The 69831-nt window shown below is 52.9% G+C and overlaps 3 protein-coding genes and 1 pseudogene across 3 annotated transcripts; 2 read left to right on the top strand and 2 right to left on the bottom strand.

Moving 5' to 3' along the window:
- Nucleotides 1-1428: 1428 nt before the first annotated feature.
- On the top strand, nt 1429-2331 carry LOC135326153 (olfactory receptor 14J1-like; the record flags this gene model as incomplete). The annotated part of the gene is made up of 1 exon (XM_064504002.1): nt 1429-2331. A coding segment is annotated over exon 1 (903 nt), but the record flags the coding sequence as incomplete, so codon positions are not given.
- A 30602-nt stretch (nt 2332-32933) lies between these two features.
- Nucleotides 32934-33893, top strand: LOC135326166 (olfactory receptor 14C36-like). Its single transcript, XM_064504014.1, has one exon. The coding sequence runs from the start codon at nt 32934-32936 to the stop codon at nt 33891-33893; it is 960 nt and encodes a 319-aa protein (XP_064360084.1).
- Nucleotides 33894-42804: 8911 nt separating this feature from the next.
- Nucleotides 42805-43739, bottom strand: LOC112997128 (olfactory receptor 14C36-like; annotated as a pseudogene).
- Nucleotides 43740-47077: 3338 nt separating this feature from the next.
- Nucleotides 47078-49526, bottom strand: LOC135326165 (olfactory receptor 14A16-like). The gene is made up of 2 exons (XM_064504012.1): nt 49029-49526; nt 47078-47116 (listed from the first exon to the last, which is right to left on the bottom strand). Exons 1-2 carry the CDS (start codon nt 49524-49526, stop codon nt 47078-47080), a joined length of 537 nt encoding a protein of 178 aa, XP_064360082.1.
- Between the last annotated feature and the right edge of the window lie 20305 nt (nt 49527-69831).

Raw genomic sequence — 69831 nt, 5'->3', positions numbered from 1 at the left:
AAGTCATGGTCAGTCCCTCTGATGCAGACTCTTCCTCTGAGCAAGCCCCCCCCACATCTCTGCTCCCACCCAGCAGAGTCTCTGCCCTGACAGCCATGGAGTCCAGACCATGAGCTGCCTCCTCTGCAGCCAGACCTCTGGCAGAGGACAGGGGCATCTCTCCTGCCACAAAAGGAGCGATTGCCCTGCAGTGTCACCATCTGCAAGATGGCATGCCCAGCTGGGGAAGGTAAAGGCTTTTCTGAGCGCCCGTCTGTCTCTCTCTCCTTGCCTCCCTTGGCAGTAGGATCTTGGTGTTGCTCCTTGTTTCTCCTCCTGTCCATGCTGCTCCTGTTTTTCTCTCAAGCTCCCTGGGGTCGGGGTTTTCAGCTGCAGTTCTGACACCAATGCTGCATGTTGTGCAAGAGAGGGGCCTGCATGGGAGTGCTGTTGCCCCAGCCCACTTTTGACCAGTATGGCTCCCAGAAACGCAGCCTATGGGGTTGGGAATTGAGCTGACTCTCCCTTAAGGAGAACCCATCTTCAGTCCTAACAGGCCTTTGACCATTTCTCTGTGCTGTCCAGCCAGGCTGCGAGCTGCCCTCCAGCAAGGCACAGATGTCTCATAGCATCTCTGATATCTGAGAGACCCGTGAAGAAATTGCAGAGATATGAAGAGCATGGAGATGGTGTTGGAAGGCTGTAACTGGGCAGCTGAAAAGAGCCCTGTGTGTCCTTGGCTAGAAGGGGAGTGTGGAGAGCTCCCTCTGGCACCCTGAGAATGAGAGAAATTTGGAGATCTGCACTTTGAAAGTGGACTGCTCTGCTCTCAGCAGGGGCTGGTTTCTTTTTAGGGCAACATATGAGAGTGTTCATCCTCCAGCTCAAAGCGGTGTGAGTACAGGACAGCTGGGAACAAGACTAATAGAGAAAGAAGCTGTCCTCACTCTGTACCAAGTGGCAGTGAATCTTTTCTTTTTTTTTTCCAAGCTCACAGTAGAAATGCTGAGAATTTTTGCCTTTGAGCAACACTCCCCAGGGGTGACAAGGACATCTAAAGGAAAAAAATATATATATTAAAAATTCCCTAAAACTCTGTTCCTCAACTATCATTCTTTAGAGCAGATAGTGAAAACACTGAAAAGCCCTTCCAGGTGAGGAATAGATTTTACCTGACAGAAATTATGAGTGCCAGAGCTGTTTACCTTTGTTCCCATGTTCCCACTACTGTCCAGAAGGACTGATTCCTGTGCAGCCCCCAGGCAGAGGCTTCTGCTTCCCACAGCACACTACAGGTACCTGCCGAATGATCCTCCCCAAAAAAGAGAGAGACAACCTAGTGTTTTCAAAGAGAAATGTTCCTTTTTTTTCCCTTGGAAGGTGTCTCCTGCCTTGTCAATGTCTTTTCACTTTTTTTTTTTCAACTGTTTCTTTCCTTCTTGGGACCAAATGGCCAACAGCAGCTCCCTCACCAAGTTCCTCCTCCTGGCATTTGCAGACACACGGGAGCTGCAGCTCTTGCACTTCTCACTCTTCCTGGGCATCTACCTGGCTGCCCTCCTGGGCAACAGCCTCATCATCACAGCCATAGCCTGTGACCACCGCCTCCACACCCCCATGTACTTCTTCCTCCTCAACCTCTCCCTCCTCGACCTTGGCACCATCTCCACCACTGTCCCCAAATCCATGGCCAATTCCCTGTGGGACACCAGGGCCATTTCCTACTCAGGATGTGTTGCCCAGGTCTTCCTTGTTTTCTTCTTCTTTGGAGGAGAGTATTCTCTCCTCACTGTCATGGCCTATGACCGCTTTGTTGCCATCTGCAGACCCCTGCACTACAGGACCATCATGGGCAGCAGAGCTTGTGTCAGAATGGCAGCAGCTGCCTGGGCCAGTGGTTTTCTCTATGCTCTCCTGCACACTGCTAACACATTTTCAATACCACTCTGCCAGGGGAATGTTGTGGACCAGTTCTTCTGTGAAGTGCCCCAGATCCTGAAGCTCTCCTGCTCAGACGCCTACCTCAGGGAATTTGGATTTTTTGTGGCTACTCTTTCTGTTGTCTTTGTGTGTTTCATTTGCATTGTGCTGTCCTACGTGCAGATCTTCACTGCTGTGCTGAGGATGCCCTCTGAGCAGGGCCGGCATAAAGCCTTTTCCATGTGCCTCCCGCACCTGGCCGTGGTCTCCCTGTTTCTCAGCACTGGCGTGTTTGCCTACCTGAAGCCCCCCTCCCTCTCCTCCCCAGCTGTGGATCTGGTGGTGGCTGTTCTGTACTCGGTGGTGCCTCCAGCAGTGAACCCCCTCATCTACAGCATGAGGAACAAGGAGCTCAAGGAAGCACTGAAAAAACTGATTCAAGTGGTACTAGTTCAGCAGGAATAAGCTGCCCATCCCTCTTCACAGCTGATTTCTAATTTTCTCAGAAAACTTTTGTGCTTTGGGCACCTATGTTTGTTCAGAGGTATTTAAATTCATCCCACTTCTCCAGAGGCACAAATCCTGTCTGTCTGACCCAGAGGCCTTCTGTGAATGTGTCCGTCACTGTGTCAGAGCTGGCCTGTCTCTAATAAAAGGGGATTTCCTCAGTGCTGTGTTTGAAAGTTTGTTTCTTCTTCCAAAAACTGGAGCAAAGAATGCACTCAAGGACTTTCACCATGAAAAGGCCTCTTCCTTTTCAGACTCTCCATGGACTCAAGGTGATGAGCTCATGGGGTGCTGTGTTAGGGAATGAGGGCTGGATTCAGCTCTCACTTGTGGGTGCCCAGTGCTCCTGGAGGTGCTGAGTGGTCAGGCGGTGTCTGCCTGGGACTGTCTGCCCTATGACAGGGCTGGTGACAGATGCCCACAGTGGGGACCCTGCAGGCAGAGGGAAGGGAGCCTGGAGAGTGGTTCATGTCACCTTCAATGGGCTGGATCTCGGGACACACCTCAACACAGGTTCTGAGCCATTTGAAATGTCCTGTGATTGCTCAGAGCATCATCTGCAGCCACAGACCCCCTTGGCAGGGGGTTGTCAGGTGCAATGATGCCCGTCCAGCTGGGTCTGCTTCTCACCCCGACCACCACGGCCAGTGCAGAGTCACCCCATGGCCCTGGGGCACCACAGCCCGCTCGCTCTGCAGAGCAGCAGCAGCAGCTCGGGGCCCTCAGGGAGCATAGGGGAAGGTCGAGGAATGGCTCGGCAGGCCAGCACTGATGCACTCCCTGGGGAAAGGCTCTCTCTGGAGTAGGGACATCCCTAGAGAAGGGGAAAGGAGCAATTGTGTGCTTGCAAGGAGGAATAAGCAAGAAAGAGAAATCTGTTTCTGTGTATGTTGGGGCAGCAGGAGCTGCCTGAGGAGCCCCAGGACAGGGACTCCCATGCTGTCCTGGAGAGAGGGGCTGGCATGGGGGGGGCTGCAGGCAGCTTGGGGGTAGGGAATCTGCTGGACACAGGAAGAAGGGACACAGATGTCACTGTCCTGTCTGCCTGGGCCACTGGGGCCAGTCCCAGCTGGGAGGCTGATGGGGTGGCTGACACACACCCCTGCCCCCAGGAGAGGGCTGTACCCACAGTGGGGCTCGGGCAGTGGTGTGAGTGCCACTGCACTGCACAAGCGCCATCCATGACCCCTTGCTGCAGCCCCCACTGCACCCCACCCCTGCTGATCTGCTGCCACCTCATGCTGCCTCATCTGCTATCCCCTCTCCCCACACCGCAGGGACCAGCAGTGCAGCAGGAGTGGGAACAGCCCCTCAGCCACTGCCTGGCCTCCAGCCCGCCTGCCTCTCCCCATGCCGGGGCTCCAGCCCCATCCAGGCAGCGGGTCCAGCCGCACCCCCCAGCTCCCAGACTGGCAGGGCCATCACTGCCTGCAGCCCGGCCCCCCAGCCTGCTGCTTCTGCACCCACACTCCCCCTCAGGGAGCTGGAACTGCCCCAGGTCAGGGCAGTCAGCCAGTGCCAGGGCTGGGATGGGGCTTGGGGTAACGGGGAGTGGGGGGGGGATAATGGGGCAGGGTGGGCAGCCCCACTTGGGACTCCATGGTTGTGCTGGGAGGGACAAGGCCATCAGACCAGTCAGGCTGCAGGTGCTGTTTTGACATCAGCTCCATGCCGGGAATGTTGGGGTTTCCTCCCTCTGCAGGGGAAGGGCCGGCAGTGGAGACGTCGTGTGGGCCCGGTCCAGACCCAGGCTGTGTCCCACATCACAAGTGGAGGGGGACAAGGGAGTGTGGGGCTGGCAAAGGCCTCACCCCATCATCTGCTGGTGGACAGCCTGCGAGAGAAGCACAGCCTGTCTCTGTGGCTGGGGTCTTTCCATTCATGAAATCACAGAGCAATTCAGGTGGGAAGGGACCTCCAGAGGTCTCTAGTCCAACCTCCCATACAAAGCAGGCCAGGTTAGAGCAGGTCACTCAGGGCTGTGTCCCAGTAAGCTCTGAACATCCGCAGCAGTGAAGATCCCATAGCTGCCCTTGGTGCAGTCTTTGACCACCCTCATGAGGAAACCTCTTTTGCTTGTATCGAGTTTCAATTTCTTAGGTTACTGAGGGAGCTGGTGATCATTGTTAGGCTGCTCACAATCCTCTTCCATAGGTCATGGCAATCAGGGGAAGTTCCTGAGGACTGGAAAACAGGAAAATTTAACATCTGTCTTCAGGAAGGACAGGAAAGAGAATCTGGGGAATGACAGGCTGGTCAGAGTCACCTCAGTCCCTGGGAAGCAGACCTTTCTGTGAGTTCATTCCAGCCACACGAAGGCATTGGGAACAGCCAGCCTGAAGTCATCGAGGGCAAACTGTGCCTGGCCAGTCTGACTGCCTTCTGTGGTGGGATGACTGGCTGTGTGGACAAGGGGAGTGCAGTGCATGCTGTACACCTTGAATTTAGGAAGGTCTTTGACATGGTCTTCCATGACATCTTTGTAGCCAAACTGGGGAGCTGTGGGATGGAGGAGCAAGCAATGGAGGGTGTGGGAAATGAGCTGGAGGCTGCCTGGCTCAACGAGTGGAGTGATACAAAGTCTAGCTGACTAATGGTTACCAGGGATGTTCTTCAGAGGTCAATACTGGAGCCAATGGTGTTTGCCACTATGAATGATTTAGATGGTGGGATGGAGTGCACTCTCAGCCAGTTCATGGATGATGCCAAAGTGCTATGAGTGGTTGACCTGCTGGAGGGCAGGATTGCTAAGCAGAGGGGCAGTGACAGGCTGGTGATATGGGAGTTGAACCAGGTCCTGTCCCTGGGATGAGATAACCCCATGTAGCAGGGCAAGCTGGGGCTGCCTGGCTGGAAAGCAGCTCTGCAGGGAAGGACCTGGAGGTCCTGGTGGACAGCAAGTTGACAGGGAGTCCTCAGGCTGCTCCTGTAGCACAGGCAGCCACCCTCATCCTGCGTTGTATTAGCAAGAGCACAGGCAGCAGGGCGAGTGCAGTGGGACAGATGAAATATCCTGGCAGCCTCGGCCAAAGAGAAGCAGGATAAAGAAAGGGCAGAACTGGCAGACTACTGATCTTTGAGATAACAATATGATCAATGTCCCCGGTACTGGAAATGTTTTAAAACAACTTAAAAAAAAAAAGGTGTGTGTGGGGGGATTTAGACATTTCTGCCAATCGCCAAGTGGCTGGAGCCACATGTGCCCAGACTTGCTTAAGGGAGGCAGCTCCAGGGGGACCCGTTATTTACTCTATCTCTAGATGCATGGACAGGATTATGACTTTTTAGAGACAGAATCCATCTTTGTTGTCTAACCTATCTAGAGATAGACCATCCTGAGGTGCCAAGGATCCCGATCCCTGAGCCATGGATACGGCCTCCTTGGATTGCTCATGACATGGGCATGATGTGCCCAGGACACACCTCACAGTGTCAAATAAATCCATATGGGAGAAGTGGCGGAAGAAAGTGGAGACAAATCAAAAGAGGGGGAATGAAGGCCAGGAGTCCCACCGGCAAACATCTCCAAATACAGGTGGATTTTACCCTTTCTCTGGCAAGGCCATTCCTTCCAGTGGCACCTGGGGGAAGTAGAGTCTTTTCCTGGCCCCCCTTGTGCGATAGAGGGCAGCAGGATTTGAGACACCCCTCCCAACCAAAGGGGAGTTTCCTGGAACTCAAAGATTTCATTCTGGGACCTTAAAGTCCTGGGTGACTGAAGACTATGAGATGCCGCCAATGTGTGGCTCACAAGGGACCTGAGTCACATCATGATCTCCTTTGAAATGCCCTCAGAAGCAGATCCCATAACGTCTGGCCTGAAGGAGACTTGCAGTATGTCTCTGCCTTTCTCCCTGCACCTAAAACTTTCTTTTTAGCCCCTTAGCACTGGGGAGCAGTCTCGGCTCCTGGACCGGGGGAGAAGGCCCCAGTGCCTGCCAGCCCTGCCGCTACACTCAGAATGTCATTCCGTTGAACTAAAGCAAGTCCCCACGTGACCAGCTCTGCAGCGAAAGTGTGTCTCCACTTTTCTCCAGTCCAGGAAAATGGACTGCAGGTGGGAGGCAGCCAGCTCAGAGCAGGTGTAGAAATGCCTCTGCTCACCACTCCCTGCCCTTCGTTGACATACATGGGAATAGATTTCTCTATTTTTCTTCCTTGCAAGCACACAATTGCTCCTTTCCTCTTCTCCAGGGAGGTTCCTGCTCCCCAGAGAGCCTGTCCCCAGGGAGTGCATCAGTGCTGGCCTGCCTGGCCGTTCCTGCACCCTCCCCTGTGCTCCCCACAGAGCCCCGAGCTGGCGGTGCTGCTCTGCAGAGCAAGCGGGTTGTGGTGCCCCAGGGCCACGGGGTGATCCCACACTGGCCGTGGTGGTCGGGGTGAGAAGCAGACCCAGCTGGACGGGCATCATTGCACCTGACAACCCCCTACCAAGGGGTCTGTGGCTGTGGATGATGCTCTGAGCAATCACAGGACATTTCAAATGGCTCAGGCTGTGTTCAGCTGTGTCCCTAGATGCAGCCCAGGGCTTTTCAACAAAGGTGACATGAACCACTCTCAAGGCTCCCTTCCCTCTGCCTGCAGAGGCAGAGGATCCGCTGTGGGTATCTGTCACCAGCCCTGTTACAGGGCAGACAGCCCCATGCAGATACTGTTTGACCATTCAGCACCTCCAGGAGCACTGGGGACCCACAAGTGAGAGCTGAATGCAGCCCTCATTCCCTAACACAGCACCCCATGAGCTCATCACCTTGAGTCCATAAAGAGTCCCGGAAAAACAACAGTCCTTTTCAGGGTGAAAGGCCTTGAGTGAATTATTGGCTCCAGCTCTGGAAGAAGAAAGCAACTTTCAACACTGCACTGAGGAAATCCCCTTTTATTAGAGACAGGCCAGCTCTGACACAGTGATAGACACATTTACAGAAGGCCTCTGGGTCAGACAGGCTGGGTTTGTGCCTCTGGAGAAGTGGGAATTTAAAAAAAATTCTACAAGCCTTATTATCACAGATACAATGCCCAAAGCACAAGAGTTGTCTGAGATAAATTCAAGGCACTTACAAAGAGGGATGGGCAGCTTATAGCTGCTGAAATGGTAGCAGCTGAAACAGTTTCCTCAGTGCCTCCTTGAGCTCCTTGTTCCTCATGCTGTAGATGAGCGGGTTCACTGCTGGAGGCACCACTGAGTACAGAACAGACACCACCAGATCCAGAGCTGGGGAGGAGATGGAGGGGGGCTTCAGGTAGGCAAATGTGCCAGTGCTGACAAACAGGGAGACCACGGCCAGGTGCGGGAGGCATATGGAAAAGGCTTTGTGCCGGCCCTGCTCAGAGGGCATCCTCAGCACGACTGTGAAGATCTGCACGTAGGACACCACAATGAAAATGAAACACCCCAAAGCTAAACAAAGACCAACCACAAGAAGCCCCACTTCCCTGAGGTAGGAGTCTGAGCAGGAGAGCTTGAGGATCTGGGGCACTTCACAGAAGAACTGGTCCATGGTGTTGCCTTGGCAGAGTGGTATTGAAAACGTGTTAGCAGTATGCAGGAGAGCATTGAGAAATCCACTGGCCCAGGCAGCTGCTGCCATTCTGACACAAGCTCTGCTGTCCATGAGCATGCTGTAGTGCAGGGGTCTGCAGATGGCAATAAAGCGGTCATAGGCCATGATGGTAAGAAGGAAATATTCTGCTGAAATTAAGAAGAGAAACAAAAAGACTTGGGCAGCACATCCCAGGTAGGAAATGGCCCTGGTGTCCCACAGAGAATTGGCCATGGATTTGGGGACAGTGGTGGAGATGGAGCCAAGGTCGAGGAGGGAGAGGTTGAGGAGGAAGAAGTGCATGGGGGTGTGGAGGTGGTGGTCGCAGGCTATGGCTGTGATGATGAGGCCATTGCCCAGGAGGGCAGCCAGGTAGATGCCCAGGAAGAGCGAGAAGTGCAAGAGCTGCAGCTCCCGTGTGTCAGAGAACGGCAGGAGGAGGAACTCGTTGAGGGAGCTGCTGTTGGACATTTGCTTCCTCTGGGCTGTGGGAGAATGTCCAGGGAGGAAAAGACATTGACAAGTTAGGAGTGACTTGGAACAAAACCCACAGCATTTCTCACAGCAACTCCCCACATGTCCTTTCTCCTTACCAGGAGGACCTTCCTTCACCTTCTCTACTTCTGCTCTAGTCTGTGCTTTCGGAGACTGCCATGGGGAACAGGGCCCTCTGTCCATGGGCTCCAGAGGAGTCAGCCCTGCTTGTTACACACACACTCAGAATCAAATCTCCAAAACAAGATGGTCAGTCATTGTGCAGTGACAAAGTGTCCTTGCAGGGCTGTCAGCGGGATTAGGTGCGACTCCTGAACCCCTGTTTGGCTCAGTTCTACTCCCGTTGGCTGGGGACCCACGTGACCACCCAGCACATGCATAATTCATTGCTCTTGATACACCTTAAGCTCAGAGTATGTGACAATTACTGCAGGGACACTTTGTATTTGACTCTTTACAAATGTCTTAGCTATGCACAAGCTGATCACTTCTGCAGCAAGGACACTTCGGGACACTCCACCCAAGATGTTTATCAACACATTTCAGCATACAAAATGGACTAGACAGCAGGATTTGCCATGGGGGAATTTCTAGAACCTTCGGAAATTCCCACCTGCAGGGCTGCCATAACTCTTGGTCAAATACTTAATTGCCTAGCTCCAGTCAATCACCTAGTTTCAAGTTGGTCTTTTGCCTCATGACAACCTATTCTCTCATCTGTGCAGATGACTGGCCAGGAAATTCTCGGGCCAGGCAAGGAGCTAATGACGGAAGTGCTCTGGGTGTGCACACAAGTGTAGCCCTGGTACCCAGCCCAACCACAAATATGACTCTAGAACAAAACTGACTTTTCATATTTGAAACTCACCTGTAACTTCAGTTCCTTAGCTCTCACCATGTGCTCTGCCACACTGGGTACATGGAGAGAGCAAGCAGCAACATGTGTTTGGGGGAAGCTGTTTCTGGGGTGGATGCCCTGAGCTGAGTGAGGGGGATTTCATGCAGTCACCCCGTGGGAACACTCTCCAAGTCATGCAGGGAGAGATGACATTAGCATCCAACCCATCAGCCTCTGCAAGACAAGAACCCTGGGAGGAATTCATCTCCTCCTCTTTCACCCTTCTGAACAATTGTCTGTATCCAAATCATTCACCATCAGCTCCCACTCGGTGCAAGGGAGGAAAACAGGCCCATGATGGCAGGGGTTACAGGACCCATTGCAGAGGCCCCCGTTCCACTAAGATAGATCCTATCCTCACATCAGTTTACCACCTGCACCACACCTGAAGCCACAATAGGGGTTGTGGGGCAGGGGGTACAGACAAGCTGTGTGTCCACATCCTCTCTCTGATTAAGCCTACTCATAACTGGGAAGGGGTCTGCAACATCCTCACAACCCATTCTGCAGAAGAAAGGCTGTAGCAGAGGGGCTTACTCACCACACATGGGGCACATCTATTGAAGGGATAGAAATCCTTGGCTTTTTCCATTCCTAGAGAATCCTGAGGGGCAAAAGTGTTAGGGTTAGTGCATTGCCCAAAAGGGGATGTCTCCTTAGGGAGACTTGGCGCATTCCCCAGCCCTACAGACTGCATGGACCAAAGACCCACAGACTAGGAGGGGTCTTGGACCCGTCGCTCCCATGCAAACACCTCCACATGGGCACACAGGAAAGCCCTCATCTTACCCAGCTGTGCACATCCCCCTGCAGAGGAGGTTTTGCTCTCAGTCCCTCTGTCAGGCAGTGGTAAAATGGGCACGTACAGGAGAGATGCACATCTGCTCTCCTGGAGGCTGGACTGCAAAGGAGGTGTCTCCTGCCCTGGATGCTGTGGCCTTGAGGGCAGAGGCTCTGGTAGGCGGCAGAGGAGACACAGGGGCTGGCTCAGGGGAAGGCATCTGCATTGCAGAAGCTGTCAGGGAATTGCCCACATCCACCCTCCCACAGCCTTTCCTGTGAGAAGTTTCCTCTCTTTCATGCATCATCCTGCTGCTGCCTGGCACTGTCCTGGGGCAGATACCTTCAGGTTTGCAGGTGCTAAGGAGCAGCTAAGACCAACCCTGAGGAGGCTAATAAAGATTATGGTGGTGCTGCTCATAGGCAGAGGGGTGGCTGAGGGGATTTGCTGAGGTTCCTTGCAGACCTTTTGATCTCTCCGTGTAACAGGAGAGTTCAGGAGTCACAGTTACTTGTCTGAACTAAACAACTCTGTTTCCATTCCAGCCCTGTCAAAGGATGGGGAGATAAAGCACAGACTGAGGAAGGAAAGCTCTGCCCTTTGCAGGTTTGACCAGCATATACCTTCCTCTGGAAAAGTCCCCTTCAGAAAATGTGCTGGGGGTGATCTGGAGCTGAGATCAGCCCTGAACCATGCAGCACCCTCTCAAGAGGAGAATGAACCTGCCCTGATGGGGGTCACTCCTTCCACCCACAGCTTCTCCCTGCAGCACCACAGGGTGCTGGCACAGGCTGAGTGCTGACCCTCACAGGCAGCAGACTCACTGCCCCAGGCACACAGCACCCTGGGGTGCAGGGACACTGCTCTGAAATGCAGCATTGGGTAGACCTGGGTGCACTCCCTGGCTTCACACCCCTGCACCACCCTCTGAAGAATGTAGCTGTGATGCCCTGTCAATCTGACAGTGTGGCTGGGAATCTCTGCTCTAAAGCACCACCTGCTCCAAACAGGAGAAGCTGGCAGAGCCACCCTGACAGACCCTATCAGCTGTGGAAGGTGCCAGCTGCAGAAGAAACTGCCAGGAACCACAGCAGCGTTGCCCTGCAGCCAGAGACTTACTGTGTCAAGGGCGGTGAAGATTTCTCCTCACAGTGAGCTCTCAGCTGTCCTCCTGTTGCTGACTGTCTTTAACTTCTGAGTCACTCATCTCATCCTGTCTCTGCAGGCAGTGCCCTGAGTCTTGCTGCTCCTTTAAGAGCAGCTGCTCCTGGACAGAGCTGTCTCTCTGCAGCGCCTGCCAGGTTGCCATGGGCTGCTGCAGTCCCAGGAGCCAGGCCCAGCAAAGACATGACTTTCTCTGTGCCCTGTGCACCTTCAAGAAGTTCCTAGGGCTCCAGGGCTGACATCTCCTGAAAGACCGTGTGGTCACCCCTGGAAAATGCCCTTTGAAGTAGACTAACATAATCACCGATGGTCCCTCCCTAAACAGGGGAGAGAGACTGAGTTCAGCATTTCAGTTTGTCTCATCAGAAGATGGTTATCTGGGAGAGGTGGAAATGTCCCACTCTGGAAGGGCCTGCTCCCATCCCATAAGAAGACAGGACACCTAGGCAGGAACAAGAAGGGAGTTCATTTATTCATGTCTTAGCAATTGGTTTCGAGGTGTCAAGCTAGGCATTAAATACTGATTTGGAAGCTCCTGGGATGTAGTAGGATTCAGTTCCCTCTCATGCACTCCACAGACTCACAGGAGGTGGGATTCCCCTTGCCCAAGTTTTGGGGTGCAGAGTGTGACTGTCTGCTTCTTGTCTAAGCTCCCATTGTAATCAGTGGAGATGGAGGGTGGGAGTCAGTTGTTCATATGCAAACAGCTTCTGACATTGGAAGTGTCAGAGGTGGTCCAAGACATGTCTCCTTGCTCTGATGTAACAGCTCTGCAACCCACATCTTTCTGGGGCATCAGCAGCCAGGTGGAGAATCTCCTTCGCCATTTGAAATGACACCAGCTGCCTACTACTGCAAGAGCTCCGCTCACCCTGAAACTGAGACCTGTGCAGATCCTGATGTTGCAAACAGCTGATGTAATTCAGTGCAGACACTTGGTTTAATGCAATGACAATAGGCCTGCAGGGCCATGTCACCTGCACGGGGTGTCCAGCACAACCACCATGTTTCTAGCAGATACAGCTCAGGACCTACAGGAAAATCATGCCACTCTGGAGTGGCAGCTGGACAAACACCCCAGGGCATCTCCAGTCTCCTACCTCTTCCCAAGCAAAGGATTCCCACCGCTGCCTTTAGGCAAAGTCTATCGCATCTACATCCAAGCATGCGGCAAAGATGGAAGGTACGTCGCACCACGGTCTCCACACATACTCCTACACTCTCAAATCCATCTAGTTCTCCTCTCCCTAAAGCTTTTCTCACCCCCCAGTTATGTGAACAGGGACCATACTAATGACGCAGCTACAGCGTGGCTAGATTGCAGGCTGTTCAGGCCCAAGGACCTTCTCAGTGGCACCTTGTCCTTCCTGGACATCCAGTCACCTCCGTCACAGGCCCCAAGGTGCTGCAAAGTCATCTTGGGTACAAAACACTTTTGCTGCCACAGCTGCACAGTCCAGCTCGGTTTCTCCCTGGCCTTGGGTACTGCGGGGTTTGCTCTCTTAGTGGGTGCCTCATATCATCATTGTATCACCATCTCCTATCTACACCAGCAGGTCTCTGCTCTGAAGTGGGGCCATTGCGTACATGGTGTCCTTGGCTCTGGGGAACAGGTGTTACCGTGGCAAGTCTATACTCAGCCCTGGTGCCACAGCTGAGGTCCTGTAGCCCAAATATACACAAATGCCCAAAGCCTGGGCGACAAAACAAGAGGAAGGGGAGATGCACAAGCTGTTGCAGAACTACAAAAGCATCATTAGGCAACCTGAGGAAGTCTGTGGATCACAGACCCAGTTCCTATGGGGAGACTTTAATCTCCCTGGCATTCATTGGGAGGGCAATGCAGCAGGGTGCAAACAGTCCAGGAGGATTCTGGAGGGTGTGGAGGACAACTTCTGAGCGCAGCTAAGCCAGTCAGGTCAACAAGGGTGACACCTTCCTGGACCTGGAACCTGAAAGCAAAGAAGAACTGACCAGGGATGTGATAATCAGCATCAGCCTTGCCTGCAGTGGCCACGAGGTAGTGGAGTGTCTGCTCCTGAGGGGAGTGAGGAAGAAGAGTATCAGAGTCCAGACTTTGGATGTCAGAGGAACAGACTTGGGCCTACTGGGAGAAGGAATGCTGGAGGAATGCCATGGGATGCAGCTCTGAAGGGCAAAGGAGCTCAGGAAAGCTGGCAGGTCTTTAAAGACAGCATGCTCCAAGCTCGAGAATGGCCCATACTGATACCCAGGAGAACAGGTAGACATCTCAGGAGACAGGGTGGCTAAACAGGGAACTCCTCACTGAGCTCCAGTACAAGAAGGCAGCACACAGGAATGGGCAGAAGGAAGAGGCTGCAAAGGGGGAATTCAGAAATATCGTCCAGGGAAGTGCAGAAGTGGTTAGGAAAGCCATAGCTCCTCTAATATTGATGCTTTCAAGGGATGTCAAAGGCACAAAGATGATCTGCTATTCCTTCAGAAACAGTAAAAGCATAAACAAGGAAAATGTGAGCCCATGGCTGAATGGGGCAGGGAATCTGGTATCAGCAGATGCAGATAGGTTTGGGGAACTCAATGCCTTTGCTTCAGTGTCCACCAACAAGGTCTCCCAGGCCACTGTGCTTAGAGTCAGGACTTCCAAGGAGAAAAACAACCAGCAGTGCCTGAGGGTTGAGTCAGGTATTATTTGGAAGAACACAGGTCTACAGGATTGGATGGGCTGCAGCTAAGGGTGCTGAGAGAGCTGGCTGCCGTCTAGTAAGGCCTCTCTATCATCTTGGAAAGCTGTGGGGACTCAGGGAGGTCCCAAAGACCAGGGAAAGGCAAATGTTGCATTCATCTTCAAAAAAGGCTGCAAGGACAAGCTGGGGAACTACAGGCCGTTCAGCCTCACTTTGATCAGGAGAGTGTCATGGACCAAGTCTTCTCTGATCCCCTTTCTAGGTAAACAGAAGAAGGTGACTGGGAGCAGTCAGCATAGATTTGCTGAGGGGAAATGATGTGAGCCTCACCAACCTCATGCCCTTCTGTGCTAAAAGAACTGTATTTGTGGATGAACAGAGAACAGTGAATGTCAGTTAACTCAAGTTTAGGAAGGCTTTTGACACTTTCTCCCACAGTATACTTGCATACCAGTTAGTATGCAAGTTAGTCAGACAGCAGTGTGCCTGGGCAGCAAGGAAGGCCAACTGCCTGAAACAGGCTGAAAGCCTCTGACAGACCTGACGTCTTTGTCCCCTATGGTTGTTGTCTCTGCCACCGAGGCCTATGAGTAGACACCAGGGCCTCACTGTCCCCTTGTTCCCTGGGGAGCCCAGGAGGTCTCATGTCATTGTCTTGCATGAATATTGCACACCCCAACCTGCATGCTGCCCCCAGGAAGAGCCATGGAAAACACGTGGGGGAAAGGATCTCCCTTCCCAGGGTCTCAGTGTCCATGCTTGGACGTTTTGCTTGAAAAACACCTCAAGGGTTAACATGGTATCAGAGCCACCTGCACATTTCCTTTGCCTACCTGTAATCAGTGATTACAATTTTCTGCTCTAATCAGCCTCCAGCGAGTCTTTCTTGCTAGTGGCCCTCAGTGGGATCTATTAACACTCTACAAAAGTTGGGGATTTTCTTCTGACTTTGACTTGAACATTTTGCTCAATCTCCTTGCAATAGCTGAGATTCATGGACTCAGCACCAAATACACCATGGGGCTCATTACAGTGCCAAAAGCCCCAATGAACCACGTCTCTCTCTATAATTTTCTTCAAGTAATGTACGGCTAATTGGTTTCAGCAGTGTAGCTGAAAGACAGTGACTTCAGTTAGAACATAGTGTAAAGGGATTCCTGCTTTTAAAGGTTTTTAGGATTAGTATTCTTATTCAGCTTTCACAATAAGTGACAGCAACATTCTCCAAATGATATAGATCCAGAGTGTCTCCTAAGGAAGTGTGGACATGCAGGAAAAGCAGTGTTCCCCGAGGTCAGACACTGCATGGACACTCTTCCTCCCCATCTCCCCAACCCTGCCATTTCTCTCATCAGCCACCTGGGACTTGCATCACTCCTGTTAAAGTCAAACCTTTCTCCACTGAAGTTTGCAACTGAATGTTACAGCTCATATGCCCCACTTCCCACCTGCTTTCCTTAGAGAACGAGCTGCAAATAGACACAGAAGAATTTTTCTTCATTGCAAGCCAGAAGGGATAAAAAAAAAAAAGGCATGCTATGGTTTCCTAAAATTAATTACACTCCTCAACTGTATGCTAAGTCCAAGCTGCCTCCAATGAGGTCCCCTTTCCACAAGGGATAGCCTGGCTAGAAATGTTTTGGATAGATAGGAAATGCTAGATAGAAACAGAATGAAGGACTTGCCCAGAGGAACAAGTTTTAAACTCCTCACAGTGCAAATCAGCAGCGCAGTATGGGAATGAACAAAGAGTAATGGAAGGAGTTACAGTGTTACAGTGCCCAGATAGCGTGCTGTAAAGGGATGTTAGAAATTGTTAATGTAATCAGGACATGTGGAAACAGAGGAGAGAGCCATACAGCTCCTGGGGGTCCTGCACCATGCTGGGGGCTGTGCTGCTCTTGGGCATCTTGGACCAGGCTGTGTTTCTGTACAAAAGTCTGGCAAACACTCTTTGCAAGCCCCCGGAGAGGAGGGATTTTTCTGGACACTCAGACAACCCAGGCAGGACTCAGGCATGTGAAGGGAAACCCATCCCACCCACACCAAACCCACTGCTCTCAAGCCTGGGACCTTCCTGGCCCCTCAGACCAGGAGCAGGAGGGGGCATGGAAGCATGGCCACGTCCCAGACAAGCCTCTGTCAGGCCTTCAGCTCCACGACATGTCATAGCTTCAAGTGAGCTCTCTCAAGCAACACTTCCCATGGCCCTGGTACACTGGCAAGACTTTGGGTAGACACCCAGGAGACAGGGCAGAGAAAGGGCAGAGACCTCAGGGTGCACAGCGGGGCTCACAGTGTCACGAAGGGCGTGCCACGGGCTGGATAAGCAACTCAAAGAAGTAAACGATTCCTTCCTTTTGCAATGACTTCGAAAGCCCCATCTCTGACAGTATTCAAGGGGGATGGAGTCTCCCTTCTGCAAGAGTCACCCCGGGATTGTGCAAAGACTAGGAAGAGCAGGAAGACTGGTTGTAGGGACGTTCTCAAGCTTCAGCAGCTGCAGAGGTGGGAGCTGGTCACCTCACAAACTTCTGAATGATCCCAAATGCAGTTCCTGTGGCACTGCACCCCCTTACAGGCTCTGCACTGGAGCCTGGACAGCAGCACTGTGGTGTGTGGGCATGTCCTGAGACGCCCAGAGTCAAAACTGTGGGAGATCCAGGGTGCCAGGACTGCACATCCCCCAAGTGAGACAATGTCCTGGAGGGGGTCCAGGGTGCAAGGGAATGTACCCAAGGCAGAAGCACTACCTTGAGGTGACACAGAAAAGCCCATGGACAAACTCACATCAAAGATGAGAAACAGCTTTCCCCAGGCTCAGCCAAAAGGAATGCAGGACAAAATTCATGGGAAATGGAAAACCCCCAGATTTGCTACCTGGGCTGGCCCATGGCTTTGGAGCCTGGCAGGGACCAGGGTCCTGGAGAAAGCCCCATGGATGAGGTGTGTTAAGGGCACATTTACTCCTCTCTGGCATATTCTCTCTGTCTTAAGCACCGCAGATGGAGAAACCTTGCTGAGGACTTTTAAAAACGTTGGTGCCTAAAGGAGGAAGGCCATGTCCTGTCCCATATGGTCCTACATCCTACTTTGACAAAAAGAGCGACCCACAGCAGAAACCACTTTTGATGCTCACCAAAGCATCTCAGCCAATGGCCATGCTTTGTGCTGTTTCATTCCACAAGACTTTGACCCTGGCTTTGAAAAATGCCAAACCTTAAACCAGCCCTGAAGCCCTGGATTCCCACACAGGTCTGCCCAGGGCAGAGACCTGTCAGTGCAGGGTTGTGGAAGTGACTTCTCCATTGCCCCATTTGAGATATTTCACAGCCTTTGACACCATCTGGAGACATTCCTGAAGGATTTCTCAGCAAGTTCTGGAAAATGACTGGGGTGAAAGGAAGTGACTGCTTTCCAGGACATGAGGGGAACTCTCTCTGCTCTCGCCCTGGCTCTGCCATCTCCATGGCAGTGACGTCCTGATCCCCCAGATGACATGAACTGAGGTCATAGTGGGATGTGCCACCTCACACAGAGGTCTCCCTGGTGCCACAGGGGTACCCTCACTTCCCTGCAAGGCCTGGTCACTGCTGGGCACCGCTCATGTGCTGCCTGCCACTGCCCTTTGGAGCCACTCCGGGGCAAGGAGAGGGGATGGGAGCTGCACTGGGGCCCCTCACCAGCAGGCAGAGGAGCAAGGGCACATCAGAGACTTCTGTGTAATGAGACAGGAAGAGTGTCCTTCCTCCTTGTCTGGAAAGGCGAGCCAAGGGCAAGAGGACAACCAAGATGGAGGACTGCTGGACCACTACCATCAGCCCAGACCACAGTTCCTTGTTCCCAGTGCTCCTGAAGCTCTCCACTGAGGGTAAGGGCTTTGGGAGCTCCTTCCTGAGGGGTTGCACAGAGACTGTTAACTGCAAAAAGGACAGTGGATCCTGGGCTGTGGGGGTGGCTGCACACCGCTGCAGGTTGCCACGAGAGCCTTGTTGTAGAGTCCTGACTGTCTGGGGGGACAATGTGGCAGCCAGGACTCCTGGGTGCTGGGGCTCGGCCCTAAGCCCAAAGGATCCTGTGGGGGTGGGGGCAATCCATGGCCAGGTTTCCCTGGGAGTGGGTCCCCGTTTGGGATCTGGCTCTGAGAGGAAAGGGGTGCTGCATCCCAGAGGCTGGGGTGGTCTGCAGTTTCACGGGGCTCCCAAGAGCCTTCTGGAAATGCCCTTTCTGGCAACCCTAAGGTGTCTATTTGTTTGGGAGAACCTCTGTTCCTTCCCCATGGATCCTCTTCTGCCTTCAGCTTGGCGGAGCATGCTTTCAGCTCAGAGATGCCATCTTCAGATGGCCACAGACCCTGTCCTCCTGCAAACTGGGAGTCAGACCTCTGCACCCAAAAGACAGCCTGTTTGCGGGAGCAGCTTGGGAACAGGTGGGGGTGCCATCGCCACCCCACCAGGCCCTGCTGACCCCAAGCCTGTTTCTCTGAGCCGTGGGGGGCAGTGCTGGGGGCAGCCCAGCAGGGCCATCTCCCCCACCCCCTCCCGGCCCCACACCTCCACTGCCCAGCACCGGCAGGCCCAGAGCTGCTCTGGTCCTGGTTGCCCCGGGGCCCTGGGGCTCCTCAGCCCTGCGGAATGACATGCTGGGGCCCAGCCTGGCCCCACAGAGCAGCCCCTGCCTGGCCGTGGCCCAGCCCCGCCGGGTGCAGCTTGAGGGCTGCCAAACCCAGGGCTGCTGCCCACAACATGGTGCCTCATCGCGGGGGGGGGGGGCGGGGGCGGGAAGGGGATGCAGGGGTGGGGCTGCCCACCAGGTCACACAGGGCCTCAGCGTTGCCATGGCATCGCCCCCAGTGCTGCCCTCCAATTGGCCAGCAAGGGGAGGAGGGCGGGCTGGGCTGGACTGATGGCTCCGTCAGCCAATGGGAGTGCAGCAGGCTGCTGGGGGCCTCGCCAGGGCCCTGCCCCAGCCTCGCTTTTGTCCTGAACAGTGTGTTTCCAGGGCTCGCAGAGAGGCTGTCCCCATGGGTCCCGCCAGGCCCCAGCCGCTGCGGCTGCTCCGGGCCTCTTGCTGGGCCGCAGCCCTGCGGCCCTGGCAGCAGCCGGGAGGGTGTTTGCAGAGCAGCTCTGTGCTGGGAGCTGCTGGGCTCCTGCAGGGCCTGGGCAGCTGCTGGGCGGCCAGTGCTGCCCTGGCTGGTGCCATTAGCCCTGCTCCCAGGCCGGGCTGCAGAGCTGCTGAATCCCGGCTCTGCTGGTTTCCCCCGCTGAGATGCCCTGGCCGCAGTCCTTCCCCGTGTCTCAGAGTGTCAGGGCCCCAAGCAGGAGAGTGCTTGTTGGCCTGGGTGTGTGGAGAATTTGCTAGGTGTGTTCAGCACTGGGGCAGGAACCAGACTTGGGAGTTGCAGGAAGGCTTCTCCCTCTGCCTGGGACATGAGGCCCTGCTGTCTCCAGCTCCATGGTCGCTGCTCCCATGCAATCCTGCTGTTAGGAGATGTTGCCCAGAATTACTTGTAGGCCTTTCTGCAATTGCTAAGTTTCACAGGCCAGGTGTAGGTGCTACCTAGGCAGGAGCTGATGTTCTCTTGGGGCAGTAACTGGTGCGTAATGGGTGTTTTGCTGCACTGTGATCGTTGCGAGGCCCCGGGGTGAGTCCAGGCGGCCGCTCAGGAGCTGGCTGAGCCTTGGGGGAGGCAGGGGCAGCTGCAGGTGGCAATAGCCGCGTGGCCGGGCTGTGGGCAGGGAGGTCACGGCTGTCTGCGAGAGCTGGTCCAGGAGATCCCCAGTGTCAAATCAGCTCTTGGTCAGTAGCTGCCAGGCCAGCAGGAGCCACGTGGCTCAGCTGTTGATGATGAGGTCACTTGTGCCTGAGTCCCTGATAGGCCAGCAGCAGGCAGAGGGGTGTGGAAGCAGACTGTGAGGGCTCCTGGGTCAGAGTACCTGGTAGGGCAGCAGCATGTTCATGACAGGGCATGTTATTTCAAGGAAAATTGTGTCTCTGAGGCCCTTAGACCATCAGCAGGCACCTGGTGGGGGTATGGACTTATGAGGTCACTTCTCTCTGAGCAGCTGCTAGGCCAGGAGAAGGCCCATGGCTTGGATGTTGGTGGTGAGGTCACTTCTGGGTTTGGTGAGTGTGCCGGGAGGAGGGATTGACACCTGCAGAGCTCTACAGCAGTATAGAGACGCAACTAGTAAATCAAGCAGAAGCAGATAATATTCCACACCATCTGTCACAAATGTTATCCCACTGCCTCATCATGAATTAGTACTGCTACATTTAAAATGTGGATGATGTTCACTGGTGAATGTAGACGTGGACTTTAACCATGCACTTCTTCCTAAGTACAGGCTTACAGCCTGCTGCCAGTGGGTGAGGGAGTCCAGCTAGAATTTTTACGCTGCTAAATGAGTGAAGTGCTGGTGTGAGCAGTGACATTGGCAATCTCTGATTTTATGTATTGATGTGCTGTGGAATATTCTTCCCCATCAAAATACCAGGGGGCTGCTGAGATTTTTCTCCCAGATCTGAAGGATATCTCTGTCCTTGGATTCCTGGAGGTGGGAAGTGAGCAGGGCAGGGCTGTTCGGGACTGTTCAGAGGAAGTCCCCGTTGGAAGGTCTGGGAGGACTGGAAGGGAATGGAAGGGCTGGAGAGTTGGTCTGTGTGTGTTTAGGGGCCCTGGGGGTGCCCTGGCTGCTGCCACGTGTGGTGCTGTGCCCTGTGTGTCCCTGCTGCAGAGGCACGTGTTGGCTCTGGGAGGCGAGGGGTCGGAGGTTCGGTGTGTCACAGTGGTGGGGTGCCCTGTGCTCGGGATGGGTGGTGGCCCCAGTGTGTTTGTACTTCTTATGAGAGGAAGTGTCTGGAGAGAGCAGTGCTGTGTGTGGGGAGTGCTGCCAGGCTGGGGAGCTGGGGAGCCCTTGGAGGGGAGGAGGTGACTTGGCTCGCAGGGCCCAGGCTGCCCTGGTGGTGACAGCCAGGGATGCTGGCAGCCTGCTGCCTTCTGTGCACTGAGGTTCAGGCCTTGAACTTCCAAAGCTCTTGCCAGGATCTGCAGCCAGATATGCCACACAGACTGTGAAATACATATAAATATGCAGCTTAGAGTATTTGGAGTAGAAGAGGTCATCTTTCAGAAAGGGTTCCTTGTTGGAGATTCTTGAATTTAACACTTCTGGGGTGTGTACAACCACAATTTTTTTTAGGCTAGCGGCATAGCAGTTACCTCTCTCTCCTGTTAGCAGAGACTATGTGGGTGCAGACACTCTTTTCTTCTCATGCAGCAGACCCTAGAAACTCTTTGCTAATAATGCAGTAGTGTCCCTCAATTAACCCTTACTTAACTATCCAATTACTCCCCCTTCAATCCAGTGAATTGTAGTTGGGGGGGAGAGGGTCTTGAGCTCTTCCTGCTGAAGGCCTCACTGCTTTGGGGCTCTCTGGTATGATCTGCGCACTGCCCTGGCCTCTGAAAAAAAACGTCCAGGGTCTGACATCAAGCAGGAGGCCTCAGAGAGCAGTTTAGATCACATGGGACTTAACAAGGAAGAGGTCTTGGCACAGTGCAGCTCTCAGAGGCACCCTTTCAAGCAGTAGTGCCACTCATTAGCTTTTCAAATGGGCAAAATAAGGGAAACTTCCAAAGATAAAGGATTTCCTCAGAAAATAATTGGCTTTAAAAACACTTCTCCCAGGTGGGCATACCAGAGTGAGTAGTGATGCTCAAGCACTTGCCTGCAAGTCAGCAGGAAATACTTCAGGGGTCATAGCTGAGAATCAGCTTGCACAGCTGAAGTTGTTTGATGCAAATAACTTGCAAGCCCCCTCAGAATTATGTTCCTCACCTTTCCACATGCTCCTCAGCTGAGCATGTTCTGCAATGTGCCACTGAGCTGGTTGAGGCCTGCAGTTCCTGAAGCTCTTGCCAGGATCTCCAGCTGGGATGCTGACTAGATCCCAGTGTGTCTCCTTTCTCCTAGAGAGAGAAAAAACAAACCCACATAGCTGGGTCATCATGTCCATCAGGAGGCTGAACGGCCAGCAGCTGGCAGTGAGCTTGGAAGGGGACTGTGAGGTTTTTTGTACCTCATCATCTGCTGGGCCAGTATCTGATGAGTATCTGATTAGAGAGCAGGCCCATCTCCTGCTGACACAGAGCCTGCAGGCACAGAGCCCTTGCCCTGCTGCCAGCACTACCCTAATGCAGCCCAGGAAGTCATGGGCTGCCTTTGCCATGTGGACGTGTTTCTGGCTTATGCTGCTGTGTGCTGCCTCCCAGAGCCCCCAAGTAGGTCCTTCTCTGCTGAGCTGCTTTCCAGCCAGTCAGCACGCGGCGTGTCCTGGTGCAAGACATTGCATTTCCCTTTGTGAAACTTCATGAGGTTTCTCTGTACCCATTTCTCCAGCCTGCTGAGGTCCCTCTGAATGGCAGGACAAACATCTCTTGTATCATGCCTGTACTGCAGGAGAGGATTGTGTCTCAGAAGCTTGTACACTCTTAGGAGACACAGGACCATGCAGGTGACTGTGAGGTCACTTTTGTGTCCGCAGGTGATGGGCCAGGAGCAAGCACATGGGTGGGAAACTGTCTGGGAGGTCACTTCTGCCAGAGTGCCTGATAGGCCAGCAGCAGGCCCATGGCTAGGATGCTGATTTTGAGGTCATTTCTGCCTCAGTACTGGATAAGCCAGGAGCAGGCACATAGCTTAGATGATGTTTATGAAGACACTTCTGCCTGAATACCTGATTGGATGGCAGCAGGCACAGGGCTGGGTCATGTCCACCTGAGAAGCTGACATGTCAGCAGCAGGCACCTGGGCTTGGACGATACAATGAGGGACCTGGTATCTGACAGGCTGATAGGCTCTAAAGTTCAAAGGCCAGTTTGAGGCACATCATTGCCATGCAGGTGAGTGTGAGGTCACTTCTGTGTCTGCAGGTGATGGGGCAGGAGCAAGCACATGGGTGGGAAACTGTCTGTGAGGTCACTTGTGTCTCAGTACCTGATAGGCCAACATCAGGCACATGGCTTGGATGTTGATTGTGAGGTCACTTCTGTCTCAGCATGTGGTAGGGCAGCCCCTGGCTCATCCGCAGAGAAGGTGTTTGTGCAGTCACTTCTGCCTGAGTACCTGATAGGCCACTTGCAGGCACATGGCTTGGGTGTTGTGATGTCACTTCTGCCTGAGTACCTGTTTGGATAGCAGCAGGCATATGGCAAGTCCAGTCCTTCTGAGAAGCTGAAAGGCCTGCTGCAGGCAGGTGGGCTTGGAAGAGGGCTGTGAGGTTACTTCTAAAGGATCAGCTGGTAGGCCGAATGAAGGCTGACTGGTGGGGACACTATGATGAGAGCAGTTATTTCTCAGAAGCACCTCGGATGGTCATGTAGGCACATGACCATAAAGGTGAAAGTGATGTCACTTCTGTCTGTGCAGGTGATGGGCCAGCAGCAGGCACATTGCTGGGAAAGTGGTGGTGAGGTCACTTCTGTCTCAGGCTGTGATAGACCAGCAGCAGACTCATGGCTGGGACATGTGCATGTGAGGCCCCTTCTGCCCAAGCAGCTGGTAGACCAGTAGTAGGCACGTGGATTGGATGCTGATTGTGAGGTGAATTGTTTGTGAATGCCTGATAAGCCAGGAGCTGGCCTCTGGCTTGGTAATGACTTTGCCATGTCCCTTCTTCTTGATGACCTGATTGGATAGCAGCAGCTCATTTGCTTGGATGCTCCTTGTGAGGTCACTGCTGCCGTAGTACCTACTAGGCTACGCACAGGCACAGGGCTAGGATGTTGACTTTGTGGTCTCTCCTGTCCCTGCTGGTGCATGTCTTGGATGGTGATTGTGAGGTCACTTCTGCTGGAGGACCTGATTGGGTAGCAGCAGGCACAGAGCTGAGTCTTCATGTCCATCAGGGAAGCTGAAAGGCCAGCAGCTGGCCCTGGGCTTGGAAGATGATTGTGAGGTTCTTGTATGTGATCAGCTGATGGGCCTCACTGGAGGCAACCTGGACTTGGCATACAGTTGAGAAGTGCATTTTATTTCTTATGACACTGGATTGAGTTTATTTTTGTTTGATTGCAATTGAGACATCTCTTTGCAGCTAGTTCTCTATGGAAAGCAGGTAGGAATTGATGCACATGAGCTGTAACATTTAGCTACAGCCTTGAGTGGAAAAAGGTTAGATTTTTAGCAGGAGTGCTCTAAGTCCCCAGTGGCTAATGAGGGAACTGTCAGGGCTGGGGAGGTGGGGAGGAATCTTTTCCATGCATGTCTAACATCAAGGATGCTGCTTTTCCTCCATGTGCAGACTTCATTAGGAGACACTCTGGATCAGTATCAGTTGGAGAATGTCATATCACTCCAATTTGTAAGATGAAAAATATGGAAAAAGCTTTAAAACCAGAAATTCTTTCTTTTTCAATACACTCCTGAAACCTCTCCGATTAACCACACAAGAATTGAAGTGCTGAAGAAAATCATGGGAAGAGTCATGGCTCTTTGGGGAGCTATGCATTTTAATGACCCCTCGGGTGTATTTGGTGCTGAGTCCATGAACCTCACAGGCTGAGAGGAGACTGAACAAACCTCTCAAGAAGTTGAAGTCAGAAGAAAATCCCAAAGTTTCTTGGAGTGTTAATGGGTCCCACTGAGGGCCATTAGCAAGGAAGACTCCCTGGGGGCTGATTAGAGCAGAAAGTTGGAGGCCCTGATTGCAGGCAGGCAAAGGCAATGTGCAGGTGCCTCTGATGCCAAGTCAACCTGGATGTGTGTTATCAAGCAGAGCAGCCAGGCACTGACACACAGCTCCTGGGTAGGGCGATCCTTTCCCCCATGTGTTGCCCAGGGCTGTTCCTGGGGGCAGTGCACAGGTCGGGGTGTGCAAGGCCAAATGCAGGACAACGATACAGCACACCTTGGGTCCCTGGGGGAAGGCAGGCAAAGAGGCCCTGGTGCCATAAGAAAAAAGTTTCTTCTCATAGGCCTCAATGGCAGAGACACCAGCCATAGCCAAGAAGACAGAGACCTCAGTTCTGTTGAAGGCTTTCAGCCTTGACAGTGTCCTCAGCCATCTCCACCTCAGGCTGTCCTAAGCTGTCCCAAACCTGCACCTGTTTCCCTGCAGGCAGTAGACACCCAGCCTGCTTCCCCACCTTGCTCTCATACTGGGATCTCTCAGTCTTTACTGATGTGTCTCTGTCCTCCTTGGCTGTTCTTTGAAATGCAAAGCCAGGGGCTGATCACAGACTCCCCCTGGGTGACCTGTTGCACCACAGCACTACCCTTCAAGTGACATTTATTCTTCCAGACATCCAGTCTGTACCTTTCATCTGCAGTTTGTGGCTGTTTCCCCCTTTTGTGCTGTTTCCCACTACCAAGAAAAGCTCCATCATCTCTGAAATCACTCTTCAAGAAGTCACAGGCTACCCTACCCCTGTATTCCCCTTATCTCTAACACTTCACCAAGCTAAAGAAGCCCAGGTCCCTCAGCCTCTCCTTACAGGCCATGTGCCTGAGGACAGAAACCCCATCTTGGCAGACCTCCTCCGGACTCTCTCCAGTTGCTCCCCATTCCTCCAGCACTGAGCAGCCCACACTGGGACACACTGTTCCAGATGTGGCCACTCCAGTGCTGAGCTAAGGGGGATAAGAAGTGCCCTTGCCCGGGTGGCTATGCTCTTCCTAATGCAGCTCAGTATGCAGCTGGCCTCATTTGCAGTGAGTGCCTACGCCGGCTCATATGGCATCCCTCGTAACATCCAGGCCCTTCTCCATGGGGTCACTCCTTTGTCCGTTAGGTTCCAGCCTGTCCTGAAGCATGAGTTGTTCTGTCCCCTGACGCAGGACCTGCCACTTCTCCTTGTACAACGTCATGAGGTTTCTGTTGGCCAAATGCCCAAGTTTCTCAAGGCCCCTCTGGACTGAAGCTCCATTGTTTCAGCTGTAAATGTGTGTGCGCAGATGGCTCATCCTGCCTTGCAGTGCCTCTGACAGGATAACAGCAGGAGGAACTGCAGGACGCTACACATAATAAAAGGAGGTATTAGTTTAAAGGAACTGCTGGCAAAGGTAGGAATCACCATGGCAACCATCTCTGGCCCAGCTTCCTTCCCACAGCAAAGTCAGCTATCAGCTGACCTGGTCAGCAGCCAGGTTGCTCAGGGCTTTAGTCATTTAGGACTTGAAAACCTCTGAGGATGGAGATGGCACAGCCTCTCTGAGCAACCTGCTCCAGTGCTTGACTGTCTGGAGGGGTCAAAAGTTTCTCCTTACACCCAGCCTGAACCTCTCTTGTTTCAGCTAATGGCCATTAGGCCTCATCCTCTCGTCATGCACAACGATGAAAAGCCTGGCTCAGTCTTCTTGGTGACATTCTGGCAGGCGTGGGGAGACTGTAATTAGGTCTGCCCAAAGCCTTCTCTTCTCCAGGCTGAATAAACCTAGCTCCCTCAGCCTCCCATAGTGACAAAGTCAACGTTCCCTGTGTGTGCCTGGGATGTTAATGGTTCTTCCACTCCTTCTGTATTTTACTGGATTTGCTGAGGACCTTAGGCACATTAGATGCAATCACCCTCATGCTTTCTGTGTGTGTCACACTTATTTGGTATCTTGTACTAAGGTACAGGTGTCAGTCTCTCCTCACAGGGCAAGTGCTCCAGCACCCAACCACCTTGAGGGCCTGCCACTGAATTCACTCCTTGTAATCAACGGTGTTTTTCTGAAGAGGGCCCCAAATGGATGTAGTATCTAGATGTGCTCTAATGAGTTTTGAGTAGAGGAGGATAGTAACTTCCCTCCATCTCCCGGCTGTGTTCTTATTCAGGCAGCCCAGGATGCTGTGGCCTCCTTTGGTGCCAGGGCATGCTGCTGGCTCACGTTCAGCTCGCTAACCACAAAGAATCCCACATCTTTTTCTGCAGAGTTGCTGCCCTGCTGGGTGCTCCTGAGCCCATATCACTGCAGGTGATGCACCGAAAGGCCCATATCACTACAGGTCTACCCCGGGTGCAGGACCAGGCATTTGTTTTGTTTGTGAATTTCACAAAGTTTCTGGCAGTCCATTCCTCCTGCCTGCTGAGATCTATCTGGATGGCAGCCCTCAACCTTACGACTGTTCTCCTGATTAGGTGCCATCTGCAACTGTGATGAGAGTTGTGTCCTCCAGGTCACTGATGAACCTGTTAGACGGGACAAGTAAGAATATAGACCCCTGCATCCTCCACTTGTCACTGGCTTCCAGGTAAAGCCTGACCCATTCACAAAAACCCTCTGAGCTCGATCATCCAACCAGCTTTTTTCTCATTTGGTTGTCTACCCAGCCTATCATAATGCCTTACTTGTTGTGAGACAGTGTCAAGCACCTTGCTAAAATCATGACATCCACTCCTCTCCTCTCTTCCATAAGTGCTGGTCTTTTATCACAGAAGGCAATCAGGTTGCTCAGGAATGATTTAGCTTCAGAAAATCCATGCTGACTGCTCCCAGTCACCTTCTTCACATGCCCGTAACTGTAATGAGAGAGGCATCATTCCATGAAACATTCTTCATGAAAGCTAGGCTGAATGGCTTGCAGCTCCTTGGGGTGCCCTTGTGGCCTTTTTTGAGGATGGACACAACACATTCCTTTTTCTGCTCATTGGGAATTCCCTTGATCTTCACAGCCTTTCAAAGGTGATAGAGAATGGTCATCTTGTGATAGTGACGAGCCCTCTCAATGTCCTTGGATGCAGCCCATCCAGTCTCATAGACTTGTATGAGTTGAGTTGCCTCACTCAGCTGTCATCCACTGTTGGTCACTCTTCTCTTCTGAAGTCCTGACTCTAGGCACAACAGCCTTGGAGACTTTGCTGGTGAAGACTGAAGCCAAGAAGGACTTGAGCTCATTCCTATCTATATTTGCTACTACTAGATTCCCTGCCCCATTCAGCAGTGAGCCCACATTTTCCTTTTCACCCTTTTCCTGCAACTGAAGCAGCAGCAGCTCTTCCTCATGCCCTTGATGTACCCTGCAAGTGTCTTCACTTGGGGAGCTTTGGCTTCTCTAACACCATGCCTGCTTTGCTGGACAATGTTTCTGAATTTCTCCTTTGCAGCCTCTCCTTCCTCCTGCTTCCGGTATGCTGCCTTATTGCCCTGGAGCTCAGTCTTGAGTTCCCAATGCAGCCAAGCCGATCTCCTGAGATGTCTACTAGTTTTTCTGAGTATTGGGACGGACCGTCCTTGTGTGTGGCAGATGCTGTCCTTAAAGACCTGATGGCTTTCCTGAGCTCCTAGACCCTTCAGAACTGCCTCCCATGGGAACCCCCACCATCCCCTGAACAGGCCCAAGTCTGCTCCTCTGAAGTCCAGGGTCTGTGCTCTGCCACTATCCTTCCTCTCTCTGCTCAGGATATAGAACTCTACTTTTTCATGGTCACTGTAGGCAAGGCTGCCACTGCCTATCCCATCCCTGGTCAGTTCCTCCCTGTTTGAAATTAGTGGATATAAGAAAGTATCATGAGTATTGTCCCATCATACACCTGTGCTAAGAAGTTGTCCCCGATGCCCTCCAGAAACCGCCTGGCCTGCTTGCACTCTGCTGCTTGCCCTTCCAGTTAATATCTGGGACATGAAAATCACCACCATCACCACCACCCTAAGAACCAGGGCCCGTGAGTCACAGATTTGTTCACATTGCTTAAAGGAGACTGCATCCAAGCACTCATGCAAAGCCTTGCTTCTTCCATGGAAGAGCTCCACACATCTGAGCTGCCCCTTCACACCAAGGACATCCCCCCTCCTCATCTTCCTTGACAGTCTCTCTTGAAGAGCTTGTACCCTCCAATAAGAGCGCTCCAGTCATGTGGGTGCTCCCACCACAAATCAGTTCTTCCAATGATGTTGCAGTCCTGTGACAGCTTGTGCTCCTGGCTGTGCCCCAGCCTGCAGGCATTTGCATCTCTTTGGGCTACAGAGCCTCAGCTGTGGCACAGAGAACAGATTGGTCATGGTGAAACCAGTTACCCAAATCCAAGGACACCGTGTGTACGATGGCCCCACTTCAGAGCAGAGACATGCTGGCATAGATAGCAGGTGGCAATGTGATGGTGAAAGGAGGTTCCCACTGAGAGAGCAAACCCTGCAGTGCCCAAGGCCAGGGAGAAACAGAGCTGGGCTGTGCAGGAATGGCAGGAGAGGGGTTTGCTGCCTGAGCCGACTCTGCAGCACCATGGGGCCTGTGACAGAGGTGGACTGATGTCCAAGCAGGACAAGGTGCCACTGAAGAAGTCCCGGGGCCTAGGCAGCCTGTGATCGAGCCACCCTGAGGTCATCATTAGCCCAGTCCCTGGTCATAACATCCAGGGGTGAGAAGAGGTTCAGGGGGGAGGAGAGCAAGAGGGTTTGAGAGTGCAGAGACTAGAGCAGAGACCTTGGTGTGATGTGCCTCCCATTTATGCAGCACACTTGAATGTAGCTGGGATGGACTTGGCCTAATGGCAGCAGTGGGGATCCAGTTGTTTGTGCACAGGTAGGAAACCTGAGGGGCCCTGGGGCACTTGCCCAGCACCACTCCAAAGGGGCATGGTTTTCCTGCAGGTGCCATGCTGTATGTGCTAGAGACATGTGGTTGTGCTGGACACCCCAGGCATCAGATATGATCCCTACCTATGGCCTATCTTATGTCATTAAATCACATGTCTGCACTGAATTCTGTTAGCTTTTGGGACTGCAGAGGTCTGCCTGTGTCTCTGCTTCACAGTGAGTGGAGTTCTAGTAGGAGCAGTAGGCATCTAGTGTCATTACAGAAGGCCAAGGAAACTCCCCACCTGGCCCCCACCTGATGTTCTGGAAGGATGGGGGTCTCATAGTCACTCAGCCAGAGCAAGCAGACACTGGCACATGCCTTTAACCACCTCTGTCTCTTCAACTGTTACCAGGTGTTTGTGTGTGGGCAACTGACTCATTCTCCCTCTCCAGTGATTATAACGGGAGCTTAGACAAGGAGCTCCCATGCAGAGCTCTGTGTGTGCTCACTTCAGTTTTGGCAAGGGCAATCCCACCTCCTCTGTGTTTGTGGAGTTCACAGGAGAGATCTGAATCCCACCCCAACCCAGGGGCTTCTAAACCAGCGTGTGATGTCCAGATTGACTCATCTGAATCAACACGCAAACCATGTGTCAATGACCTCCCTTCTTGTCCCTGTCTAGGTGTCCTGCCTAGTGAAGAGATAGGAATAGGGGCTTCCAGAGTGGGACATTTCCACTGATCATAGATAGACAGCCTCTGATGAAATAAGTTGCAATGTTGGAATCAGTTTCTCTGCACTCTTTAGCAAAGGACAATAGGCGATTATTTTAGTTTACTGCAGTGAACATTTCCGAGGAGGAGGGAGCACAAGGGACAGAGACATTTGTGTCTTCAGCTGGGCCTCTGCTCCTGAGTGGGACCAGGCTCCTGGGATGGAGGGAGCTCCTGACAACCTGGCAGCACTGCCCAGACACAGCTGTGTGCAGGAGCAGCTCCTCTGCAAAGAGCAGCAGGGCTGCGGGCACTGCCTGCTGCTGCTGACATGAGCTGAGAGAAGGCAGAGAGGAGTGCAAGGCAGTGTGGAGTGGGAGGACAGAGGAGAGCTGCTTGTGGGAGAAATCTTCACATCCCTTGACACAGTAAGTCTCTGGCTGTACAGCAATATTATTGAGGTTTCGGGAGGGATCTTCTGAACCCATTCCATCCCATGACTGATAGGCTTTTTAAGAATTGCTCTCCCTGTTCTTCTAGTGCATAAGAGGAGGAGATGCTTTAGAGCAGGGATTCCCTGTCACACCATCTCAGGGACAGGGCATGCTGCTCCCTTCTTCCAGGTTCAGCTGCATGGGGGTGAAGCCTGGATGTGCCCTCAGGTCTGTGCAGGGCTGTAATTCAGACAAGTTCAGAGCAGTGATTCTGCTGCCTGTGAGGGTCAGCACTCAGCCTGCCCAGGGAGCTCCCCATGGCACTGCAGGGAGAAGCTCTGGGTGAGAGGAGCGACCCCCAGCAGGGCAGGTTCATTCTCCCGCTGAGAGGGTGCTGTGTGGATCAGGGCTGCTCACAGCTCTAGCTCATGCACAGGAGATGTCTGAGGAAACTTTCAAGAGAAATATCAAGAGAAGGGCTACCTGAAAGAGAAGGAGCTTTGCTTCTGGTATCTGCACTTTCAATTCCCTCATTTTGTCAGGGAGAAAAAAAGAAAGACTTCTCTGTTTTGTCAAGGAACTGGGACTCCTGAACCTTTATTCTGAGAGATTAATAGGTCTGTGAGAAATCTCATCAAGCTGCTTTAGCCTCACCTTAGTCTACAGACAGCATTAGCATCACCTGTGTGGCCTCATGGGAGTTTATCTCACTTGCTGCTTAGGACCTGCATGCACAGAGATGCCCCTGGCAAGTGCCCTGTCCTGGGGGGCTTCTGTAGGGCAGAACTGAGCACACAGAGGGTGGGAAGGGGTCTGGGAGCACAGACTAGGGAAAAGATGTTGGGACAGAGAAAGAGCTTCCAGCAAGGACAGCTCCAGGCAGCAGAGATGGGCAGGGAATGAGAAGGAACTGCTAACAGAAACATCATGGGAGAATGGATTTAGGCAAGTCATGGTCAGTACTTTTGATGCTGATGTCTTCCTCTGAGCAAGTGCCCTGTGTCTCCTCTCCCACCCAGCAGAGCCTCTGCCCTGAAAGATATGGAGTCTAGGGCATGAGCCATCTTCTCTGCAGCCAGACGTCCTGCAGAGGAGAGGAACCTCTCTCTTTCCACGGACCCGTTTCATGCTGTCTGACAAAGTGGCTGAGGGTGACTGTCCTGTAATGTCACCATCTGCAAGGTGGCATGTCCAGGTGGGTAAGGCTTTCCTGAGTTCCCATCTTTCTCTCTTTTCTCCTTGCCTCCTTCAGCAGTAGGATCACGGGGTTGCTCCTTCTTTCTCCTCCTGTCCATGCTGTTCCTGTTCTTGCTCTCAGGTCTCAGGGGTGGGGTTCAGACATGAGTGCTGCAAGTTGTGCAACAGAGGGATCTGCATGGAAATGAGATTTCCCCAGCCCCCTTCTGACCTGTGGAGCTCTGGGGTTGGGAAATGAGCTGATCCTCCCTTAAGGAGAGACCATCTTCAGTCCTAATGGTCCTTTGACCGTTTCCTTTTTGGGTCCTGCTGGGCTGCGAGCTGCCCTCTAGAAAGGCACAGCTGTCTCATAGCATCTCTGTGATATCTAAGAGAGAAAAGAAGAAGGTGCAGAGATGCTGAGAGTATGGAGATAGTGGTGGGAGGCTGTATATAGGCATCTGAAAAGAGCCCTGTGTGTCCTTGGCTAGAAGGGGAGTGTGCAGACCTCCCTCTGGTCCAAGGCTGGATGTCTGCACTTTGAAACTGGCTCTCAGCAGTGGCTGGTTTCTTTTTAGGGCAGCATATGAGTGTGGCTTATGCTCCAGCTCAAAGACATGCAAGCACAGGACAGCTTGGAACAGGACTAATAGACTAGCTGTCCTCACTCTGCAGCAAGGGACAGTCAATCCATTTTTCTGAGGACTCAGTAGAAATGCTGAGGATTTCCACCTTCAAGGAACAAGTCCCAGCGGTGACATGGACATGCAAAAGAAAATAAATAATATTAAAAAATCACTAATTTTTCTTTTCTCCAACCTCATTCTTTGCAATTCAGAATGAAGACACTAGAAAGCTCTTCTATAGGCAAAGTGAATTTCACCTGACAGAAATAGTCCCCTGTTCCCACTGCCATACAGCAGGACAGACTCCTCTGGAGCCCACGGGCAGAGGCCCCTGCTCCTCACGGCAGCACACTCAGCCAGTGCAAAGTAGATCTCAAGCAAGGGAGCTGCATAGAGATCCTCTCAGTAAAGAGAAAAGCAAAGTGGGGGGTTGTATGAGAACTGCAACAACTGGGGGCTTTTTGCTTGAAAATTCTCTAACTTCTCAATGTCTTTTCTCCTTTGGACAGTCCCCCATGCATGGAGGTAGCAAAATGTCCAACAGCAGCTCCCTCAATGAGTTCCTGCTCCTGGCATTCACAGACACATGGGAGCTGCAGCTCTTGCACTTCTCGCTCTTCCTGGGCATCTACCTGGCTGCCCTCCTGGGCAACGGCCTCATCATCACAATTGTAGCCTGCGACCACCGCCTCCACACCCCCATGTATTTCTTTCTCCTCAACCTCTCCATCCTCGACCTTGGCACCATCTCCACCACTGTCCCCAAAGCCATGGCCAATTCCCTGTGGGACACCAGGGCCATTTCCTACTCAGGATGTGTTGCCCAGGTCTTCCTGGTTGTCTTCTTGTTTGGAGGAGAGTATTCTCTCCTCACAGTCATGGCCTATGACCGCTTTGTTGCCATCTGCAGACCCCTGCACTACAGCATGCTCATGGGCAGCAGAGCTTGTGTCAAAATGGCAGCAGCTGTCTGGGCCAGTGGTTTTCTCAATGCTCTCCTGCACACTGCTAACACATTTTCAATACCACTCTGCCAAGGCAACACAGTGGACCAGTTCTTCTGTGAAATCCCCCAGATCCTCAAGCTCTCCTGCTCAGACTCCTACCTCAGGGAAGCTGCGGTTAGTGTGGTTACTGCCTGTTTAATGTTTGGGTGTTTCGTTTTCATTGTGCTGTCCTACGTGCAGATCTTCACTGCTGTGCTGAGGATCCCCTCTGAGCAGGGCCGGCACAAAGCCTTTTCCATGTGCCTCCCGCACCTGGCTGTCGTCTCCCTGTTTCTCAGCACTGTCATGTTTGCCTACCTGAAGCCCCCCTCCCTCTCCTCCCCAGCTCTGGATCTGGTGGTGTCTGTTCTGTACTCGGTGGTGCCTCCAACTCTGAACCCCCTCATCTACAGCATGAGGAACAAGGAGCTCCAGGATGCCCTGAGGAAAGTGATTTCGTGGACATTTTTCAGCAGTGGTAACATTGCCATTGCTCTCCAGAAGTGACACCCATGGTATCCCATACCAGGACTGAGCACTGTTTGTTCACTATTGTTACTATGATTAGTAATGTTTGTTATCCTGTTGCTGCACAAATGCTTGGGTTCATTCTAACTGTACTGAGACTGCTCTGTCTCACCTGGTGCCCATATAGAATTGTTTCCAACACTGGGTCAGAGCTGACTCCCTCACAGTATCTCTGAAATAAAGTAGGTTCTTTCTGGTGTAGAGCTTGAAGGCTGGGCTTCCTCCAAAGCTGCTGTCAAGAATAGGCCCAAGGAAATCATGACCAAAGGGGCTGCTGCTGATGGGGTTCTCCATGGGTTCAGGAGCAAAAAGCTCATAATCATGTAATGATCTCTTAGAGACCAAGGGCTGGATTTAGGACTCCCCCATCGGTGTCCAGTGACAGTGGAGGGGATGAATGGTCACAGATTCACATAGCCAGAGCTGTGCCACACGTTAAAGCACAGTGTCAGATGCCTGTCCTTCTGGAGGGGAAGCTGGAGGTGCCAGGAGAGCTCAGAAGCTCTCCTGGGACAGCATGTTCTATGGGTGGGCAGTGAGAGGAGCCTCACAAAGTGAGAGGCCCACCAAGGTGGAGTCAAAGATAAAGTACCAGAACAAGGTTTCCACAGGCAAAGGAGAGGCAGTGGGAACCCAGCTGGCACAGGGAAGGGAGCTTGGAGAGCGATTCATGTCACTCTCTGTGAAATACCACGGGTGGGATCTAGAAGCACACCTGGACACAACTAGCTCCCTTGGAAATGCTCCACAGTCCTTGCAAGCAACTGCCACATCTGCAGCCCCCCTGCAGGGATTAGAGGCTGTGATCCTCTTTTGGTTGGGTCTGCTCCCACCCTGACCAGCACGGCCAGTGCAGAGTCACCTCATGGCCCTGTGGCCTCACAGCCTGCTCATTCTGCAGAGCAGTGCCAGCAGCTTGGGGCTCTGCAGAACAGGGGAGGGGGTGTGGGAGTGGCCAGCAAGATCAGAGCAGTGACTGGGAGAGATGAAAAATGGAACTGGGCTTGAAAGTGTCTTGGAGAGAAAAATGCAGATGCACATTTAAAAAAAACCAAACAAACATTCAGAGTGTGGGTACACTAAAGCGAGTTCACAGTGCAGATCCAGAAGTCCTTGCTGTCCTGACCCTCCACATGGCCTGGGTGGTGCCTGAAGCAGGATTAATGCTCCCCACCCTCCCAGCTCATAGTGCCATCGTCCCTCCTGGTGGGTGGCACCAAAAAAAAAAAAAGGCTGGAACCCTTTGTGGAAGCCTGCATTGAAGGAAGCAGGACCCAGAAGCCATATCAGTTTGCTGCTGTCCCTCAGGCCAGGTCCCCAGCACATGCCCTTGAGACAGTCTCCCTCACCCTGCATGCTGGTCCTCACCCCAAAAGTCACATCCAGAAAGGGGTCCATGCCCAGCTGGAGGACTGGGCGTCCTGCTGTGAGCTCTGGGAGGACCAGCCCTCTCCTGGGTCCTCTGCAGGGCTGGCAGGGAGCATGCAGAGGAGGTCCTGGGGCCACCTACTCGGCCTGTAGACCATCCTCCTCCCATGGGAGCCCTCAAGCAGAGTGCTTCAGGGCAAAGATCCAGCCCACCTTGTTGCATGAACAGAGAGGAGAAGCTGTCCCAGGAAACTCCTCACACACCCAGTCCCTGGTACCAGCCATCTCCAGCACTGGCCATTCCCCATGGTCCTGGTGAGGGCTGATCTTTGAATGTGACCGGCTCCGTCTGCCTGCTGGGCTCAGCACCTGTATGGGGGGAATGGCCACCCTGCCTGGCCTCTCCCTGGGCCCAGACCCCAGCAGACCCCAGAGCATGGCCTTCTGCTAACCCTGGGGGACAGGATCAGGGCTGGGCAGGGGCTGGGGACTGGTGGGAGGCTGCTGGGCAGGAGGGCCTTGGGGGAGGGGGCACTGAGGGCTGTCATGGGAACCATGCTGGGGGACATTTCCCCACCCTGAACGCACCCTGTCCTGTGCGGCGCCTGCACAGTGGGGCCATGGGGCCACATGGAGGGCAGCAGGGCTGGGCCAGCGCAGGGACAGGAGGGAGACAGGAGCCACGACACTCCAGAAGCTCCCGACAGTCCTGGAGGGGAACCACTGCTGCTAGCAGAGTCGGGGATTTCTCGAGGGCTGCAGCCAGCGGCACAGGCTGCCAGGACTCCCAGACCCAGCACAGGTGGTTGGAGCCCAGTAATGCAGCTCACGGTGCCCTCCGTCCTGCGTCACTGTCCTCTCTCAGGCGCACTGTCAAGTGTGTCACTCCCTGCACAGGCAGGGAGAGAGGCTGATGGAGGTCTTGTGTTCTCACCCCTGCTGATCTCGGCTCTGCCCTGGTGTCAGCCCACAGGCTCTGCCCTGGGTCATGTCATGTCTCCCTACACTCTCCTCTGAGACCATGTAGAGACTTGCAATACATAGCTCTGCTTGGAGCTGGCCACCACAGCCCACCTGCACAGGGCCTGGAGATCCCAGCAAGGCTGTGCTTGGAGGTGAGGCTGTGATTGTCCTTGGTCAAAGTAGATGGGATGGTCTGGCTGGGGCCAAGGAGAGGAAAGGACAAGAGACAACAAGGAGAAGATGCAGTAAAGCAAAATTCAAAAGAGTTTAATGAAAAAAATAAAGAAATAATCATGAGCGCTGAGCAGCATTGGGGCAGAGGCCCAGAGTTTTTAAAAAATCTCCTGGAGAAAGCACTTAACAACCTGACCTAACTGTAAAGTTAGCCCAGCTCAGAGCAGATCGTGGTCCTGGAGATCTCCAGCGGTCCCTCCCAATCCAAATGCTCCAGGAAGAAGGGGCTGGAAAGTGGAGTCCTGGGCAGGGGACACTGCTGTGGGGTTGAGGCCTTGCTGGCAGTTGTACTGCCTGGTCAAGCCTGTCCTCAGAGTCACACAGGGAGTGAGTTCATCCTCAAAAGGATGGTCAGACAGAGGTCTGTGAAGAGACAAGAGGCAGAGGAAGAAGGACAGAGAGGCAGAAGAAGGGATCTGGAACATGTCAATTTAATTAAAGTAGCTCCTCAGAACAAAGTTTCTCCATGCAGAGTGTTGGTAGCAAATGTATTTTGATGAATAATGTGTATATGTATGTATGCTTGCATAGACAGACTAATGACTCTAGTGCATGAACATGGTGCTGCCAATTAATAAGAAAGAAAAAAATATGTGGCAATGGTAAAAAAAATGTGTGAAGTTTTGGAAATGAGGATTTTTTTTTTAAACAATCGCTGAGTTATTCTTTGAGAAGATTTCAACTTATAACTAGACTCTACTTTTTGGGCTTGATTCATTTGGCCACATCGAGAGGCTATTGCTGCCTGAGATGCCCTGGGGTAGCTGTGTTGCTTGTACACCTTAGCTGATAGTTAAGCTAATGCCTGAAAGGCATGTCCCAACCTTGCCTACACACTGGTGGCACCAACACCACGTCTCTGTCAGTCAGGGGGTGGAGTGCAGTGAGAACACCCGCGGGAGATCTGGTGAGGAGTCAGGGGACTGGCAGAGTACGTGATCACAGCCCAGCGTGTGCTCTCTGCACACTGACCAAAACCCCTCAAGGCTGGACACGCATATTACATTTGTCAACCATTTCTAGCTGCTTCGCAGCCAGGAGCTACTCAAGGTTAGCACAGCTGAGAGAAGGAAATAGTTCTAGGAGAGAAAAGGGGCCCTTAGGGTACACAGAGTGAGTCCTGCCTGGGCGTCCGACCTGTGCATCCAGCAGCCTCCCATCAGCAACCCCCCCATGCAGTTCCCAGTTCATTAAATATACTCTGTTTAACCCCTCATGAACCTTGAGTGTCTCTGTACTGGTATCTGACCCTCCCTTTCCTGCCTTGTGGTCACACCCTCCCAGAAAAAAACAGCACATTTCTGTTTACACTTTTCCCATGGGCACTGGTTTTGTTTGCTTGAACCCTCATTTGGCGTTTCTGAGATTATTGCCCTGGTAATTCCTATTTCAGCCAGCAATTCCATTAAACCAGGACCTCTTTTTGTTACCTGTGGTGTCTGCAATCCCTCATGCTGTTATCTACTTAGAGGCACCACAAGTCAGGGAGAGCCGTCTGCACACACACACACATTCACAGCTGACACAGGAGAGCTTCAGTCTGGGGGACCTTTAGAAACCTGAGGGTTTGGCCAACAGAAACCTCCTGAAGTTTTACAAGGAGAAGGGGCAAGTCCTGCACCTGGGGAAGGATAACTCCATGCATCAGGGCAGGTTGGGACCTTACCAGCTGAGGAGCAACCCTGAGAACATGGGCCTGGGCATCGTGACAAATGCCATACAAGCCAGTGGGGTACACTCATTGTGAATAAGGCCAGATGACTATGGGCTGCATTAGGAAGAGCTTGGCCAGCAGACCAGGGGAGCCATTTTCCCCCTCAACTCAGCACTGGGGTGGCCACAGCTGCAGTAGTGTGTCCCAGGGTCGGGCTCCCAGGAGCTTCTCTTGGTAGTGGGAAACAGCATGAGAAGGGGAAACAGTCACAAACTGCAACTTGGGAGGTTCAGGCTGGACATTAATGTGAATGAATGTCACTCAAAGAGTAGTGCTGTGCTGCCAGAGATCACCCAGAGGGAGTCTGTGATCATCCCCTGGCTCTGTGTTTCAAGGAACAGCCAGTGAGGATGGAGAGACACCAGTAAAGGGAGGGAGATCCCAGAGTGAGAGAGAGCAAGGTGGGGAAGCAGGTTTACAGTCTGCAGGGACACAGCAGCAGGCGTGGGACAGTGTAGGACAGCCGGTGGTGGAGACAGTCGAGGGCACAGGCAAGCCTGAGGGCCGCTTGTCCCCCAGGGCACCCCAAGAGATGTCGTGTCCTTGTCCTCCTCTCGGCATTGCACACCCCCACATGCAGCCTGCCCCCAGGAAGAGTCCTGGGAAACGTGGGAGAAAAGGATCTGCCTTCCCAGGGGCTGGGTGTCCATCCTTGCCCATTTTGCTTGATCAAACACATCAAGGTTGACTTGGCATTAGAAACACCTGCACATTTCCTTTGCCTGCTTGTAGTCAGTGATCACAATTCTCTGCTCAGATCAGCCCCTGGGGAGTCTTTGTTGCTCATGGCTTTCAATGGGACCCACTAACACTCAAAGAAACTTTGTGCTTTGCTTCTTTGACTTCTGGGACATTTTCTGCAATATCCTGCGAGGAGCTGCGGTTCATGGACTCAGCACCAAATCCACCATGGGGATCATTAAAATGCAAAAGCCCTGATGAACCACATCTCTTCCTGTAATTTTCTTCAAATCTTGTGTGGCTAATGGAAGATGTTTCGGGAGTGTAGCTGAAAGATGGAGACTGCAATAGTATTCAAGCATTTCTGCTTTGAAAGGGTGGTGTTTTTTTTCAGATTATTTATTTATTCGGATTATTATTTTCCCACTTTCAGAATAAGGGACAGCAACATTCTCCAGTTGAGATCGATCCAGAGTGTCTCCTAGTGAAGTCTGGACATGTAGCCAACACCTGGGGCTGGCACCGCGAGGGTGGGTCAGGAGAGGGCAGCTCCCCTCTGCCATGCTGGGGCTGGGGCTGGGGCTGGGGCTGGGCACAGCGTTTCCCTGGGGAGCTCCCTGAGGAGCCGCTCCGGGGGATCCTCCACCTCTGCCCTGGCAGCAGCACCAGTGCTCAGGGTGCTGGGGTGGAAGTGCACAGAGGGTGGAAGGGGGACGGGATGCCCAGGGGGAGCATTGACACCTTGTCCGTGCACGAAGGGATGGAGTGAGGAAAGCCAGAGCTTGGCTGGAGCTGCAACCAGATGCCTTGGACATGGCAACTGCTGTCATTAAATGACTCCTAAATGATCCCGCACCCACTGCCCAGCCAGTGGTATGCTCCAGGATCCGCTGGTGTCTGGTGCAGAAGAGAAGTCATGCAAGGCTGGTCTTTTCCCCTCTGTTGGGATACAGAGACTTGCAGGAGGATGGAGCTGGCCATGGACCACCCCACAGCTGGGTGAGCAGCCAGTGCTGGAAAGGGGTGATGTGAGGGGCTACTCTGGGACGATGGCCCTGGGGCAGCTTCCCCACTGTGTCCATGCAACACAGGGAACAACCTGGGCTCTTCTCTCCTGCACCTGCCATGTCCTGCTGCCTTTCCCAGCAGACCTGCATTTGCCTGCAAGCACAGGGCTGTGTGCTCCCACACTGCCGTTCACACGCAGGAGCTGCTTGCTGGCATTTTTTCCTCTCCTGGGTCCTTTCCAGCCCAGCCCAGACCCTCCCCAGCTCTCCCCACCTCCCCTGCCCTCTCCCCAGCCCACCCAGCAGAGCAGACCAGGCTGGGGTGGCCCCACAGCAGTGCCTGTGGCAGGGGGCTGCAGAGCTCTGGGCACTCACCCCACAGCCCCAGCCCCTCTGCAGGGCACAGCAGCTGCTGGGGGGCAGAGAGGGGTGTCAGCCTCCCCATCAGCCCCACACCTGGGGACCAGCAATGGCACAAAGAAATGGAGGCCAGGCACTGCAGGTCTCCACTGCTCCCATGACCAGAGATCCTTAACCCTGGCTGCCTGCAGCCCCTCTGGGCAGCCCCTCTCCCCAGGACAGCACTCACTGCCCACTCCAGGCACAAACTCCCCCTGGAGATCCCCTCTGCTTTCTGAGTGGCTCCATTCTCCCTGCCAGAACTATAGGCATCTCTCACCAGCCCTCTAATAGGTGACACAGTCCCCAGCAGAGACCTCTTGACCACTCACTGTCCTCAGGGCCACTGGGCCCCCACAAGGGAGGGCTGAATCCAGCCCACGTTCCCTAACACATCACCCCATGAGCTCATGCTCCTTAGCCCATGGAAACCCAGGCACAGCAACAAGGTAGTAGAAGGATGGAGTGGATGACAGAAGCAACAGTGACTCTTTTCTCATAGACTACTTCTAAGTGGGGATCCCATTTGTGGGAAGTAGTAAGTCGGCTAAATAAGTGACAAACTCCCACGGGAAGTCCCATAGAGAAGGGGTTTGTGTCAGTAGCTGCATGCATTCTTGTTAAAACCAAAAGAAAACCCAATTAAAGTCCTGGAGATGAGGCTGTGATTAAACATCCAACTCAGAGATCAGTATGGGTGACGGTGCTCTTTTACCATGGAAAAGGAGTACAGGATGCTGTAGACCCTGAAGGGAGTAAGTTAACCATAAGTGAGGCTTGGATTATGTCCAGGACCTAGGTGTCTGCTCTTGCAGGGAAGTGTGGTGTTACCTGCTAACCGTGGGGACACTGATAACTGGAAAAAAATGCCTGAAATGTGTCTCTAACAGATTCTGCCTTTTCACGTTGCCCATGGGACAACTTTGTTATTGAAGATCAGTCACAACCCATCTTTAAAACTATAGTTACAAGAGAAATACCATCTGTATCATTAGCACAAGGTCAAGGACTGATAGTAATAATGTTACACTGACCCTAAGTTCTAACATTAGTCTAAATGTAGCTGTATGTAATAACACATGGGATGGGAAGCTGCACCTGGTTATGACAATAGAGTGAGATGGGTACTACAGACATGGAAGGCGACAAAAGCCGTTGTAATGTGACCTATGTTTTTGACCAAATCACCACGCAGGCTTACTGGTGAACTTCTCATATGACTGAACAAACGATGGCTTTGTTTGGATCCATTTAATACATCAGTAACACTTGGAGTAACCTTCCATCAACTTGACAGCATTCCCAGACAGAACACCAAGGTTACTCAACATCTGTTGCAAACTGGAGAACTCTTAGAGGAAAGGGAAGGAACGATGATATATGATACAACGAATAGATTTGGTTAGTAGAAGTGTCCAGCAACAGAGCAGCCTGCCCTGAGCTGACACACATAGAAGCAGGTTTTCGTTAATTCCTCCCTGCAAGCCCACAATTGTTCCTTTGCTCTTCTCAAGAGGCGTCCCTGTTCTCCAGAGAGCCTTTCCTCAGATCAGTGTGTCTGTGCTGGCCTCACCGGCCATTCCTGCACCCCTCTGCTGTGCTCCCCAGGCTGGCTGTGCTGCTCTGCAGAGTGAGCAGCTGTGGGGCCCCGGGGTGACTCCACACTGGCCGTACTGGTCAGGGTAGACCTGGCTGGCCCAGCATCACTGCACCTGACAAGCCCCTCCCCAGGTCTCTGTGGCTGTGGAGGGTGCTCAGAGCAATCACAAGGCATTTCAAATGGCTCAGGATGGGGTCAGGTGTGTCCCGAGATGCAGCCATGGGTTTTCATTGTAGGTGACATGAACCACTCCTGAGGCTGCCTTCCCTGTGCCGGATGAGTCCCCACTGCCTCTCCTGAGACTGCAGAGCCCTGATTTGGAGCGTTCCTTGGTTTGGCCCTATATTTTGGATGACTCCACTTGGTTTTGGGAGTCTCTACTCACTGCCCATCCCAGGCACATGCTGTCCCTGGAGATCCCCTGTGCTCTTCTGGTGACTCCATACTCCCTTGCGGAAGGATGGGAATCTCTCACCGGCCCTCTAACATGTGAGACAGTCCCCAGCAGATACCGCTTGACCACTCACCCTCCCCCGGGGTACTGGGCACCCACAAGTGAGAGCTGAATCCAGCCCTCATTCCCTCACACATCACCCTATGAGTACATTCTCCTTAGCCCATGGGAAACCCAGGCACAGCAACAGGGCCTTTTCAGGTGCAGTTCCCTGAGTGCATTCTTGGCTCTTGCATTGGAAGAAGAGGCCAACCTTCAGGCAGTGTACTGATGAAGTCCCCTTTTATGACAGAGATGCTGCAAGGGAGGCCAGCTCTGACACAGTGGTCGGCAGATTTACAGAAAGCCTCTGAATCAGACAGAGTTTGTGCCTCTGGGGAAGAGAGATGAATTCAGACATTTTTGTACAGACACGCTTATCACAGGTAGAATGCCCAAACCACAATCACTTGTGAGGAGAGATGGGCAGGTTATTGCTGCTGAAACAGTACCAATTGAACCAGTTTCTTCAGTGCCTCCTTGAGCTCCTTGTTCCTCATGCTGTAGATGAGGGGGTTCACTGCTGGAGGCACCACCGAGTACAGAACAGCCACCACCAGATCCAGAGCTGGGGAGGAGAGGGACGGGGGCTTCAGGTAGGCAAACATGCCAGTGCTGAGAAACAGGGAGACCACGGCCAGGTGTGGGAGGCACATGGAAAAGGCTTTGTGCCGGCCCTGCTCAGAGGGGATCCTCAGCACAGCAGTGAAGATCTGCACGTAGGACAGCACAATGAAAATGAAACACCCAGAGAATAAACAGGCACTAACCACAAGAAGCCCAGCTTCCCTGAGGTAGGAGTCTGAGCAGGAGAGCTTGAGGATCTGGGGCACTTCACAGAAGAACTGGTCCACTGTGTTGCCTTGGCAGAGTGGTAGTGAAAATGTGTTAGCAGTGTGCAGGAGAGCATGGAGAAACCACTGGCCCAGGCAGCTGCTGCCATTCTGACACAAGCTCTGCTGCCCATGAGGGTCCCGTAGTGCAGGGGTCTGCAGATGGCAACAAAGCGGTCATAGGCCATGACTGTGAGGAGAGAATACTCTGCTGAACATAAGAAAAAGAAGAAAAAGACTTGGGCAGCACATCCTGAGTAGGAAATGGCCCTGGTGTCCCACAGGGAATTGGCCATGGATTTGGGGACAGTGGTGGAGATGGAGCCAAGGTCCAGGAGGGAGAGGTTGAGGAGGAAGAAGTACATGGGGGTGTGGAGGCGGTGGTCGCAGGCTACGGCTGTGATGATGAGGCCGTTGCCCAGGAGGGCAGCCAGGTAGATGCCCAGGAAGAGCGAGGAGTGCAAGAGCTGCAGCTCCCGCATGTCCACAAATGCCAGGAGGAGGAACTCATTGCGGGAGCTGCTGTTGGCCATGTGGTCCCACTGGGCTTTGGGGATTGTCTAAGGAGGAAAAGACATTGGCAAGTTAGGGGAGACCTTCCAAGGAAAAAGAAAAAAAATCTAATTGAAAATACTACTTTGCCTCTCTCTTTTTTGGGAGGATCTCTGGGCAGGTACTTTGCCTGAGATCTGATTTGTGCTGGCTGATTGTGCTGTAAGGAGCAGAAGCCTCTGTCCGTGGGCTGCAGGGAGTCAGTCCTGATGTACAGTAGTGGGAACATGGGAATGCAGGTAAACAGCTCTGACTCTCATAATTTCTGTCAAAAAAAAAAAAATCTATTTGTCATGTGGAATAGCTTTTCAATGTCTTCACTACCTGCTCTAAAGAATGAGGATTGAGAAACAGAGTTTTAGGGATTTTTTAAATGGGGTTTATTTTCTTTTAGATGCCCCTGTTACCCCTGGGGAGTGTTCCTCAAAGGCAGAAATTCTCAGCATTTCTATCGTGAGTCTTTAAAAACAAAAAGATTCACTGCCACTTGTTAAGGAGTGAGGACAGCTTGTCTGTCTATTAGTCTTGTTCCCAGCTGTCCTGTGCTCCCACCTCTTTGAGCTGGGGGATGATCACACTCATATGTTGCTCTAAAAAGAAACTAGCCACATCTGAGAGCAGATGAGTCCAGTTTCAAAGAGCAGATCTCCAACCTTCTCCGCCTTTCTCAGGGCACCAGAGGGAGGTCTCTACACTCCTCTTCTAGCCAAGGACACACAGGGCTCTTTTCAGATGCCCATATACAGCCTCCCACCACAATCTCCATGCTCTCAGCACTTCTGCAGCTTCTTTGTTTGCCTCTCAGATATCACAGAGATGCTGTGAGACAGCAGTGCCTTTCCAGAGGGCAGCTCACAGCCTGGCAGGACCCAACAGGGAAACAGTCAAAGGACCATTAGGACTGACGATGGGTTCTCCTTAAGGGACAGTCAGGTCAATTCCTAATCCCACAGACTGCATTTCCTGGAGCTGCACAGGCTAGAAGGGGGCTGCGGACACTCTGCTCCAGTGCAGACCCCTCTCTTGCACAACTCTCAGGGCAGGTGTCTCAACTGCAGCTGAAAAACCCCAACCCCAGGGAGCTCGAGAGAAGAACAGGAGCAGCATGGAGAGGAGGGGAAACAAGGAACAACACCATGATCCTGCTGCCAAGGGAGACAAGGAGAGAGACAGACAGGCACTCGGGAAAGCCTTCACCTTACCCATCCGGGCATGCTGCCTCCCAGACGGTGACATCGCAGGGCAGTCACTCTCAGCCCCTTTGTTGGGCAGCAGTAAACTTGCCCGTGGTAGGAGAGAAGCCCCTCTCCTCTGACAGAGGTCTGGCTGCAGAGGAGGCGGCTCATGCCCTGCACCCCATGGCTGTCAAGGCAGAGGCTCTGCTGGGTGGGAGAGGAGACATGGGAGGCTTGCTCGGAAGAAGCCGTCTGCATTGCAGGGACTGACCAAGACTTGCCCAAATCCATCCTGCCGTAATGATTGTTAGCAGTTCCCTCTCATTCCCTGCCCATCTCTGCTGCCTGGCACTGTCCTTGCTGGCAGCTCTTTCTCTGTCCCAACATCTTTTCCCTGCCAGTGCTCCCAGACCCCATCCCACCCTCTGTGTGCTCAGTTCTGCCCTACAGAAACTGCCCAGGACAGGGCACTGGGCACAGGTATCTCTGTTCTCACAGATCCTAAGGAGCAGGTCAGAAAAACTCTTAAAAGGCAATAAAGGTGCTGCTGGTGCTGTCTGTCGGCTGAGGTGGGGTTGAAGGGCTTTGCTGGAGTTTCTCACAGACCTATTGATCTCTGAGAGTGAAGGTCTGGGAGTACACATTGCTTGCAAACCAGAAGGCTCTTTCCTCTTTTCTCCTTGCCAAAATTAGGATGTATTTTTTATAGTTTCTGTAGTACTCATGAGCTTTTACTAGAAGGAAAACTCCTTCCCTTTCAATTAGCCTTTTTTTGACCTTCCTCTGAAAAGACCCTTCGGACATAACCTGTGCATGAGCTCGAGCTGGTGGCACCCCTGACCCATGCATCGCCTTCTTGACAGGAGAATGAACCTGTCCTGCCACAGGTCACTGAATTCATGACTCAATCTATCAGTTATAGGATGGACTGGGTTCAGAAAATCCCTCCAGGAACCTCAGTAGTGTTGCCCTGCAGCGAGAGGCTTACCGTGTCAAGGGCTGTGGAGATTTCTCCCACAACGAGCTCTCCTCTGTCCTCCCACTCCACACTGCCTTCCACTTCTCCCTGCCTTCTCTCATCTCATGTCAGCAGCAGCAGGCAGTGCCCACAGCCCTGCTGCTCTTGGCAGAGGAGCTGCTCCTGCACACAGCTGTGTCTGGGCAGTGCTGCCAGGTTGCCATGAGCTCCCTCCATCCCAGAAGCCTGGCCCGGCTCAAGAGCAGAGGCCCGGCTGATGTCCTCAATTTCTCTGTCCCTTGTGCTCCCTCCTCCTGGGAAATGTTCACTCAGGTAGACTAAAATAATCACCTATTGTCCTTTGCTAAAGAGTGGAGAAAGACAGATTCCAACATTGCAGTTTATTTCATCAGAGGATGACTATCTATGATAGGTGGAAATGTCCCTCTCTGGAAGGCCCTATTCCTGTCTCTTAACTAGAAAAGAGACAAGAAGGGAGCTCATGGACGCGTGGTTCAGGTGTTGTTTCAGATGAGTCTCTCTGGGTATCTCATGCCAGTTTAGAAGCCTCTGGGATGCAGTGGGATTCAGATCCCTCCTGTGAACCCCACAAACATACTGGAGGTGAGATTCCCCTTACCAAGCCAAACTGAGCACAACAGAGGTGTCTGCATGGGAGCTCCTTGTCTATGCTCCCATTGGAATCACTGGAGATGGAGGGTGGGAGTCAGCTGGACACACACAAACACCTGGGGACAGCTGAAGAGGCAGAGGTGGTCCCAGGCATGTGCCAGTGTCTGCTTGCTCTGATGGAGCAACTAGGAGACCCCCATCCTTCTGGAGCATCAGGTGGGGGCCAGATGAGGAATCTTCTTGGTCGTCTCAAATGACCCTGGATGCCTACTACAACCACAGCTCATCTCACTAGGAAGCTGAGACATCTCAAGATCCCAATGTTAAAAACAGCTATTGTGGTTCAGGGCAGACATTTGATTTAATGACACAGAAATAGGCCTGTGGGGCCATTTCAGATGCCTGGGATGTCCAGGACAACCACGTGTCCCTAGCAGATACAGCATGGGACCTACAGGAAAAGCATGCTCCTTCAGAGTGGTTGCTGGGCCAGTGTCCCAGGGCATCTCAGGTTTCCTGCCTGTGCCCAAACAAATGAATCCCATCACTGTCTTTAGGCAAAATCTGCACTGTCTGCATCCAAGTGCACTTCCTAAATGGGAGAGGCACATCACAGCAAGGTCTCTGCTCTAGTCTCTACCCTCTCAAACCCTTCTAGCTCTCCTCCCCCTGAATGTCTTCTCACTCCTCAATATGATGAGAACAGGGACTGGGCTCATGGTGTCCTTAGGGTGGCTGGATCACAAGCTGCCCAGGCCCAGGGGCTTCTTCAGTCACACCCTGTTCTACCTGCAGATTGGTTCAAGTCTGCCACAGGCCCTAAGATGCTGCAGAGGCAGCTCAGGCAGCAAACCCCTCTCCTGGCATTCCTGCACAGCCCAGCTCTGTTTCTCCCTGGCCTTGGGCACTGCAGGGTTTGCTTTCTTAGGGGGAACCTCGTTTCACCATTACATTGCCACCAGCTATCCATGCCAGCATGTCACCACTTGCAATCAAAGTCTTTGCATACATGAGGTCTTTGGTAACATGTTTTCCTCTGACAAATCTTGACAGCTCTGCCTGTTGTGGTGCTCAGGGCAGCTCCCCAAGGAGCACAGCTTTGCCTGAGGGACCTCGTGGTCCTCGGCCTCTGCTCCAGCACAGCTGGAGCAAGAACAAGAGCTCATGGGACAGGCCATCATCCCCCTGGCACAGTCCCTGCGACAGCCTTTGGTGTCCCGTCCCCCCACAGCCCTCCTGCTTTGGCAGCCCCCACAGTTTCTGCACCTTGCCCAGCCCTGGCCATGTCCCACGCAGGGGTCAGCACACAGCCGTCCCCAGGGCCTGCTGGGGTCTGGGCCAGGAGAGAGGCTGCCTAGGCCTGGCTCTTCCCCTCGATACAGGCACTGAGCCCAGCAGGAACGAGTTGGCTGCACAGCAAGACTCACCCATAAACCTGGGCTGTGCAGCCAGGGCTGCAAATGGCCTCCACTCTCCTGCACCCAGCATGTCTTGCTTCCCCTCCACGAGACCTGGCTCTGCCCCACAATCCCACCGGTGTGTGTCCTCACCCCAGGGAGGGCATCAGTGCTGGCCTGCCTGGCCATTCCTGGAGCCTCCCCTGTGCTCCCCGCAGGGCCCCGAGCTGGCGGTGCTGCTCTGCAGAGCGAGCGGGTTGTGGTGCCCCAGGGCCACGGGGTGACCCTGCACTGGCCGTGGTGGTTGGGGTGAGAAGCAGACCCAGCTGGACGGGCATCATTGCACCTGACAACCTTCTACCAAGGGGTCTCTGGCCATGGATGATGCTCTGAGCAATCACAGGGCATTTCAAATGGCTCAGGCTGTGTTCAGCTGTGTCCCTAGATGCAGCCCAGGGTTTTCCATTGAAGGTGACATGCACCACTCTCCAGGCTCCCTTCCCTCTGCCTGCAGGGTCCCCACTGTGGGCATCTGTCACCAGCATTGTCACAGGGCAGACAGTCCCAGGCAGATACCGCTTGACCATTCAGCACGTCCAGGAGCACTGGGCACCCACAAGTGAGAGCTGAATGCAGCCCTCATTCCCTAACACAGCACCCCATGAGCTCATCGCCTTGAGCCCATGGAGACCTCCCAGAAAGCAACAGTCCTTTTCAGGGTGAAAGCCCTTGAGTGAATTCTTGGCTCCAGTTGTGGAAGAAGAAAGCAACTTTCAAGCACAGCACTGAGGAAATCCCCTTTTATTAGAAATACACTTTTATTAGAGACAGGCCAGCTCTGACACAGTGACGGACACAGTCACAGAAGGCCTCTGGGTCAGAAAGGCTGGGTTTGTGCCTCTGGAGAATTGTGAGGAATTTAAATACTTCTGTACAAGCCTGATTATCACAGATACAATGCTCAAAGCACAAGAGTTGTCTGAGATAAATCACTTACAAAGAGAGATGGGCAACTTATAGCTGCTGAACTGGTACCACCTGAACCAGTTTCCTCAGGGCATCCTTGAGCTCCTTGTTCCTCATGCTGTAGATGAGGGGGTTCACTGCTGGAGGCACCACTGAGTACAGAACAGCCGCCACCAGATCCAGAGCTGGGGAGGAGAGGGAGGGGGGCTTCAGGTAGGCAAACATGACAGTGCTGAGAAACAGGGAGACCACGGCCAGGTGCGGGAGGCACATGGAAAAGGCTTTGTGCTGGCCCTGCTCAGAGGGGATCCTCAGCACAGCAGTGAAGATCTGCACGTAGGACACCACAATGAAAATGAAACATCCAAAGACTAAACAGGCACCAACCACAAGAAACCCAAGTTCCCTGAGGTAGGAGTCTGAGCAGGAGAGCTTGAGGATCTGGGGAATCTCACAGAAGAACTGGTCCAGGGCATTGCCTTGGCAGAGTGGTATTGAAAATGTGTTAGCAGTGTGCAGGAGAGCATTGAGAAAACCACTGGCCCAGGCAGCTGCTGCCATTTTGACACAGGCTCTGCTGCCCATGATGGTCCCATAGTGCAGGGGTCTGCAGATGGCAATGAAGCGGTCATAGGCCATGACTGTGAGGAGATAAAACTCTGCTGCAAGTAAAAAGAGGTAGAAAAAGACCTGGGCAGCACATCCCGAGTAGGAAATGGCCCTGGTGTCCCACAGGGAATTGGCCATGGATTTGGGGACAGTGGTCGAGAGGGAGCCAAGGTCCAGGACAGAGAGGTTGAGGAGGAAGAAGTACATGGGGGTGTGGAGGCGGTGGTTGCAGGCTATGGCTGTGATGATGAGGCCATTGCCCAGGAGGGCAGCCAGGTAGATGCCCAGGAAGAGCGAGAAGTGCAAGAGCTGCAACTCCCGTGTGTCTGCAAATGCCAGGAGGAGGAACTCGTGGAGGGAGCTGCTGTTGGACATTTTGCTCTCTCCAGGCATGGGGGACTGTCCAAAGAAGAAAAGACATTGACAAGTTAGGGGAGAATCTTCAGGCGACCCCCTCCCCCAAATGTTGCCGTTCTCATACAACCCCCCACATTGCCCCTCTTTACCGAGACGATCTTTGTGCAGCTGCCTTGCTTCAGCTCCACTTTGCACTGGCTGAGTGTGCTGCTCTGACGTTCACAATTATTGTCAGGTGAATTCCACCCATCATGTGGAAGAGCTTTTCAGCACTTTCACTCTGTATTATAGAGAATGAGCGTTGAGAAACAGAGTTTTAGGGATTTTTAAATGGTGTTTATTTTCTACTAGATGTCCTTGTTACCCCTGGGGATTGTTCCTCGAAGAAGAAATCCTTGGCATTTCTACTGTGAGTCTCGAGAAAAACAGATTCGCTGTCCCTATTCATCTTGCAGAGTGAAGGTTTAGGAGTCCCAGTTCCTCCCCAAACCAGGAAACTCTTTCTCTTTTTGTCTCTGCCAAAATTAGGGAGAAAACTGAAAGCACAGACACCTGAAGGAAAGCTCCTTCTCTTTCAAGTAGCCCTCCTCTTGATCTGCCTCTTGAAAAGGCTTCTCGGATATCTCCTGTGCATGAGCTAGAGCTGTGAGCAGCCCTGACCCATGCAGCACCCTCTTGGTGGGAGAACGAACCTGCCTGCTGGTGGTTGTTCCTCTCACCCAGAGCTTTGTCCTGCAGCACCGTGGGGAGCTCCCTGGGCAGGCTGAGTGCTGACCCTCACAGGCGGCAGAATCACTGCTCTGAACTTCTCTGAATTACAGCCCTGCACAGACCTGAGGGCACACCCAGGCTTCACCCCCATGCAGCTGCCCCTGGCAGAAGGGAGCAGCGTGCCCTGTCCCTTTGATGCTGAGGCAGGGAATCCCTGCTCTAAAGGATCTCCTCCTCTTATGCACTAGAAGAAGAGGGAGAGCAATTCTTAAAAAGCCTATCAGCCATGGGATGGGCTGGGTTCAGAAGACCCCTCCAGGAACCTCAATAATATTGCTGTACAGCCAGAGACTTACCGTGTCAAAGGCTGTGATGATTTCCCCCACAAGCAGCTCTCCTCTGTCCTCCCACTCCACACTGCCTTCCACTTCTCTCTGCCTTCTCTCATCTCCTGTCAGCAGCAGCAGGCAGTGCCCGCAGCCCTGCTGCTCTTGGCAGAGGAGCTGCTCCTGCACACAGCTGTGTCTGGGCAGTGCTGCCAGGTTGCCATGAGCTCCCTCCATCCCAGGAGCCTGGCCCTGCTCAGGAGCAGGGGCCCAGCTGAAGGCCTGAATTTCTCTGTCCCTTGTGCTCCCTCCTCCTGGGAAATGTTCCCTGAAGTAAACTGAAATAATCACCTCTTGTCCTTTGCTAAAGAGTGCAGAGAAACTTATTCCAGCATTGCAACTTGTTTCATCAGAGGGTGACTATCTATGATCAGTGGAAATGTCCCACTCTGGAAGCCCCCTATTCCTATCCCTTCACTAGGCAGGACACCTAGACAGGGACAAGAAGGGAGCTCATTGACACATGTTTCAGGTGTTGATTCAGATGAGTCAATCTGGACATCACATGCTGGTTTAGAAGCCCCTGGGTTGGGGTGGGATTCAGATCCCTCCTGTGAATTCCACAGACACAGAGGAGGTGGGATTGCCCTTGCCAAAACTGAAGTGAGCACAACACAGAGGTCTGCATGGGAGCTCCTTGTCTAAGCTCCCGTTATAATCACTGGAGAGGGAGAATGAGTCAGTTGCCCACACACAAACACCTGGTAACAGTTGACGAGACAGACGTGGTTAAAGGCATGTGCCAGTGTCTGCTTGCTCTGGCTGAGTGACTATGAGACCCCCATCCTTCTGGAGCATCAGGTGGGGGGCAGGTGGGGAGTTTCCTTGGCCTTCTGGAATGACACTGGATGCCTACTGCTACTACTAGAGCTCCACTCACTGTGAAGCAGAGACACAGGCAGACCTCTGCAGTCCCAAAAGCTAACAGAATTCAGTGCAGACATGTGATTTAATGACATAAGATAGGCCATAGGTAGGGATCATATCTGATGCCTGGGGTGTCCAGCACAACCACATGTCTCTAGCACATACAGCATGGCACCTACAGGAAAACCATGCCCCTTTGGAGTGGTGCTGGGCAAGTGCCCCAGGGCCCCTCAGGTTTCCTACCTGTGCCCAAACAACTGGATCCCACCACTGCCTTTAGGCCAAGTCCATCCCAGCTACATTCAAGTGTGCTGCATAAACAGGAGGCCCATCATACCAAGGTTTCGCTGTAGTCTCTGCACTCTCAAACCCTCTTGCTCTCCTCTCCCTGAACCTCTTCTCACCCCTGGATGTTGTGAACAGGGAATGGGCTAATGATGACCTCAGGGTGGCTGGATCACAAGCTGTTCAGGCCCAGGGACTTTCTTCAGTGGCACCTTCTCCTGCCTGGAGATCAGTTGACCTTTGCCACAGGCCCCAAACTGCTGCAGAGTCGGCTGAGGCAGCAAACCCCTCTCGCACAGCCCAGCTCTGTTTCTGCCTGGCCTTGGGCACTGCAGGGTTTGCTCTCTTAGTGGGAACCTCCTTTCACCATTACATTACCATCTGCTATCTGTGCCAGCATATCTCTGCTCTGAAGTGGGGCCATTGTACACACAGTGTCCTTGGCTCTTGCTAATATGTCTCACCATGACCAATCTGTTCTCTGTGCCACAGCTGAGGCTCTGTAGCCCAAATACATGCAAATGCCTGCAGCCTGGAGCACAGCCAAGAGCACAAGCTGTCACAGGACTGCAACATCATTGGAAGAACTGAGATGTGGTGGGATCACCCACATGACTGGAGGGCTCTCCTTGTAGAGTAGGAGCTTTTCAGGAGAGACTGTTGGGGACAATGAGGAGGGGGGATGCCCTTTGTGTGAAGGGGCAGCTCAGATGTGTGGAGCTCTTCCATGGAAGAAGCAAGGGTCTCGGTGAATGCTTGGATGCAGTCTAAGCAATGTGAACAAATCTGTGGATCACAGGCCCTGGTTCTTGTGGTGGTGGTGGTGGTGATTTTCATGTCCCAGATGTTAACTGGAAGGGCAAGCAGCAGAGTGCAAGCAGGTCAGGAGGTTTCTGGAGGGCATCGGGGACAACTTCTTAGCACATGTGTATGATGGGATGATACTCATGATACTTTCTTGTATCTGGAAATAAGGCAGCATGCAGGAAGCAGGAGGGAAAGGCTGCAATGAAGCAACTCAGAAATCCTGTCCAGCAAAGCAGGGATAGTGTTAGGGAAGCCAAAGCTCCCCTAGGATTGACAATTGCAGGAAACATCAAAGCATGAAGAGCTGCTACGGGTTCAGTTACAGTAGAAGAATATAAAGGAAAATGTTGGCTCACCGCTGGACTGGGCAGGGAATCTAGTAACAGAAGACGCAGGTAGGCCTGAGGAGCTCAGTGCCTTTCTTGGCTTCAGGCTTCACCAACAAGGTCTCCTAGGCTGTTGTGCCCACGGTCAGGACTCCAGAGGAAAAAAAAAAATCAACCAAAGGTGGATGAGGGTTCAGTGAGAGATGACTTGCAAGAACTCAACCCACACAAGTCTATGGGACCGGATGGGCTGCATCTGAGGACTTTGAGAGGGCTGGCTGCTATTGCCACAAGGCCAGTCTCTATCATCTTTGAAAGGTTGTGGAGATCAAGGGAGGTCCCAACGAGCAGAAAATGGAATATTTTTGCCTATCTTCAGAAAGGCCACAAGGACACTCCAAGAAGCTGCAGGTCATTCAGCCTCACTTGAATGAGGAGTGTTTCATGGAGTGAATCTTCCCGCATCACATTTCTGGGCACAGGAGGGAGAAGAAGGTGCCTGGGAACAGTCAGCATGGATTTGCTGAAGACAAATCATTCCTCAGCAACCTGATTGCCTGCTGTGATAGAAGACCTGCACTTGTGGAGGAGAGGAGAGTAGTGGCTGTCATTTGCCATGACTTTAGCAAGGTGTTTGACACTGTCTCACACTATATTCTTGGATACAAATAAGGCATTATGATAGGCTGGGTAGACAAGCAGATGAGTGAAAAGCTGGTTGGATGATTGAGCTCAGAGGGTTTTTATGAATGGGTCAGGCTTTATCGGGAAGCCAATGACAAGTGGAGGATGGAGGGCTCTATACTGGGACCTGTCCTGTCTAACAGGTTCATCAGTGACCTGGAGGACACAGCTCTCATCACATTTGCAGGTGGCACCTCATCAGGAAAACAGTCGTAAGCCCAAGGGCTGCCATTCAGAGGGACCGCAGCAGGCAGGAGGAATGCGCTGTCAAGAACTTTGTGAAATTCAAAAGCAAAACCAATGCCAGGCCCTGCACCTGGGACACACCAACACCCTGCAGTGATATGGGCTGGGCAGTGCCCAGCTGGGCAGCAGCTGTGCAGAAAAGGACGTGGGAGTCTTTGTGGGTAGCAAACTAAGCATGAGCCAGCAGCATGCCCTGGCAGCAATGGAGGCCACAGCATCCTGGGCTGCCTGAACGAGAGCACAGCCAGGAGATCAAAAGAAGTGATTATTGCCCTCTACTCAACACTCGTTAGAGCACTTCCAGATACTGCATCCATTGGGGGCCCTCTGTAGAAGAACACTGTTGATCACTTGGCATGAGCTCAGTGGCAGGCCTCCAAGGTGGTTGGCATTGGAGCACTTGCCCTGCGAGGAGACGCTGAGGGAACAGGCCTTGTTCAGCCTGGAGAGGGAGAGGCTTTAGAGTGAACTCATAGTAGCTTTCCAATTCAAAGTTATCATCAATAAAGAACCAGGCTTTTGCTGAGTTGGCAGCACAATGAGAGGCAACAAGTATAAGCTGACACAAGTGCAGTCAAAATTGGATATAAGGAAGAAAATTCACCGAGCATAACGAAGCATTTGAAGAAGGCTCCAGAGAGGTTATGGACTCTCTGTTTTCGCAGGCTTTCAGGACTCTGTTGAACTAAGTCCCAAGAAGCTTGTTTTGAATTCAGTGTTGATCACCATGTGAGCAGGAGGTTGGACAAGAAACCTCCCAAGGTCCCTGTGTCATGGACCAAGTCTTCTCTGATCCCATTTCTAGGTAAACAAAGGAGAAGAAGGTGACAGGGAACAGTCAGCATAGATTTACTGAGGGGAAATGATGCCTCACCAACCTGATGGTCTTCTGTGTTAAAAGCACTGTATACCTTGACTTTAGGAAGGCTTTTGACACTTTCTCCCACAGTATACTTGCATACAAGTTAGTAGGCATGTTAGTCAGACAGCAGTGTGCCCGGACAGCCAGGAAGGCCAACTGCCTGAAACAGGCTGAAAGCCTCCAACAGACCTGATGTCTTTGTCCCCTATGGTTGTTGTCTCTGCCACCGAGGCCTATGAGTAGACACCAGGGCCTCACTGTCCCCTTGTCCCATGGGGAGCCCAGGAGGTCTCATGTCATTGTCTTGCATGAATATTGCACACCCCAACCTGCACGCTGCCCCCAGGAATAGCCATGCAAAACACGTAGGGGAAAGGATCTCCCTTCCCAGGCTCTCAGTGTCCATGCTTGAACGTTTTGCTTGAAAAACACACCAAGGGTTAACATGGTATCAGAGCCACCTGCACATTTCCTTTGCCTACCTGTAATCGGTGATTACAATTTTCTGCTCTAATCAGCCCCCAGTGAGTCTTTGCTGGTAATGGTCCTCAGTGGGATCTATTAATACTCTACAGCAGTTTGGGATTTTCTTCTGACTTTGACTTGAACATTTTGCTCCATCTCCTCGCAATAGCTGAGGTTCATGGAGTCAGCACCAAATACACCATGGGGCTCATTAAAATGCAAAAAGCCAGGATGAACCACGTCTCTCCCTATAATTTTCTTCAAGTCTTGCATGGCTAATTGGAGAGCTTTCAGGAGTGTAGCTGAAAGATGGGGACTTCAAAATATATAAGTATTTCTGCTTTTAAAGGTATTATTATTATTACAATTACTATTATTATCCTTTCAGAATAAGTGACAGCAACATTCTCCAATTGCTATCAAAGAGTGTCTCTTAATGAAGCCTGGACATGTAGGAAAAGCAGTGTCCCAGACGTCAGACACTGCATGGACAAGCTTCCTCCCCATCTCCCCAGCCCTGCCATTTCTCTCATCAGTCACCTGGGAGTTGTACCACTCTGGTTAAAAGCTAACCTTATTCCAGGGAAGCCTGTAGCTGAATGTTGCAGCTCATATGTCCCAATTCCCACCTGCTTTACTTAGAAAACTAGCTGCAAATAGACACACAAGGATTTTTTTATTATTATTTGCAAGAGAAAAAGTAAAGCTTGATATAGTTCCTTAAAGATAATTACACTCCTCAACTGTATGCTAAGTCCAAGCTGCCTCCAATAAGGTTCACTTTCCACAAGGCATAGCCTGACTGGGAATCTTTTGCATAGATAGAAAACGGTAGATAGAAACAGAATTTAGGACTTGCCCAGAGGAACAAACTACTGAAAGAGCAAGCTTCAAACTCACGGAAATGGAAATCAGCAGCTGGGTATGGGAATGAACAGAGTGATGGAAGGAGTTGCAATGTTACAGTGCCCGGATAGTGTGCTGTAAAGGGGAGGTTAGAAACTGTTAATTTAATCAGGACATGTGGACATACAAGAGAGAGCCACATGGCTCCTGGGGGTCCTGGGCTGTGCTGGGGGCTGTGCTGCTCTTGGGGATCCCAGACCAGGCTGTGTTTCTGTACAAAGGTCTGGAAAACACCCTATGCAAGCCCCTAGAGAAGAGGGATTTTCCTGGGCACTCAGAGCAACCCAGGCAGGACTCAGGCATGTCAAGGGAAACCCATCCCACCCACACCAAACCCCCTGCTCTCAATCCTGGGACCTTCCCGGGCCCTCAGACCAGGAGTAGGAGGGGGTTTGGGAGCATGGCCATGTCCCAGACCAGTCTCCATCAGGCCTTCAGCTCCACAATGTGTCACAGCTTCAAGCGAGCTCTCTAAAGCAACACTTCCCATGGCCCTGGTGCACAGAGAAGACACCCAGGAGACAGGGCAGAGAAAGGGCAGAGACCTTGGGCTCAACAGTTGGGCTCACAGCGTCACAGAGGGGGTGCCATAGGCTGAATAAGCAACCCAAAGAAGCAAACAAGTCCTTCCTTTTGCAGGGACTTGGAAAGCCACATCTCTGACTGTATTCAAGGGGGATGGAGTCCCCCTTCTGCAAGATTTGCAGAGGTGGGAGCTGGTCACCTCACAAACTTCTGAATGAGCCCAAATGCAGGTCCTGAGGCACTGCACCCCCTTCCAGGCTCTGCATCGGAGCCTGGACAGCAGCACTGTGGTGTGTGGGCATGTCCTGAGATGCCCAGGGTCAAAAATGTGGGAGATGCAGGATGCCAGGGCTGCACATCCCCCAAGTGAGACAGTGTCCTGGAGGGGGTCCAGGATACAAGGGAATGTACCCAAGGGAGAAGCACTACCTTGAGGTGACACGGAAAAGCCCATGGACCAACTCACGTCAAAGATGAGAAACAGCTTTTCTGAGGTTCAGCCAAAAGGAAAGCAGGGCAAAAGTCATGGGAAATGGGAAAACCTCCAAACTTGCTACCTGGGCTGGCCCATGGCTTTGGAGCCTGGCAGGGACAAGGGTCCTGGAGAAAGACCCCTGGATGATGTACATTAAGGGCACATTTGCTCTTCTCTGGCATATTCTATCTTAAGCGCTGCAGATGGAGAAACCTTGCTGAGGACTTTTAAAAACGTTGGTGCCTAAAGGAGGAAGGTTCTGTCCTGTCTCATATTGTCCTACATCCTACTTTGACAAAAAGAGCAAACCACAGCAGAAACCACTTTTGATGCTCACCAAAGCATCTCAGCCTGTGGCCACACTTTGTGCTGTTTCATCCCACATGAATTTGATCCTGGCTTTGAAAAATGACAAACTTTAAACCAGCCCTGAAGGCCCAGCTTCCCGCACATGTCTGCCCAGGCCAGAGACCTGTCAGTGCAGGGGTGCAGAGGTGACTCCTCCAGTACCCCCTTTTAGATATTTCACAGCCTTTGCCACCATCTAGAGACATTCCTAAAGGATTTATCAGCAAGTTCTGGAAAATAACTGGGGTGGAAGGAGGTGACTGCTTCCCAGGACATGAGGGGAAATCTCTCTGCTCTCTCCCTGGCTCTGCCATCTCCATGGCAGTGACCTACTGAGTCTCCAGATGACACGAGCTGAGGTCACAGTGGGATGTGCTGCATCACAGGGAGGTCTCCCCAGTGCCACAGGGGTACCCTCACTTCCCTGCAAGGCCTGGTCACTGCTGGGCACCGCTCATGTGCTGCCTGCCACTGTCCTTTGGAGCCACTCCGGGGCAAGGAGAGGGGATGGGAGCCGCCCTGGGGCCCCTCACCAGCAGGCAGAGGAGCAGGGGCACATCAGAGAGTTTTGTGTAAGGAGACAGGAAGAGCCTCCTTCTTCCACGTCTGGAGACGGGAGCCAAGGGTAAGAAGACAAGCAAGATGGAGGACTGCTGGACCACCACCATCAGCCCAGACTGCAGTTCCTTGTTCCCAGTGCTCCTGCTGCTCTCCACTGAGGGTAAGGGCTTTGGGAGCTCCTTCCTGAGGGGTCGCAGAGAGACTGTTAACTGTAAAAAGGGCTGTGGATCCTGGGCTGTGGGGGTGGCTGCACAGGGTGGGGGCTGCCAAGACAGCCTTGTTGTAGAGTCCTGACTGGCTGGGGGGACAACGTGGTAGCCAGGACTCCTGGGTGCTGGGGCTCGGCCCTAAGCCCAAAGGATCCTGTGGGGGTGGGGGCAATCCAGGGCCAGGTTTCCCTGGGAGTGGGTCCCCCGTTGGGATCTGGCTCTGGCAGGAAAGGGGTGCTGCATCCCAGAGGCTGGGGTGGCCTGCAGTTCCATGGGGCTCTCAAGAGCCTTCTGGAAATGCCCTTGCTGGAAATGGAACCTTCACCTTGTAATAAATCCTAGTAGTCTACTTGCTTGGGAGAACCTCTGTTACTTCCACATGGATCCTCTTCTGCCTTCATTTTGGCAGAGCATGTTTTGGGCAAGGAGATGCCATCTTCAGATGGCCACAGCCTCTGTCTTCCCACAAACTGGTGCCAAACCCCTGCAGCCAGAAGAAAGCGTGCTTGGGAGAGCAGCCTGGAAACAGGAATCCATTGCCAGGAATCCAGAATCCATTGCCACCCCGTAAGTCCTGGCTGATCCCAAGCATTCTTTGAGCCATACTGGGCAGTGCCGAGGTGAGTCCAACAGGGCCATCTACCCCAGCCTTCCTGCATACACCACCGGCAGGCCCACAGCTGGTCACCCCATCGCTGTCCCCCACTGCTGCCCTGTGCCCCCATGGGCTCCTCAGCCCTACGGAGTGACCCGCCAGGGCCCAGCGCAGCCCCGCAGAGAGCAGCCCCTGCCTGGCCACGGCCCAGCCCTGCCGGGTGCAGCGTGAGGGCTGCCGAGCCCCGGGCTGCCAAGAGCAGGGTGTCCGGGCCCCAGGGGACAGAGGACACTGCCCTGCCCCACCCAGCCCTGCCCTGGGGCAGCAGGACACTGCCCGCAGGCTCCGGCACCCCGGCCATGCCCAGGGCCCCCGCACCGGCACCAGGGCCAGCACCAGCACCGGCCCTGGGGCTGCTCCCCTGCACCCAGCACAGCCCCTGGGCGCAGGGCAGCCAGGAGCTCCACAGGGCCCCTGCGGCAGAGCCCAGACCCTGCGGGGCAGCGGCCAGGCCCCAGGGCCCCGCACTGCCTGGGCACATGGCGCCGGGCTGCCCCCAGGCCCCGCTGCGCCCCGCGCTGCCGCCCATAACATGGCGCCCCACTGTGGGGGGGAGGAGGGGAGGGGAGGGGAGGGGCAGAGCTGGCCGCCAGGGCAGCAGGCTGCAACGTTTCCGTGTGTGTGTGTGTGTGTGTGTGTGTTTTGAGGCCCTGGGGGTGCCCTGTCTGCTGCCATGTGTGGTGCTGTGCCCTGTGTGTCCCTGCTGCAGTGGCACGTGTTGGCTGGCCACCCTCCATGAGGCGAGGGGTGGGGGTGCAGGGTGTCACAGTGGTGGGGTGCCCTGTGGTGGGGGTAGGTGGTGGCTCCAGTGTCTTGGTGTTCAGAACGGGAAGAGGTGCCTGGAGAGAGCAGTGCTGTGCGTGGGGAGTGCCGCCAGGCTGGGGAGCTGGGGAGCCCTTGGAGGGGAGGAGGTGACTTGGCTCGCAGGGCCCAGGCTGCCCTGGTGGCCAGAGCCAGGGATGCTGGCAGCCTGCTGCCTTCTGTGCACTGAGGTTCAGGCCTTGAGTTTGTGAAGCTCTTGCCAGGATCTGCAGGCAGGATCCAGACTAAAGGGCAGGGAGTGTTTCTGCTTGCTCTGAGATGTGAACCAAGGCTGCTTTTTCCCTCCTTTCCTCTCATTTGCTTTTCCTCATGAGAACTTTCCTCTGCAGCCGTGTTTGCTGAGGGTGGAGGAGTGGCGGGACATGCTTGTTGCCAGCTGGGTGTTAACATGCTGGCAGCTCTTTGGACAAATGAAGGCCTTGTGGAGCGGTGGTCCTTGGAAAGAGGCAGGTGTGTTCTTGGGAGACGACTGTCAAGGGGCTGATGCCTTTATGTGCCAAATCTTCACAGACAAGCAGTCGCTTTGAGTAGGCCAGCCACAGCCAGAGTGCCCTGCAAGGCCTGCGCAACCCAAGTCTCTCTTCCTTCCAGTTTCAGCCTCTTTAAGATCCTCCAGCATCCTGCTGTAGTGTGAGCTTTCTATGCCGCAGCAAGGAAATGAGAGAGCACCCTCCATGCAGGCATCAGTGTGCTAGGTGTGGTGTGGTTAGGTGCTGTCACTGCTGCACGGTGTGTTTTGGGAGCCCTTGGTGCCACAGCTGCTGCCATGTGTGGTGCTGTGCCCTGTGTGTCCCTGCTGCAGAGGCGCGTGATGGCTGGCTATCCTCTGTGAGGTGTGGGGCAGTGGGTTTGGGGTGCCACAGTGATGTGGTGCCTTGTCTTGGGGACAGGTGGTGGCCCCAGTGTCTTGGTGCTCATCTTGGGAGGAGGTGTGTGGAGAGAGCAGTGCTCTGCTCCCAGAGCCCGGCCTGCCATCGTGGTGTCCTTCTGGGAGACCCGGGGCTGGGAACCATTGGGGACCATGTTACTGCCTTGGAGCATTCTAGTGCGAGCCAGGGATGCTTGCAGTTTGCTGGCTTCTGTCAGCTGAGGTTCAGGCTTGCAGTTTGTGAAGCTCTTGATGCTTCCCCGAGTCTTTGAGATTGTACTGAGTCTTCTGCAGAAAGTCATCTTCTTGCTCCTTAATGGCTTTCTGTTGAATCTGGACCCTCACTGCATCTTCCCTTCCCAGATCTTAATCCATTCTGATCCATCAGACAGATGGGGAGTTAATCAAAGCAGTCAGAGCCACTTCTCCCCTTTTTGCCTGCCCAGACCCTTGAGGCAGTGCAGATGCCACCTCACAAGAAGTCAGGCCTCTCGGGGAGACAGGTGCCTCTTAGGCTCCTGTCCTTGGTCAGCCATGGAGGTGGCAGCTCCAAAGCTGCTAGTCCCTTTGGAGTAGAGTCTTAGGATAGCAGATTCCTTGAGCCTGCAATGGGAGAAACATCTGGAGGTGGGGGTCCAACACCCTGCTCGAGGCAGGTCCCAGGAGCAGAGGTATTTTCAGGCCTTTTCCAGTGAAGTTTTGAATCTCTCCAAGGATGGAGATTGGGGAACCTCTCTGGGTCCCTGTGCCATAGTCTGGCCACCATCATGGAGAAGAAGGGTTGTTCTTAACATCTAAGAAGAATGTCCCATGCTCCAAGTTGTCCCTGTTGCCTCTCATGCTGTTACTATGCACCTTCAAGAAAAGCTGGCTCTGTTTTCACTGCACCTTCCATAGGGTAGCTGTGCAGAGCAGGTAGATCCCCCTTGGCCTTCTGTTCTTGATGCTGAACAAACCCAGCTCTCCCAGCCTCTCCTTATATGCCCAGTACTCTAGCCCCTGACCTTCTTGGTGTCCCTGGGCTGGACTGCCTCCTATGTGTTAGTGCCTTTCTAGAACTGGAGAGCCCAAATGGCACCCAGTATCCAGACGTGGCCTCACCTGTGCCAAAAAGCCAGGTAGAATGTCTCCGGTGGCCCTGCTGGTTACGTTCTCACAAATACAGCTCAGCATAGAGGGGAGACATTTGCCCGTGGCTGTTGTGAGAATGCAAGGCCAGCAGAACTGACAGTAACCCTCCGATTCTTTCTTCCTAGGTTGCTGCAGTCATGTAGGCTCCCAGTGCAGTCCTAGAGTCCCCGAGGATGGAGGCAGGGTGCCTTCACTGTGACACCAACACGTGCCAACGTGTTGCCAACACCGTGAGCCCTCCGTGGAACCAGCTGCAAGTGAATGAGGTGAGGCTGCGTATGGATGTGAAGGCTGCCGTAAATGCATCTGGCTTTTTTGGGTCACCTGGGGTGTGAGTTCCCCTCCTGGTACCTCTGCTCTGCTGCAAATTCCTCCTCCCACAAATGCTGTTGGTGCCAGCCTGCTCAGCAAATGCTGTAATGCTCCCTCCTTTTCCTAGATGGTTGTGGTGCTGCATAGGATGAATCAAAGACCCTTATAATAAATGCCAGCATCCCCTGTGTGCCTTTGTCTGCATGCCCCAAAGCCTGCTTTGATTGAACTGAGGAACTCTCAGAGCTCTTGGGCTTCTGGCTCTGTGAGGGGTGAAGATGTGCCCAGGGCCAGGCTGCCCATGGCACCCAGCCATTGGTGTGCCACAAACACAGCTCTGGAGCCCGGGTTCCTGCTGCAGAGCCCATTCCCACAGGACTGCAGGTGTTTCCCCAGACCTCCAGTCTGGGGCTGTCTCCTTGCTGGTGCCACGTTTTCAGAGCCTCTGCACCCTTTCTCCCTTCACAGAAGCTCCTTGTCCAGCTAATGAAAGGAAAGGGGCAGAGGTTACTTTAGGCTCAGGAGACCTACAGGACTCCCAAGTTGTGTCTGTAACTTTATTACAAAAAACAAATGCCCTAACCCTTGTCCCTAGCTGGAGGTTCATGATGTGGTGGGGTTGTGGGGGTGGAAAGCAGCAGCCTGCTGTGCCCACAGGGAGCAGCATCCTTCCTTCTGAAAACAGCAGCATTGCCCAAGGAGCCAGCTCTGGTCCTGGTCTTGTGCTGAGTGTTTGCATACAGCTTGTGAGCCCAGAGTGCCTTGGCCACCTCCCGGTGTCACCACAAGAGCTTCCCTCTGTGTGTGGGTTGAGGAGCCAAGGCAGCAAGCAAAGCATTGCCTGGGGAGTGTGCAAGTGGCGAGGGTCAAGCATCCGTCTCTTCTTGCTGGCACTTGGTTGTATCTAGCAGAAGGGCCAGCTCTGTGGGGCAGAGACAGTGTGTTTACAGACTAGCTGGCACAGCAGAGGTCTGGTGTGAGGTCAATGCCTGGTGCAGTGCTGAGTTGATGTGACAGTGTCAGAAACCCTTTCCAGTGCAGCTGCTCCCTGGGCTGGTCTCTTTACCTAGGCCCTACAAATGGAAGTGGTGTCCTGCTGTCATTTAATAGGTGCTGCAGAACAAGTTGCTCACAGCTAAGACTTGATGGTCATATAGGAAATGCAAGTGCAATTGTTCCCTTTTGGGATTTGTGCCAGGGTGACAGAGTGGAGATGTCACATGACCTGGAGAGAGTCTTGCCAGGAGATGACAGCTGTTTGCAGAGGAGTGTCATGAAAGGAGTGATGACAGTGACATCAAGGGTCATGAGGGTGGACCCAGGTGAGCTTCTCCTCTGTGAAGGGCATCAGAGAAGCCTGCCTCAACCCCTGTGTTCTTCTGAAATACAGGCTGTCCCAGAGATGTGTCTCATGCCTGAAGAAGCAGTGGAGGTTCCCAGCTCCCCCTGTGACAGATCCTTTGGCAGAGCACCTTCCCATAGAGAAAAGGCTGTACCCAGCAGGCTCTTGGTTGGTGCAGGTTCTTGGGATGTCACCTCTGTGCATTCTCCTGATCAGCAAGAAACCTTTTAATAGTTTCAGCGTGGACTTGGAGGTCCCTTCTGCCTGAGTAACTGATAGGTCAGCAGCAGGCCCATGGGGAGGGTGTGTGCTTGTGAGGTCATTTATCCTCAGGAGCTGCTGGGCAAGCTGCAGGCAGCTGCCTTGGGTGCTGCCTGTGAGGTGACTTGTGCCTCAGCACCTCCTGGGCCAGGGGAGGCACCTAAGTGCTGTTGGTGCAGGTTGTGACGTGCTTCTGCCTCAGTCCTTGATAGGCCAGCAGCAGGCACATGGCTTTGAGGCTGCGTGTGAGGTCAGTGGTGCCTTGGTACGGGATAGGCCAGCAGCAGGCACAGGGCTGCCATTGGCACTTGTGAGGTCATTGGTGAGTCAGTACCTGATAGGGCAGCTGCAGGCACATGGCTCCAGGGCTTAATGTGAGGCCCCTTTTCAATCCCTACCTGGTAGGCCAGCGTCAGGTACATTACTGCTGGTTGTCTTGGTGAGGATGTTGAGAACCTGAGAGACAGCCACATGCACATGGGTTTGGTGATGCTGGTGAGGTCACTTTCTGCCTCAGCACCTCATAGGCGAGCATCAGGCCCATGGCTTGGATGCAGATGGTGAGGTGCCTTGGCCTCAGTACCTCATGGGCCAGCACAGGCATGTTGGTGCAGTTTGTACTTGTGAGGCCACTTCTGCTTCAGGCCCTCATAGGCCAGGCACACTGAGCTTGAGAGAAATTGCTTGTCAAGTGTAGGAGTTTATTAGAGCTAAATGGTTCTACACATATAACAAACATTGGGCAACACCAAACAATCTACAAACTGTAAGTATTAACAAACCTCAAAGTATATCCAAGCCGTACTGTTAAGCCACGGATGCACGATATAATGACCATTCTTGCTTTTTTCTTGTCCTTATGGGGCCACCCCTATGGTAACAGTTTTCCCCAGGTTATTCTCACCACACTTCAGCTGTGCCAGGATGATTCATGTTCTCCTTGGCAGTTGGCCTCAGGGTTGTCCCCACTGATGAGTGGGTTGTCGAGTCCGCAGGCCAGCTGATGATGAGTCCGAGTCCACACAGAGGTATGTGGCTTACTCCCTTAGCCTTCCTGGGCTTAGTTCCTTATCCAGTCAAACAATGCCAGGCCATGGTTACACAACAGCTGTATGGCCCCAGTCAATACCAGTAGGCATACCAAAAGATAACCCAGTGCTCAGCTGACAACAGTATGCAAATCAACAGGTCCTTCAGTGGAGAATTCCACGGTACCTAGATGCCTGCGGTGTGAGTCTGTGGTGTCACTTCCCCTTTGCTGACTAGGTTTGTTGAGCGATCATGGGGTCGTTGGAGGGTGTGCCACTAGGCTACAGCAACCGCACAGTGTGGTGACTCCAGCTGTGGTGTTCCCAGGATTCTTGCGGAGCCCCCCAGAGCAAACCCCTCTTCTGTGGGCTGTCCCATCCTGAGTGCCACGCTTGCCTGTGTGACGCTTATCAAATGGCTGCAAAGGTTCTAGCAGGAGATGGATGTCCAGAGGAATTCCCTGTCCCAAGGCCTTGGAGGAATGGAGGTGAAGGGATATAGACTTGGCCTTTGTGTGTTTTGGGGCCCTTGTGGGTCGCCTAGCTGCTGCCACGTCTAGTCCTGGCCCCTGTATGTCTCTGATGCAGAGGCGTGTGTTGGCTGGCAACCCTCTATGAGGTGAGGGGCAGGTGGTGCGGTGTGTCACAGTGGTGGGGTGCCCTGTGGTGGGAACGAGTGGTGGCCCCAGTGTCTTGGTGCTGCTCTGCATGGGAGGAAGTGTCTGGAGAGAGCAGTGGTGTGCGTGGGGAGTGCTGCCAGGCTGGGGAGCTGGGGAGCCCTTGCAGGTGAGGAGGTGACTTGGCTCGCAGGGCCCAGGCTGCCCTGGTGGCGAGAGCCAGGGATGCTGGCAGCCTGCTGCCTTCTGCCCACTGAGGTTCAGGCCTGGAGTTTCCTCAGCTGTTGCCAGGATCTGCAGCCAGATATGCCACATAGACTGTGAAATACCTAGAAATATGGAGCTTAGAGTATTTGGAGTAGAAGAGGTCATCTTTCAGAAAAGGTTCTTTCCTGGAGATTCTTGAAGTTAACACTTCTGGGATCTGGCCAACCACAAGGTTTTTCAGGCTAGAGGCATAGCAGTTGCCTCTCCCTCCTATTAGCAAAGGCTATGGGGAGATACTGCCCATATAGCTAATTGGTGCGGACACTCTTTTCTTCTCATGTGGCAGGACCCTAGAAACTCTTTGCTAATAATGCAGTATTATCTCCCAATTAGCCCTTACTTAACCATTTGAGTAACTCCCCTCCAATCCACTGAACTATAGAGAGGATCTTGAGCTCTTTTTGCTGAAGGTCTCGCTGCTTCGGGGCTGTGCTGCTCCCTGCACCCTGCGCACTGCCCTGGGCTCTGACACAAGACATCCAGGGGCTGACATCTAGCAGGAGGCCTCAGAGCAGTTTAGATCATGTGGGACCTTTTTCACCCACACAGTTCACAAGGAAATGATCTTGCCACAGTGGAGCACTCAGAGGCGCCCTTTCAAGTGGCAGTGCCACAGTCATTAGCTTTTAAAATGGCCAAAATAAGGAAAACTTCCAAAGACAAAGTATTTCTTCAGAAAATAATTGGCCTGTAAAACCACTTCTCCCAAATGTGTGACTACAGTGAGTTGTGATGCTCAAGCACTTGCCTGCAAGTCAGCAGGAAATACTTCATGGGTCATAGCTGAGAACCAGCTTGCACAGCTGAAGTTGTTTTGTGCAGATAACTTGCAATCCCCCTCAGAATTATGTTCCTTGCCTTTCCACATGCTCCTGTCTGCTCTAAGGGAGTCATTTCTGACCTGACAGATCAGGTGTCCAGCTCAGCTGAGCATGTTTTGGAGTGTGTCACTGAGCTGGTTGAGGCCTGCAGGTTCCCGAACCTCCTGCCCAATCAGCTCGGGCACAGCCTGGGTCTTAGCTCACTCATGGACTCTTCTTTGCAAGTGAACCCCCTGTGAGATGACATCCCAAGTGTGGATCTGAGGCTAGTTTGGACAAAGGTGCCCTCTTGGCAGTGAGCTGTGGATAAAAGCAAGTGATGGTCAGTTCCTTCTGGAGTGGTCCAGGGCTTTCCCAGCAGGCCTTGCACAGTTCAGCTCACCCACCCATCATCAAACTGCACATTGGAGCTTGCAAGATGGTTCCTTTTTGGTAGCACACTATAAAATTCCCCTCTGGCTGGTAATAATCCATCATGTGCTGCTTTGGGAAGGTTAAGGTGCCAAAGGAAGCCTCCAGATAATGTCAACAGTGTGTCTGGGCCACGGGGGCAGCACACTTGGCTCGGAGCTGACCTCGGTGAGGAGCTGTGCACTGCTTGGTGGCAGGTGTGCTCCACAGGGCTAGTCCTGAGCAGGGTGGCCGTGAGCCCTGCCTGCCTGCCTGCCGGCCGTGGGCTAGTGGGGTGGCTGCAACAGAGGTGCCCTCACAAGCAGCACCCAGATGGGTCCCTGTCACCTTTGTCACCCCCTCCCCTCCCCAGGGCTGTCATTTCTGCTGGGTGGGCTCTCTGAGGCACTGGGTGACATCACAAAGCCTGCTGGCCAGCACATCTGCTGAGGGCCAATCAGGCTGCTGCAGTGGAAGTGACCTCACAGTCAACACTGCAGCCATGTCCCCTTTGCCTGCCTCTCCCCATCCTCCTGCCCATATATCATCTCTGATGGGATGAGAGGTGGTGTGATTCTCTTCTTGTCCTCATGAAACTGGGCTTCTGAGGAAGGCAGGCTGGGGTGGCGAGGAGGTGCAGGTGTGTTCTGTGCAAAGGGGTGGCTGGAGTGCACAGGGCTTTGCCTTGGAGCAGGTGATGAGCCAGTCAAGACCTTGTAGGAAGGAGAAGAGGACAAAGCAGTCTGGGTGACATTCTGGGAGTGTTTGCTAATGGCTGCCTGAGGAGGGAAGGGAAGCAGCTGAAACCTTGTGTAGGCAGCTGGGGGAAGCCTCATGGTCCCAGATCCTGGTTCTTTCAGGGTAGTTTAACCACCTTGAAATCTGCTGGGAGGGCAGTGGGCCTGGGCACAAGCAGCCCAGGAGATTCCTGGAGAGTGCTGAGAACAATTTCTTGGCACAGGCAATCAGTGATCCAACACTGGCTGGACTCTGTCAGTCACAAGCAGAACAGACCTGGATGGGGATGTAAGGGTGGAGGGCAGACATGGCTGCAATGATCATGAGGCGGTGGAGAAATTAGACAAAAAGCCAAAGAAGAGCCCAGGGCTGCAGGAGAGCTGATTTCAGCTCATTCAGGATCTGCTTGGCAGGATCCCCCAGGAGACTTCCCTGGAGGGCAGAGCGGCCATGAGGCCTCTGTAAAGACAGACTAGGGAGAGGAAGAGAGGACAGAGAGGCAGAAGAAGAGAGAGGAGACATGTCAATCTGAATACAGTAGTTTCTCAGAACAAGGTTTTTCCATTCAGAGTGTTGGTAGGAAATTTATTGCATTGAATAAACCGTACATTTATATAAATATATACACTCATGCAGAGTAGTTATTGTAGTGTATGCATATGGTGCTGCCAATCAGAAGGAAAGAAATTTTCCATGAGAATTGATAAGGGATGTTTGAAGTGCTGAAAACAAAGATTTGTTTCAGCTCTTGCACAGAGCTATGTATGGCATAGATTTCACTCAGTGATGGGAACTTTACATTGAGGCTTTTATACATACATACAGAGGCCATTGCTGCCTGAGATGCCCTGTGTAGCTGTGTTCCCATGTGGTGCTGGGAAAATGTGACCCAGGAACCATGAGAACCTTCCTGGAGCATTAGCTGGTCACCAGGAGAAGCATCTCCAGACCTCTCAGTGGGAGGTCTATTTCCATCAACTAGAAAGGGCAGTCCAGACAACTGGATTAGCCAGAGACATCTGCCCTGAAGGGGTCTGGCATCGAGTGAACTAATTCCCATCCCTGTTGTCGCCTCAAATGGAGTTACACTTCATGACCATGCAGGGAATGAAAAGGGAGAGTGGCTAGATGTGTAGGGACTCCTTTAAGACATCACTGTAACACAGGTACATTGAGATTGGTGCAAATTAGGCCATGGATAAATAGAGCATTTTCACTGAAGCTGATCAGCCTGCTTTCCTCTATCAGTTGTGAGCGTGTGACATCTCATGGTGCAACTCGCTGTGTGCAAAGAGTGAGGAGCTGCAAGGATGATCCTGGGCAGGGAGTGGTTTGAGGGGTACTGGACTTGTGTGAGACACAAAGATATCATTTTTAATAGTGTAGGCCTTATTATAAAAGAAATCCTTAGAAACAGTCAATAGAAACGAAAGAAGAAAGAAATTTAAAAAATTATCTAAAGCAAAAAAAAATAATGTTTCGTTACACCTTTCAGCTTTTGAAACTTCTTTGTGTTCTTATTGCCCTGGGAAAGTGATTTTTCAGAGCTGGGGTGGGATGCAGTCCCCGGGTCATGGACATGTGGTGCCATTGCAGGTGCCCTGGTCCCCTCTGCCCAGCCTCCATCTGCAGCTCCCAGGGGCTCTGGTCTCCCACAGGTCCCCTGTGAGAGCGGCCAGGCCCAGGCAGGTGCCTCAGAGACACCAGGGCCTCTCCAAGTGCCACTGGGTGCTTGTGGTTGGACAGCTGAGCTCTGCCTGGAAGGGTGAAGAACTGTTTTCAACATTTCAAAAATATGAGCCCACTTTCATCAGATCAAATGATTGGCTAATTTTAATGTCGATGTTCTCCTATGGTGAAATAGTGGAAATCTTCAGGAAGGATTCTTCAGGAATCTTCAGGAATTAGTTTTACTGAGTACTGGGATGGACCATCCCTGTGCGTGGCAGATGCTGTCCTTAAAGACCTAATGGCCTTGCTGAGCTCCTGGGCCCTTCAGAACTGAAGGCCCCTGAACAGGCCCAATTCTGCTCCTCTGAAGTCCAGGGTCTGCACCCTGCTAC

Source organism: Dromaius novaehollandiae, unplaced genomic scaffold (genome assembly GCF_036370855.1).
Source record: "Dromaius novaehollandiae isolate bDroNov1 unplaced genomic scaffold, bDroNov1.hap1 HAP1_SCAFFOLD_37, whole genome shotgun sequence".
NCBI classification, from domain to species: domain Eukaryota; kingdom Metazoa; phylum Chordata; class Aves; order Casuariiformes; family Dromaiidae; genus Dromaius; species Dromaius novaehollandiae.
Note: the sequence above shows the minus strand (reverse complement) of the source record. Positions and strands in the feature narration are given on the sequence as shown.

Excerpts from the sequence above, each read along its gene's own strand:
- LOC135326166 (XM_064504014.1), top strand. The coding sequence starts at position 32,934 with ATGTCCAACAGCAGCTCCCTCAATGAGTTCCTGCTCCTGGCATTCACA.
- LOC135326165 (XM_064504012.1), bottom strand. The coding sequence starts at position 49,526 with ATGGCCTATGACCGCTTCATTGCCATCTGCAGACCCCTGCACTATGGG. Across the intron at positions 47,117-49,028 it reads TGTACTCAGTGGTGCCTCCA|GAAGTGCACTTGGATGCAGA; the intron begins GCAGTGAACCCC and ends TCTCCCATTTAG.